This window comes from Rutidosis leptorrhynchoides, chromosome 10 (genome assembly GCF_046630445.1).
Source record: "Rutidosis leptorrhynchoides isolate AG116_Rl617_1_P2 chromosome 10, CSIRO_AGI_Rlap_v1, whole genome shotgun sequence".
Taxonomy (NCBI): Eukaryota; Viridiplantae; Streptophyta; class Magnoliopsida; order Asterales; family Asteraceae; genus Rutidosis; species Rutidosis leptorrhynchoides.
The window spans coordinates 82,380,103-82,452,191 of record NC_092342.1 but is presented as its reverse complement, the minus strand read 5'-3'; positions in this window follow the sequence as shown (position 1 = coordinate 82,452,191).

Here is a 72,089-nt window from a genome sequence, read left to right as displayed (position 1 = left end):
ATTATATGAATGGATTGGATTTCAAATATACATTCAATTGGTAAAATTTTTATCAACTATTATGTAATACAAATTAAGATTAAGATATTTAAAGTTAAAGTTGAAAATTCAAGACTTTGAAAAGTTAAAACAGAACAATTATATTGAGATGGGGAAAATACTTAAATAAAGCAATAATATAAGATTAATCTAACTAATCATTTTTATGTATTCATAAAAGTGAAATATAATTTATGACGGACTAAAAGGAAAAGATAAATTATTAATATAGAAAAGAGGGAATACATATTTTTTTTTTTAGCGAAATACCTATGTTGTATAAATAAATAATGCAAGTAATAATGGTGTATTCGGTGATGATATATTATCCTCGATCCTCAATATATTGTATATTAATATACATATATACATATTTGGGTCTTGTTTGGAGAGATGTGTGCTTTTGGTTGATAAGGTATCTTTCGATTTTGGTAAGCTTCGAACTTTTCTGGTAACACGCAAGGTATCAATCTCCTCTGTTTCAAGATTTGATATGTATGATAGTTTAGCTAGGTTATTGACTCCTTTGAAAGCTTGTGAGTTTGCGATTATTACACATCTTTCGGTCAAATCATCTAGTTTCTTTAGATACGTTTGACTTGAAATTCGAGGGGTTCGGTTAGCTTTTACTTCCGAGTCTAATGCTTGTGTTATTGCTAAACACTTTGGAGATGTGGTTTTTGTGCCTAACTCTTTGGTTAATGGTGACATTCAGGGATCTATGTTTGTTTTTATTAAATCACGAGCACATATCCATGAATTGATTAATGTTGCTTTGGTTAGCTCGGAGTCTTGCTCGAATACTAATATATGGGATAATGAGATATATGATCCTATTGTTATTAATCGTGTTTTGGAAGTTAGTTTCGATGTAGATTGTATTAAGAGTTTGAACAGTGAGTGTGATGGGGTTAATGTGGGTGAGTTTGTGCAGAAGGTAAGTATTAGTGGGGTTGCCATTGACAAGGGTGTATCTGAGAGTGCTTCTAGATTAAATGCGGATGAGGTTATGGGTGTTAATATGTGTCCTATAGGATCCAGTCCTATTTTGGGCTCGGGATTGGATGCTACTCGCACTAACTGTTTGGGCAGGTCACCCTTGGTTTGGATCAGACAACTTGTGGTGGGGATTCGGCTTCGGGTAAGGGGCTAAAGACAATAGAGATCCAAGTGTCTAATGTTAATTCGGGGGGAGGGGTTGGAGTGAATTCAAGTCTTTATGAAGTTCATTATTTGGAGATAGATGTGGCGTTGGAAATAATGGGTTCGTCAACAAAAAAAGAAAATTGAGCGAGACCGTTAATGTTGTTGCAGGGCCGGAAGTGTCTCGATCGAATAGGTTGGCTATGTCATTTTTGTTAGACAATTTATCTAAGGTTGCTACGGGTAATAGTGAGGGAAGGAGGCATTGTATTTGTACGGATGAAAAGTGTAGGTTTTTGCCTGGGTTGGTTCAGACATTCGAGTAAATTCCGTGGGCCCAGAGTGAAGAAATATGATTTTAAAGAGAGAGGAAAGGTGAAGGAAAAAAGAAAAGAATAAGTAGGCGTCGGATAACTCGTATTGTGATAATGCTAAAAACGAACATATATTTTATAGCATTATTCCTCAAGAAAGACAAGCTTTTAGTTGCAATTGTCCTATTTACAAGTGATATTCAGTTAAATAATAAAAGGTGAAGACAAAAGATAGATTCGACGAATTGAAGACGCAAACGACCAAAAAGCTCAAAAGTACAAAATACAATCAAAGAGGTTCCAATTATTGATAAGAAACGTCTCAGAATTACAAGAGTACAAGATTCAAAACGCAAAGTACAAGATATTAAATTGTACGCAAGGACGTTCGAAAATCCGGAACCGGGACCAGAGTCAACTCTCAACGCTCGACGCAACGGACTAAAAATTACAAGTTAAATATGTATATAAATATAATATAATATATAATTAATTATATATATTATATATATATATATTATATTTATATATTAAAACCATCGGCAGACTAGGATCCAAACTTGTGTGAGCTGGAAACCACTGCTCCGCACTCGCGGAGCCTATAAAGGCAAAAACCTCCGCACTCGCGGAGGTCTGAACAGTAAACGTGGGCCTATAAAAGGCCGAGCATTCGGCCGAATTTTACACATCTTTTTCTTTCCATCCTACGTAAACTTATATATATATATATATATATATATATATATATATATATATATATATATATATATATATATATATATATATATATATATATATATATATATATATTATATTTATATTTTAATTTTAATTTTAATTTTAAATCTTAATAATAAGGGTATGTTATCGAATGTTGTAAGGATGTAAGTCGAAATTCTGTCCGTGTAACGCTACGCTATTTTTAATCATTGTAAGTTATGTTCAACCTTTTTAATTTAATGTTTCATAGCTAAGTTATTATTATGCTTATTTAAAACGAAGTAATCATGATGTTGGGCTAATTACTAAAATTGGGTAATTGGGCTTTGTACCATAATTGGGGTTTGGACAAAAGAACGACACTTGTGGAAATTAGACTATGGGCTATTAATGGGCTTTATATTTGTTTAACTAAATGATAGTTTGTTAATTTTAATATAAAGATTTACAATTGGACGTCCCTATAAATAACCATATACACTCGATCGGACACGATGGGCGGGGTATTTATATGTACGAATAATCGTTCATTTAACCGGACACGGGAATGGATTAATAGTCTATGGAATTATTAAAACAGGGGTAAAATTATGTACAAGGACACTTAGCATAATTGATAACAAAGTATTAAAACCTTGGGTTACACGCAGTTGATAACCTGGTGTAATTATTAAACAAAGTAATAAAACCTTGTTACAGTTTAAGTCCCCAATTAGTTGGAATATTTAACTTCGGGTATAAGGATAATTTGACGAGGACACTCGCACTTTATATTTATGACTGATGGACTGTTATGGACAAAAACCAGACGGACATATTAAATAATCCAGGACAAAGGATAATTAACCCATGGGCATAAAACTAAAATCAACACGTTAAACATCATGATTACGGAAGTTTAAATAAGCATAATTATTTTATTTTATATTTAATTTCCTTTATTTTATATTTAATTGCACTTCTAATTATCGCACTTTTATTTATTATCATTGTATTTAATTGCACTTTTAATTATCGTATTTTTAATTATCGCAATTTTATTTTATCGCACTTTTATTTATCGCAATTTCATTATCGTTATTTACTTTACGCTTTAAATTAAGTCTTTTATTTATTTAATATTTTACATTAGGTTTTAACTGCGACTAAAGTTTTAAAAATCGACAAACCGGTCATTAAACGGTAAAAACCCCCCTTTATAATAATAATATTACTTATATATATATATTTGTATTTTTATAAATTAAAACTAATATAGCGTTAAGCTTTGTTTAAAAGATTCCCTGTGGACGAACCGGACTTACTAAAAACTACACTACTGTACGATTAGGTACACTGCATATAAGTGTTGTAGCAAGGTTTAGGTATATCCATTCTATAAATAAATAAATATCTTGTGTAAAATTGTATCATATTTAATAGTTTTTCCTAGTAAAATATAAAGCTATTTCATATACACCTCGCAGAACATCAAGTATTTTTGGCGCCGCTGCCGGGGAACTTAAACGCCGAAAGCGCAACGCTAATGATATAAAAAATAATAATATAATTTTGTAAAAGTTTTTATTAAGTCCCTGGTATAAAAATATAAGTTTTAAAAATATAAAAATATAAAAATACAAAAAGAGTTTGTTAAAAAAAACATATAAATTTAAAAACTATTTTTATTTTTGAGTTTAAATATAAGTATGTTATTGTTTTATAGAAATATTTATTTATATGTATATATTTTATATTTTAGAAAAACAGAAAAAAAAAAAATTAAAAACTGAACCTGTGCAAAATCGACCCCTTTCTCAGCTGAAATTTAACCCTCCGCGACTCGCGGAAGTTTTGAACCGGGACCAACCGCAATCGCGGAGGTCCACTGACAGGCTAGGTTTTGACTCTGCAAACTGTAATAATTACGGAGTATTATTAATTATTACTATTAAACCTAATTAGGTTATTAATTATTTATTATTTAGTTTAGTTTTAATTATTTAATTTGTATTTTTAAGTTTTAATTAATTTTATAAATATATAAAAATTAATACTTTTATAAAATAAATAATATAAAAATAATATTTTTATAAAAATTGTACTTTTTACAACTTTTAGTATATTTTTATATTTTGTCTCTTTTCATTTGTTTTAGCGTAATTTTTGTATTTTTCGCTCATTTTTACTTTTAAGATATAGTTTTTACCATAGTTATTTTTATTTCTAGATTTTTAGGCTTTGCCGTAAAATCCCTTAAGTGCTTTTTTCTTTAGACTAAGATTTAGATGCTTTAGAATTTGGTGACGTTTTTTTTAGTTTTTAGTACCTTTTTAAGTTATTGCCATTTGGGATATAGTATTTCTTTTAAGCTTTAATATTTTTAGACGCAACTTTTAATTTTTTAGTTTTTAGTTCCTTTTTAAGTTTTAACGCGCTACTTTCTTATTTTTATTTTTCGACGCCTTTTACCTATGTATCAATTATCACTCCAATTAGTAATCTCAATTTGCAATTTTAATTTTAAGTTAGTGATAATAATAAGGTTGGGTTAGTCGAGTGTTTTAAAGTTTTATAAGTCACTCTTTTTCTTTCTTATTTCTCGACATTCTAGTTTTAGGACATAGATTTTTATTCTATTTCTTCTCTAAATTTCTTAAAATTACGAAAATTTATTTTAAGTGGTTAAATTGATAGACATCAAAATTTTCTGGTTCGTAGTAATAGTTGGATTTGTACGTGGACCGGGTTATTGGAGCCAAACAGTGCTCAATTATATTGAGACCAAACGAATCCTGCCCCTCTGCTGCATCTTTTGGCTATTCGAAACATGGGCAAAATCAGAAAAGTCTATTAATTGGATAACTTATATAATTTTTCTTCCTTTTTAAAAAACTAATAGGATATTCAGTGAATGCACCGAGCAAGACATTCACCACCTTTTGTACGTTCACCACCTGTAACTCGATCAAGACAACTAGCAAATATTTTCGCCGTTGATTTTTCTTTAGAATCGTCATCCAGTCGACCAAGTACTCCAATACAAATTTCCGATAATCCATTTTTTGAACCCGACCTCACAATTGAGAATCCGGAGAATATTCAGGGACGATTCATAGATCCTGAACCATTAATTTTTCCTCCGGAACCACCAATCATTCAAACAGAGATTGTTGAGGAACGAACCATTAAATCAGAATCCTCTAGTGATTCAGATTCAACAAATTCAATTATGGAGAATCTGGAACCTCTAAGTATGGAAGACCGAATGAGAGCTAAACGCACTGGCCAAGGTCACGCAATTACTCATCCAGACATTAATGCGCCAGATTATGAAATCAAAGGACAAATTCTACACATGGTGACTAATCAATGCCAATTTAGTGGTGCGCCGAAGGAAGATCCAAATGAACATCTTCGTACCTTTAATAGGATCTGCACACTATTTAAAATCCGAGAAGTTGAGGATGAACAGATATATCTCATGTTATTTCCCTGGACTTTAAAGAGAGAAGCCAAAGATTGGTTGAAATCGTTACCTGAAGGGGCGATTGATACATAGGATGTTTTAGTTGAAAAATTTCTTAAACAATTCTTTCTGGCATCTAAAGCCGTAAGACTTCAAGGAGAAATTGTTACGTTCACACAGAAGCCGAATGAAACTCTATATGAGGCATGGACCAGATTTGGAAAGTTATTGAGAGGATGTCCGCAACATGGTTTAGACACTTGTCAAATAGTACAAATATTCTACCAAGGATGCGACATCACTAAAAGAAAAGACATCGATATAGCAGCTGGTGGTTCTATTATGAAGAAAACAGAAACTGATGCTTACAAAATTATTGATAACACTGCTTCCCACTCACATGAGTGGAACCAAGAAAAAGATATCGTTAGATCATCTAAAGCAGCTAGAGCCGATTCTAGCCATGACTTAGATTCCATTTCTGCAAAGATAGATGCTGTCGAGAGACGAACGGAAAAGATGACTAAGGATATACACTCAATACGAATTAGTTGTGAGCAGTGTGGAGGACCACATTTGACAAAAGATTGTCTCAGTATTGAACTAACAATGGAACAAAGAGAGAATATTTCATACATAAACCAAAGGCCTGGAAATAATTATCAGAATAATTATCAACCGCCAAGACCAATTTACAATCAAAACCAGAATTATAATCGAAATGTTCCATACAACAATCAACAAGGTCCTAGCAATCAACAAGTATCCAATAATACTTACAATCAGCAAAGACCTAATTTTCAAAACAAACCACCACAAACGGATGATAAAAAGCCGAATTTAGAAGATATGATGACGAAGCTAGTTGAATCTCAAACGCAGTTTTTCACATCTCAGAAACAAACCAATGAACAAAATGCTCAAGCATTTAGAAATCAACAAGCTTCTATTTAAAATCTGGAACAAGAAGTAAGTAACCTAGCAAGGTTAATAGGTGAAAGAAAACCGGGAAGTTTACCTAGTGATACAAATGATAACCCCCGGAATGAAACAGCTAAATCCATTACCACAAGAAGTGGTACAACACTTAAACCACCTGAAATACCTGTAATTTCTGATGAAGCTATTCCTACTCCACAAGAACCACAACCTGAACAAGATAAGGAAAAAGAACCGGTAGTTGAAAAGGTTAATGAAGATAACACAGTTAAGGCTAAACCTTATGTTAAACCATACCAACCACCACTTCCTTACCCGAGTAAAATGAAAAAAGAGAGACTTGAAGCCGAGCAATCCAAATTCTTGGATATGTTTAAACAGATAAATGTAAATATTCCTTTCATTGATGTGATTTTAGGAATGCCTAGATATGCTAAATTTCTGAAAGATTTAATCACAAATAGAAAGAAAATGGAAGAACTCTCGGCCGTTACTATGAATGCTAATTGTTCTGCAGTGCTGTTGAATAAGATACCAAAAAAATTATCTGATCCAGGAAGTTTCACAATTCCATGTTTTCTGGGTAGTCTTAGTTCAATAGAAGCATTGGCAGACTTAGGTGCTAGTATAAATTTAATGCCATATTCACTATACACTAAACTAGACCTTAGAGAATTGAAACCAACAAGAATAAGCATACAACTAGCCGATCGATCAATAAAATATCCTAGAGGGATAATGGAGAACATGCTAGTTAAAGTTGGTACTTTAGTATTTCCAGTAGATTTTGTTATTCTGGACATGGAAGAAGATTCTCAAGTTCCTCTCATATTAGGAAGACCATTCTTAAACACGACTAAAGCAATGATAGACGTGTTTGGAAAGAAACTGACCCTAAGTATAGAGGACGAGAGTGTTACCTTTTCAGTTGATAGAGCAATGCAACAATCGCAATCTGCAGATGATACATGTTATTATATTCAAACTATAGATTCACATGCAGAATTGTTAGAAGAATTTCCAGAATTATAGGGAACAGGAGAATGTTCTTTAGGAGAAGGAACTGAACCAATTGATGAAATTGAAATGTTAGCTACACTAATGGCTAACGGATATGAACCAACAATAGAAGAAATTCAAATGCTAAAATAAGAAGACAGATATCGATATAAATCATCGATAGAAGAACCTCCGATATTAGAGTTAAAGCCACTTCCAAATCATTTAGAATGCGCTTATTTACATGGTGAATCTGAATTACCTGTAATAATATCGTCTTCTCTTACTGAAAATGAGAAATCACAACTCATTTCAGTGTTAAAAGCTCATAAACCAGCTATTGCATGGAAGATTCATGATATTAAAGGAATAAGTCCTTCGTATTGCACACATAAAATCCTTATGGAAGAAGGTCATGAAACGTATGTGCAACGCCAACGAAGACTAAATCCTAATATGCAAGATGTTGTTAAGAAAGAAATTATTAAACTACTTGATGCAGGTTTAATTTATCCAATTTCTGATAGTCCATGGGTAAGCCCAGTTCAATGCGTGCCTAAGAAGGGTGGCATGACTGTCATCACAAATGAGAAAAATGAGCTTATTCCTACTAGGACTGTAACAGGATGGCGTGTTTGTATTGATTATAGAAAATTAAATGACGCCACCAGAAAAGATCACTTTCCCTTACCTTTCATTGATCAAATGTTGGAAAGATTAGCCGAAAATAGTTACTATTGTTTTCTTGATGGTTTTTCCGGATACTTTCAGATTCCAATAGCACCAGAAGACCAAGAGAAAACCACATTCACGTGCCCTTATGGTACTTTTGCTTACAAACGCATGCCATTTGGACTTTGCAACGCCCCTGCAACCTTTCAAAGGTGCATGATGGCGGTTTTTCACGACATGATAGAAGAATGCATGGAAGTTTTCATTGATGACTTTTCATTCTTCGGTGATACATTTGAATCATGTCTAGTTAATCTTGAACGAATGCTTATTAAATGCGAACAATCAAATCTAGTTCTTAATTGGGAGAAATGCCATTTCATGGTTAAAGAAGGCATCGTTCTTGGTCATAAAATTTCAAAGGAAGGAATTGAAGTGCATAGAGCTAAAGTAGATGTAATTGCTAAACTTCCACATCCCACCAATGTTAGAGGAGTTAGGAGTTTTCTAGGGCATGCCGGTTTTTACCGACGTTTTATAAAATATTTTTCTAAAATTGCCACTCCTATGAATAAACTCCTAGAAAAAGATGCTCCATTCATCTTTTCAGATGAATGCATCAAATCTTTTAATATTCTTAAAGAAAAACTCATTAATGCGCCAATCATGATAAATCCAAATTGGAATTTACCGTTTGAACTTATGTGCGATGCAAGTGATTTTGCAATGGGAGCCGTTTTAGGACAAAGGATTGAAAAACGATTTCAACCTATATATTATGCTAGTAAGACGTTACAAGGAGCACAAACAAATTACACAACTACTGAAAAAGAACTCCTTGCTATTGTCTTTGCTTTTGACAAATTTCGTTCATATCTCGTTCTAGCTAAAACGGTGGTCTATACCGACCATTCTGCTCTTAGATACCTATTTTCGAAACAAGATGCTAAACCAAGATTAATCCGTTGGATCTTACTATTACAAGAGTTTGATATTGAAATCCGAGATAAAAAGGGAGCAGAAAATCTCGCAGCCGATCATCTTTCTCGTCTTGAAAATCCTGAATTAGAAGTTCAAAATGAATCGGCCATACAAGACAACTTTCCTGATGAATATCTATTGAAGATAGATTATAATGAAATACCATGGTTTGCAGACTATGCAAACTACTTAGTATGTGGATTCCTTGAAAAGGGATTATCGTACCAAAAACGAAAGAAAATCTTCAGTGATATAAAACACTATTTCTGGGAAGATCCACATTTGTTTAAAAGTTGTCCCGATGGAATAATACGCCGATGTGTATTCGAAGATGAAGCTAGTAAAATCTTAAACCATTGTCACACAGGACCAACAGGAGGGCATTATGGGCCTCAACTAACAGCAAGGAAAGTTTATGATGCTGGATTCTATTGGCCTACAATTTACAAAGACGTACACCTTCTTTGCAAATCCTGTGATGCTTGTCAAAGGGCCGGAAAAATAAGTCAACGTGATGAAATGTCACAAAATGTCATTCAAGTATGTGAAGTATTTGACATTTGGGGTATTGACTTTATGGGTCCATTTCCAAAATCTCATAATAATTTATACATTCTCGTAGCCATTGATTATGTATCTAAATGGGCGGAAGCACAAGCTCTCCCAACTAACGATGCACGAGTTGTAGTCAACTTTTTAAAACGTCTTTTTGCAAGGTTTGGAACACCGAAAGCTTTAATAAGTGATCGGGGTACTCATTTTTGTAATAATCAACTTGAGAAAGTTCTTAAAAGATATGGAGTAACTCATAAAATCTCCACCGCATATCATCCACAAACAAGTGGACAAGTTGAAAATACCAACTGAGCTTTAAAACGTATTCTAGAGAAAACCGTGGGATCAAATCCGAAGGAATGGTCCATTAAGTTGGAGGATGCACTCTGGGCTTTTAGAACAGCTTACAAAACTCCAATTGGAACCACACCTTTTAGACTCGTTTACGGAAAAGCATGTCATCTTCCAGTAGAAATTGAACACAAAGCATTCTGGGCTTTGAAGACATGTAATCTTGATTTACATGAAGCTGGACGACTACGGTTATGTCAACTAAACGAATTAGAAGAATTAAGACATGAAGGATACGAAAATTCGTTAATCTATAAGGAAAGAACGAAGAAATGGCATGATAAAAGAATCAGAAGTTCAAAAGAATTTAAAGAAGGAGATAGAGTTCTTCTTTTTTAATTCACGATTCAAGCTATTTCCTGGAAAATTGAAATCAAGATGGTCTGGACCATTCATAGTCAAAAGAGTTTTCCCATACGGAACAGTAGAATTAATAAATTCAAATGGGATTGAATTTAAAGTTAATGGTTACAGAGTTAAACATTACATAGATAGTCCAATGGAAGTTGACAACGAAGTTAATCACAATTTCGATACCACAGCTAACTAAGTGTGGCGAGAATCAAGTCTTTAAAGGATAATATGTATTTCTGTTAGAGTTAGATTTTCTGTTTTCGTGTAGTTCTCGAAAATGGAACCCGAATGGTCTTTACCTAGCAGACCCTAAAGAACTAGTCTTCTCCCCCCTTTCTGAATTTTTTTTTTTTAGGTTTTTACGAAACGAAGACTTCCTGTGAACTAAACCATGGTCTAATGCTACACGCTTTGATCACTAAACGTAATAATGACACACTTCCGAGTGAACTGGTATCAGTAATCAGAGAAAAATTGGACGGAGTAAGAAAAGAATCCAGATGCGAAGATAATAAGTTACAATTTGGTAAAGGAAAATCAAAATCCGCAGCGAAAAGAAGAGCACGACACCTTGAAAGATGTCACAAATGCGGAAAATGGTCACACGAAGGTAAATGTTCAAATAATCAAACCTATTCAAACACCGAATTTGTTACTTTATGCAGAGATGGACCGTTCATATGTTTAGAAGAAAAAAACGTTAAATGCTCGAGGTTACGCCTATGTAGCCATGGAAAACCAATTAGTCCGACTATCTTATGAGTGGGCTAGAGCATATCACTAAGAAATCTATATCACAGGTAAGTTTGTACAGTTTTCATTTTTTATTTTTATTTTTAACCTTTTGATAATAAACGATAATTTGTTCGCTATAAAGTATTAAATTGGTATTCGATAAAATTAGGTCTTGCGACCGAAATTATTAATATCATACAAAAATTTATTACATCACTGCGAAATTTAACGTTTATTCTTAAGGTGTAAATATCTTTAATCAATCAACCCAAAATATTTCAAAAATTCGTCATGAGTTAAATTAGGTCATGGAACCGAAATTACTTTACCGAAAAGAGGGGCGTATATTTTTGATAATATTTGATTGATTAAAGTGGGATAAAAGCCAAAAATATTTTTAATTTTATTTTTACCATGTTTTTAAAATTAATAAATTAGTATTAAAATAATATTGTAAACTTGTTAAAATTAAATCAATATATTTAAAATTGTAAATATTTGAAAAATTAATATTTTTAATATAAGTTTGTATGTATAAAAACAAAAATATAATTTAAGTTTGGTGTGAATTTTTAAAATATGAATTTTTAATTTTATGCATTTTAAATTTAAGTTTGGTGTGAATTTAAAAAACAAAAAAATTTACTTTATTTTGCTAAGTTAAAAATATGATTTTTAAAATTCGTCGTAAGTTGAAGACTAGGTCATTGAGCCGAAATTGCTTTACCCGAGGGCGGGACGAGAAATTTTATTATCATTATTTTTAATCTTATTGACTTAAAGTATGCAAAAAAAAAAAATTTAAAAAATCTAAAAAATCTTAGTTTTTAAAACAACGCTTCGAAAAGACAAATTTTAAAATTTTGTTGAGGGACTGACTAGGTCAACGTATCGAAACGCCCTCATTCTTAAAAGAAACAAAATTTTAAAATTAATTAATTATTTGTTTTGTAAGTTAAAGATAAAAAAAAAATCCAATATGTTTGAAAACTTTGGTAAAATTTAATCATTTTTCTACGCTAATCACCCTCAATAATTTAAATTGTTACTGATTTCTTGCAAATGAGGGCATTGCAAGATCTTAAGTGTGGGAAGGGGTTAAATTATTTCGGAATTTTAAATTTTTTTTAATTTAAACACTTGGTTACCATTAAAAATACTAGTAACGCAGTAGTTGTATTAGAATCTAGTGCTTTCTGATAATAAAGAACAGCCCTAGTCTTATATACTGACTACCCAATTCTAGTAAAAATTTTCAAAATTTTCAATTAAATGAACTCAAAATCATGTTTATACATATTTATGAACGATAAAACTAGGTGTTAACACCGAAATTATTGTTACCTTGGAAAGGACATAAATTGAGAAACAAACCAAAATGTTAGAATTCATTTAAAATGGAATAGAGGAGAACAAAAAGGAAAAATAAAAGCCAAGTGTGGGAATATTTACCAAATTATTTTAAACATATGTTACATATTTTTGTACAAATAACTGAAGATACTTTTGTTTTGGACAATTTCTAAAAAGTTTTACCCGATTTTCTGTAAGAAAGATGGATCTATACGATGAATCAATTTCATCATTAAAAGGAAGTAAAGTCTTTCTAAAAAGAAACGCACTTCTTGATTTAGATCAAGAAGTTGTCGTCCAGACCAGCTGTAGGTTGACGAAAAACCTAGAAAAGTCATCACTAAAATCAGCAGGAAATCCACGAACCTCAGCATCAAACAGGGTCGCCAAGTGGTCAGATTTATCCTAACCATGAGAAGGATTTATCTCGTACAATGGGGGGGCACCGTGCAAATTAGCTTGATAAGACTAATGAATCAGATCCCCAGAAAGGATAATCTCCTTAAAGATCAAAAATCAGCTTTTAAGACTGATATTACTCAATCCTAGAGATTGACCTTAAAGATTGAGAATTACAAACTCATGGAATTCGATGATATCTAAACTCGAGCTTGAACGAGAAAATATTTTGATCAAAATTACAAACCGATTTGTTTTCTGAAAACCCATTTTCAATGCGTTCATTACCATTGAACGTAAAATCCTAAGAATTCACTTGGAATTCATTAGGTCACCTGAACCAAATCGGGTGTCAACCGTAAGAACGGTGGTTGCATAGCATGGTCAAAGACAGGACCTTGTGCCAGACCGAAAAATTATAAGGGTGTGCTTTACTATTGCTCCTACAAAGGATAGTAATTGCGTCCGATACGTTATAGACCATAATTAAAAGCATGTCAGGGGACATTGCCTTAAACCGCCCCTCAATCAACGGCTCCAACCACGACATGTGAACCTGCCCCAAAACCGCCCGCCGGGTAACCCAAGAACATCCGCCTCGAGACCGCAACCAGAAAACCAAAGAGAACTCTCGATAACCAGCATAACCGAGAAAACCTGAAGATCCACTCAGAAACCCTAGCCAACTGAAACCCAATCTGCGGAAAATCGGGAAACAACCGAAAGAAACCCCATAGAGAACCAATTTATTGGCGCTTAGTGGTAAACTCGCTAAGGCGGCAACAACGCCGGAATGGTCTGCGCCAAACTCGACGACAAGGAAGATGGAACAGACGAAAAAGGAAACCAGAAAACGAAATCGGGGAAGAGAAACCAACCGTTAACAGCCCAAAAGAGTTGGGCGACTATACCGACCAAAACTCGGGCGGACAGAAACCACCACCCAAAAGGACAACAACAAAAGCAGACAAGGGAGCTGTAGAGATCCAAGGAGAAGACGGAAAGAAAAAAAATTCGTCGGACTACCATTTCTAACCAAAACAGCGGAACCTGGCGACGAAAGGGGAAAAGCTCGCCATTTTGGAAAGTCTAATTTCCAATTTTACTCCTTAGTTTTTAACTACATTTATGCCTTACTCACTCCATCTCAAAATAATTGTGTTGTTTTGATTTTCTAAAATCTTTTTGCTAAACTTTGACTTTAAATATCTTTCTTTGATTGATTATATAATAATTAGATTAGATAAAAAAAATTATATGAATGGATTGGATTTCAAATATACATTCAATTGGTAAAATTTTTATCAACTATTATGTAATACAAATTAAGATTAAGATATTTAAAGTTAAAGTTGAAAATTCAAGACTTTGAAAAGTTAAAACAGAATAATTATATTGAGATGGGGAAAATACTTAAATAAAGCAATAATATAAGATTAATCTAACTAATCATTTTTATGTATTCATAAAAGTGAAATATAATTTATGACGGACTAAAAGGAAAAGATAAATTATTAATATAGAAAAGAGGGAGTACATAGTTTTTTTTTTTAGCGAAATACCTATGTTGTATAAATAAATAATGCAAGTAATAATGGTGTATTCGATGATGATATATTATCCTCGATCCTCAATATATTGTATATGAATATACATATATACATATATACATATTTGGGTCTCGTTTGGAGAGATGTGTGCTTTTGGTTGATAAGGTATCTTTCGATTTTGGTAAGCTTCGAACTTTTCTGGTAACACGCAAGGTATCAATCTCCTCTGTTTCAAGATTTGATATGTATGATAGTTTAGCTAGGTTATTGACTCCTTTGAAAGCTTGTGAGTTTGCGATTATTACAAATCTTTCGGTCAAATCATCTAGTTTCTTTAGATACGTTTGACTTGAAATTCGAGGGGTTCGGTTAGCTTTTACTTCCGAGTCTAATGCTTGTGATATTGCTAAACACTTTAGAGATGTGGTTTTTGTGCCTAACTCTTTGGTTAATGGTGACATTCGGGGATCTATGTTTGTTTTTATTAAATCACGAGCACATATCCATGAATTGATTAATGTTGCTTTAGTTAGCTCGGAGTCTTGCTCGAATACTAATATATGGGTTAATGAGATATATGATCCTATTGTTATTAATCGTGTTTTGGAAGTTAGTTTCGATGTAGATTGTATTAAGAGTTTGAACAGTGAGTGTGATGGGGTTAATGTGGGTGAGTTTGTGCAGAAGGTAAGTGTTAGTGGGGTTGCCATTGACAAGGGTGTATCTGAGAGTGCTTCTAGATTAAATGCGGATGAGGTTATGGGTGTTAATATGTGTCCTGTAGGATCCAGTCCTGTTTTAGGCTCGGGATTGGATGCTACTCGCACTAACTGTTTGGGCAGGTCACCCTTGGTTTTGGATCAGACAACTTGTAGTGGGGATTCGGCTTCGGGTAAGGGGCTAAAGACAATAGAGATCCAAGTGTCTAATGTTAATTCGGGGGGCGGGGTTGGAGTGAATTCAAGTCTTTATGACGTTCATTATTTGGAGATAGATGTGGCGTTGGAAAGTAATGGGTTCGTCAACAAAAAAAGAAAATTGAGCGAGACCGTTAATGTTGTTGCAGGGCCGGAAGTGTCTCGATCGAATAGGTTGGCTACGTCATTTTTGTTAGACAATTTATCTAAGGTTGCTACGGGTAATAGTGAGGGAAGGAGGCATTGTATTTGTACGGATGAAAAGTGTAGGTTTTTGCCGGGGTTGGTTCAGACATTCGAGTAAATTCCGTGGGCCCGGAGTGAAGAAATATGATTTTAAAGACAGAGGAAAGGTGAAGGAAAAAAGAAAAGAAAAAGCAGGCGTCGGATAACTCGTATTGTGATAATGCTAAAAACGAACATATATTTCATAGCATTATTCCTCAAGAAAGACAAGCTTTTAGTTGCAATTGTCCAATTTACAAGTGATATTCGGTTAAATAATAAAAGGTGAAGACAAAAGATAGATTCGACGAATTGAAGACGCAAACGACCAAAAAGCTCAAAAGTACAAAATACAATCAAAGAGGTTCCAATTATTGATAAGAAACGTCTCAGAATTACAAGAGTACAAGATTCAAAACGCAATGTACAAGATATTAAATTGTACGCAAGGACGTTCGAAAATCCGGAACCGGGACCAGAGTCAACTCTCAACGCTCGACGCAACGGACTAAAAATTACAAGTTAACTATGTATATAAATATAATATAATATATAATTAATTATATAAATTATATATATATTATATTTATATATTAAAACCGTCGGTAGACTAGGATCCAAACTTGTGTGAGCTAGAAACCACTGCTCCGCACTCGCGGAGCCTATAAAGGCAAAAACCTCAGCACTCGCGGAGGTCTGAATAGTAAACGTGGGCCTATAAAAGGCCGAGCATTCGGCCGAATTTTACACATCTTTTTCTTTCCATCCTACGTAAACTTATATATATATATTTATATTTTAATTTTAATTTTAAATCCTAATAATAAGGGTATGTTAGCGAATGTTGTAAGGGTGTAAGTCGAAATTCTGTCCGTGTAACGCTACGCTATTTTTAATCATTGTAAGTTATGTTCAACCTTTTTAATTTAATGTCTCGTAGCTAAGTTATTATTATGCTTATTTAAAACGAAGTAATCATGATGTTGGGCTAATTACTAAAATTGGGTAATTGGGCTTTGTACCATAATTGGGGTTTGGACAAAAGAACGACACTTGTGGAAATTAGACTATGGGCTATTAATGGGCTTTATATTTGTTTAACTAAATGATAGTTTGTTAATTTTAATATAAAGATTTACAATTGGACGTCCCTATAAATAACCATATACACTCGATCGGACACGATGGGCGGGGTATTTATATGTACGAATAATCTTTCATTTAATCGGACACGGGAATGGATTAATAGTCTATGGAATTATTAAAACAGGGGTAAAATTACGTACAAGGACACTTGGCATAATTGATAACAAAGTATTAAAACCTTGGGTTACACGCAGTCGATAACCTGGTGTAATTATTAAACAAAGTAATAAAACCTTGTTACAGTTTAAGTCCCCAATTAGTTGGAATATTTAACTTCGGGTATAAGGATAATTTGACGAGGACACTCGCACTTTATATTTATGACTGATGGACTGTTATGGACAAAAACCAGACGGACATATTAAATAATCCAGGACAAAGGACAATTAACCCATGGGCATAAAACTAAAATCAACACGTCAAACATCATGATTACGGAAGTTTAAATAAGCATAATTATTTTATATTTAATTTCCTTTATTTTATATTTAATTGCACTTCTAATTATCGCACTTTTATTTATTGTCATTGTATTTAATTGCACTTTTAATTATCGTATTTTCAATTATCGCAATTTTATTTTATCGCACTTTTATTTATCGCAATTTCATTATCGTTATTTATTTTACGCTTTAAATTAAGTCTTTTATTTATTTAATATTTTACATTAGGTTTTAACTGCGACTAAAGTTTTAAAAATCGACAAACCAGTCATTAAACGGTAAAAACCCCCCTTTATAATAATAATATTACTTATATATATTTGTATTTTTATAAATTAAAACTAATATATCGTTAAGCTTTGTTTAAAAGATTCCATGTGGACGAACCGGACTTACTAAAAACTACACTACTGTACGATTAGGTACACTGCCTATAAGTGTTGTAGCAAGGTTTAGGTATATCCATTCTATAAATAAATAAATATCTTGTGTAAAATTGTATCATATTTAATAGTTTTTCCTAGTAAAATATAAAGCTATTTCATATACACCTCGCAGAACATCATAATGTTTACAGGATTGCAGTGAAGATGATACGGATGCGAAAGCTATCCAAAATGCCTTTAAAGACGCTGAAGTAGATGGTTCTTGCAAGTGGTCTTGCGTGGGCTCAGGATCGGGTCGATCGATAGAAAAAGGAGGTTTTTTTATGTGTTTAGAAAGCACGGTTTCACTCCGACATGTTCTAACACCGGGGAAGGGGCCGAAAATGGTTTACTTTTTCGTTCAAGGCTTGTGTAGGAGATGGAATTGCAAATAACAAAACCGGACACGAGGAAGACGATGTCATTTAATAGGTTTGGTTTTCCTGTTTTTTAGTTAATAGTTTTTTCTCTTTTTCCTGTTTGTAGCTTGTTCTAAGGCTTCGGCGGGGCTCGAGTTTAGTTAACTTTTGTTCGATTTATGTCGTTAGGTGTAGTTTACTGCTTTTGAGCTCCGTTTGCGTTTGTCTCGTGTCTCTTGTATATTGATTTTTTCTTTTCTGTTTTCGAGAAAGGATTGGTTATAAAGTTTTTGTTTTTTCGTCAAAAAGATGAAAAAATATACATATATGAATATACAGTACAAAGAAAATTAGTACTCAAAGGAAATACAGCCAATCATATACTTCAATGAGATTTTGACTGCATACAGACCAATGCAATAAACAAATGTAGAATACTGTAGATAAAAAGACCCATAGATTAGTGTTTCGGGTTGTGGAAAATCCGACCGGAGTCACGTTAGTTGGCGACAATGAACAGAGATCTTACACGTCATGTGATGGGTCTAAACTTGACCACTTTCATACGTGTCAATACCTCATTTGATGACAATTGAAAGTATTGCTTTTCAGAGATACTGATGAATATCAATCAATGTTTCCTTCACCAAAGGGAGATGATTCTCACACACTGTTTTTTAATCCTCACACACCCTTTTACCCTATTATTAGGGAGGAGTTCAAGTAAATTGGTGTGTGAGGATCAAAAAACAGTGTGTGAAAATCATCCCCCTTCACGAAATCTTTCAAAACAACTTAAAGAATGATACTATGTATTTCAGTAATTAATGATTTAAATAACGTATTTAAAACTTAGTTAAAAATTTCAATCCTAATTTAATTGTCTGTAGATAAAAAAAAAAAAAAAACACACACACAGAGTTTAAAGTGTTAACTTTACTTGTTCTCTTATTTAATTATATCCACATATATTAAGAACATAATAAAATTTATTATATTTATTATGTTATAATAATAATAATAATATAGATATGGATAGTCAATTTTGATGTATACATATAGTCAATTTTGGTACATAAAGTATGTATTTTTATATTGAGATTTTAGGCTATAAATACTCATGAATGCAAGCATTAAATTTGCACCATTTCTCACACTTACAAAGTGTTTCTTTCTTTCTCTCCATTATCATCTTTGTTCTTACACTTCATTATTAGTATTTTTAATAAGAATCAAACCACTAAAGGTAGTTATAAGCCTACTGAATTATAACACGTTATCAGCACGAAGTGCTCCGTATAATTAAGGTTTATCTAAGCAAGCACAAGTCACTAATGAAGGTAATAATAATATAAAAAAATCTTTAACGATATCTTCTATTATTTATTAGTAAGGTAAATATTATTATCATCATAACTAACATTTATATTTATGTTATTTAAGTTATATATGGTCGGTTATACCGCCTGAATTATATTTCTGTAATCTAACTTTTATTAACTTCACTAACATTTATATTTATGTTATATATGGTCGGTTATACAGCCTGAATTATATTTCTGTAATCTAACTTTTATTAACTTCACTAACATTTATATTTATGTTATATATGGTCGGTTATACCGCCTGAATTATATTTCTGTAATCTAACTATTATTAACTTCACTAACATTTATATTTATGTTATATATGGTCGGTTATACCGCCTGAATTATATTTCTGTAATCTAACTCTTATTAACTTCACTAACATTTATATTTATGTTATCTAACATTTATGATTACTTATGCAATTAATCATTATTTATTTCATGCATACTAATGTTTATTCTTAAAATTTATTATTTATGCATAATATGTTTATTCTCTTAATCTTCGTATTTATACTAAACGTATTTATACTAAATGTATTTATAGTAATCATATTTATACTAATAAAATTATTTTATTAAAATTATTATTAATACAACGAGTACATAACAGTCGTTAACGTCAACTAACGACGTTACAACGGTCATATATACATAATGGTTGTTAACGTCAACTGACGACGTTACAACGACTATATTTTTCAAATATAAAATAAACATCTCCGTTTTCACATTTTCACAAATCAATCTTCATTTTCTCAGATTACCACTCTCAAAAAAGTTTTTTTTGTAAAGATGATTCACACAAGGATGATTTTTCCTATTGTATTGGTCATACTAACTATCATCATTGTTGCTAATATATCACGAGGTGAACCTATAGTCTATCCTGCTCTTGTGATTTTATCATTTGTAATCATGCCATTATTCTGTTGTTTGCTACTTATGAATTTAAAATGATTCTAATTTCATTTTATTATTTGTCTATGAATAGAAGTTGATTATCATTTTGATTTATGTTGTTCATCTTTTTGATAATAGAAAATGTCGAATTTGAAAAGTGTGACGCCCCGTACAAAACCATCGTGTACGGTTCGTCAATCAACAGGATCTTTACACGGTTGAATACTACATGCTGTTTGAAAACCGATTTGCATTCATTAAAAAGATAACGTTTTACAAAGATAACATGTCATAAGACTTATTACAAACCATTGTTCCAAAATAACATAAGTTTACGAATGCAAAACATAAGTTTCATAATTTGAGAAATCTCTAGTAATGCAGCGGATAACTAGTACAGTAGGTCCATAACAGCAATTCAATAACAGCATGACAGCAAGTGTAACAGCGGAAGCAAGAAACCTCTAGGCACCTGAGAAATACACACTTAAAAAGTCAACACGAATGTTGGTGAGCTATAGTTTAAGCTGTAATAGTAACGTAAGATAGGCCACGAGATTTCAGTGCTGCAAACAGCGTATCAAACAGTATGAAAAGTATATGTATAACCGTGGGCACCCGGTAACTAGACTTAACGTTTATAACCCCCTGAAAGTACACTTGGCGAGTGAGTATGTTCACGAAGTATTAAACACCCGTTAAATGCTAGCGCGACTAGCCCGAGTGGGGATGTCAAACCCTATGGATCCATATCTAAGATTCGCGTTCACTGGTTGAAAAACCAATGACTAAACGTTACCGTGCTAAGGGGAATGTTTATGCCGTTGTATAAACCACACACATATAAAGTTTAAGTACTCGTGCCTAGTATGTAAAACATAAAAAGCGCATGTATTCTCAGTCCCAAAATAATTAAAGTAATAAGGGATGCTATAACTCACAGTGATAAAAGCGGTAAAGTCGGTAATGAAAGTACGCAAGTAGTAAGTCGGTCCGAAAGGTCATCAACCTAAATCAAAGGTTACTAGGTCAGTAGGTTGTCTTTTATAAATTCTAATAGTGCATAAAATAAGTTTAAGTGTCATCATCATCATCATTCATCATCATAAAAGCTAAGTAAGTTCGACAAGAATAGAGATCAAAACAATAGGCTAACTTCGGTCAGCTGCTACAACCTCTACGTAAATCGAAAAGACGAATAGTCAGTGGCTATGGCTCCGTATATGAGTCCCCTAACCACTGACCAATTTCCAGAACCTAACTCATCTTCGTTTCACCGTGGCGAAGGTTTAAGTGCAAGTAGGTCAGAAATTTAAGCACAACGTTAATAGGGTGTAGTGACTCTCGGAGGGCCATAAATCCTAAACTGTAACTCGGATTAAGACGAGGCCTAAACGGAAAATCATCTACTCGAACCGAAATAACTGAAAATCAACTTTCCAGTAGCCCAGGTGGTCTGATCTAATATGAAAAACAGTAGGTAAGTGCTCCGGTGGGGTTCTTGGTGCTTGATGCTCATCACGGTTCTCATCCTTGATGCTTGTAGCTTCAAGTGTACAACTCGTTGATGGTTTAGCATCACTTTTGACCAAGATTCACCATCAATACACAATATGTTAAGACCAAGTAAGAACACAACTCATTCATGAGTCTTAGATGGATGATGAACCAAGGTTACATCATATCCTTAGTCTTAACACAATTTCAATTCACAATAACAACTAAAGTTACAAACTTTACATCAATCAAACAAATATGAACACAATCTAAGTCAAATGAGGTGATGGAACCCAAAGCTAGAGAGCTTGGATCCATTTCACACAAGTTACAAGGTTACAAAGCTAGAAAGGTTGAACCTTTAAGTGTTCTTGAAGATCTTGAAGCATAAAGCTTGGATCTTTAACATATATAAAGATAACAAACACAAGTTTGAATCTTTTTAACAAAATAACAAGATCAAAGCGAAAAGAAATTAGATCTAACAAAAAGATATGAAGATTCAAGCTAGAAAGCTTGCATCTTAATTGTTCTTGAAGATCTTGAAGCATAAAGCTTGGATCTTGAAGATGCATGAAGATTACAAATAAAAGTTTGAATCTTTATCACAAAATAGAAAGATTAAAGTATAAAAGAAATAGATCCACAAAAGATATGAAGATTCAAGCTAGAAAGCTTGAATCTTCCATGTTCTTGAAAGATTCATGCTTGAATCAACAAGATATAAGCAAGATCAAAGCTAAAAAGCAAGACCTTTAATGATGATGATGTACACGAATTAGAAAGGAGGAGAAGAAGAAGAAAAGTAAAACTTACAAGTTTTAGAGTGAGAAAGACTAGAAAGTAAAATAAGAGAGCAAGTGTGTGTGAAATTCAAATGAGAGTAAGTGTTAAATGAATGGGATTAGGCTAGTATTTATAGGCATAATTTGACTTGGATTGATGACATGGAGGCCATAGTGGCCGAAATTTTTGAGGGGGGGAGGGGGAGACACATGTTGCTTTTTGGTTAGTGGTTGTCTAAAGTGTATCCTTTTGCTAGAATCTCATGTGACAATTAGATAAACCTTATCCATTATGCTAGTATGACTCATTAATTAATTTATTTATTATTTATTTATTATTATGGGTCACTAGTGATAATACTTGGGCTAATTAATTGGGTCACTAGCTAGAGTAGGGTGGGCTTGAGCCCAACAAGGTAGAAAGTCCAACAAGACTAACTATTGGGCTTTAGCAATTAAATAAATAAAATTAACCATCCAAAAGCCCAGGTAATTATTATTATAAAATAATAATTAATATTTCGCAGTCCAAAAGTTCCGGTTCCGACAAAAGTCAAACGTGCGCGCAGTCCGCGGTTTATTCGTAACAGCAAGTAACACTAACGGTTATAAAACATCCAATGGACAAGTTAAGCATTCCACATACACCAAGGCATATTTTAGGGTAAATATGAATATAAAACACATGTTCCAAGGTTCCGGATTAATAAAGTAACACAGTACGCACAAATACGTAGTTTCGCTAAAATACAAGGCATAAAAGCAAGTCGAAAAATTCGGGTCGTTACATTACCCACCTGTTATTGGAAATTTCGTCCCGAAATTTAAGCTGAGGCGGGTGTTGGAGTTGGGAAAAGTTGAGGATACTTCCGCATCATTTGATCCTCTCGTTCCCAGGTAAACTCAGGTCCACGCTTGGCATTCCATCGAACTCGGACAATTGGAATCTTATTGCGTTTCAAGGTTTTGACCTCACGGTCCATAATTTCGACAGGCTCTTCCACGAAGTGGAGTTTGTCATCAATCATAAGTTCCTCCCGGGGTATGATAAGTTCCGATGGATCAAGACACTTTTTCAAATTTGATACATGGAAGGTAGGATGAATAGCACTCAACTGAGTCGGAAGATCCAAACGGTAAGCAACGGGTCCAACACGTTCCAAAATTTCAAAAGGACCAATGTATCGCGGGTTTAACTTTCCGCGCTTTCCAAAACGAATTACACCTTTCCAAGGTGCGACCTTCAACATTACTTGGTCACCCACGTTGAATTCGAAGTCTTTACGTTTAAGATCAGCATAACTCTTTTGGCGATCGCGGGCCGTCTTAAGTCTTGCCCGAATCTGAGAAATCTTCTCCGTCGTTTCATGGACTATCTCGGGTCTGGTGATTTGCACTTCGCCTAACTCGGCCCAACAAATAGGAGAACGGCACTTGCGACCATACAACGCTTCAAAAGGCGCGACTTTAATACTCGAATGATAACTGTTGTTGTAAGAGAATTCGACTAGCGGCAGATGCCTTTCCCAAGACTTTCCAAAGTCAATAACACAGGCACGCAACATGTCCTCCAATCTCTGAATCGTTCGTTCACTCTGACCGTCGGTCTGGGGGTGATACGCGGTGCTCATGTCGAGACGAGTTCCCAAGGCTTCTTGCAAGGAACGCCAGAATCTAGAAGCAAAACGGGGATCGCGATCTGAGATAATTGATAGTGGCACGCCATGACGAGATATAACCTCTTTGATGTACAGTTGAGCAAGTCTCTCCATTGTATCTGTTTCTTTCATCGCTAGAAAATGAGCAGATTTGGTAAGACGGTCAACGATAACCCAGATTGTATCGTATCTGCCCACCGTCTTTGGTAGCTTCGTGATGAAATCCATTGTAATTGCTTCCCATTTCCATTGTGGGATTTCTAGTTGTTGAAGTAATCCAGATGGCCTCTGATGTTCAGCCTTAACCTTCGAACAAGTCAAACACCTTCCAACATAAGTTGCAACATCCTTCTTAAGATTTGGCCACCAATACTGTTCCTTAAGATCGTGGTACATTTTTCCGGCTCCTGGATGAATCGAATATCTCGACTTGTGGGCTTCAACAAGTATAAGGTTCCGTAGATCTCCATAACGAGGTACCCAAAATCTTTCGGCATAGCATCGGAGTCCAGATTCCCTAACCTCGAATTTACAGACGAGAATGTTCAAGTATTCATAACGTAAGTTCTTCTAGATGAGAGCCTCTTCTTGGGCCACTCGGATCTGGCTGTGAAGATTCGAATGGATGGTGATGTTCAGAGCCCATACGCAAAGAGGTACCGTCCTCTCCTTTCGACTTAATGCGTCAGCTACAACATTGGCCTTGCCCGAATGGTAGCGAAGTTCACAATCATAGTCGTTTAGCATCTCAATCCATCGACGCTGTCTCATGTTCAGTTGCTTCTGATCGAAGATGTGTTGAAGACTCTTGTGATCGGTAAAGATAGTACTTTTAGTTCCATACAAATAATGTCTCCATAATTTGAGCGCAAAGACAACGGCTCCAAGTTCGAGATCGTGAGTAGTGTAGTTTTGCTCGTAGACCTTCAGTTGACGAGATGCATAAGCAATAACCTTCGTTCTTTGCATCAATACACAACCAAAACCATTCTTCGAAGCATCGCAGTACACAACGAAGTCGTCACTGCCTTCGGGAAGAGATAAGAGAGGTGCGGTGGTTAACTTCTACTTCAGGGTTTGAAATGCTGCTTCTTGGTCTTTCTCCCAAACAAACTTCTTCCCTTTATGAGTTAACGCAGTCAAAGGACGCGAAATCAAAGAGAAACCTTCAATGAACCTTCGGTAATAACCGGAAAGACCTAGAAATTGGCGGATGTGAGTTGGAGTAGTGGGGGTTTCCCACATGCTGATAGCCTTGATCTTGGCGGGATCAACTTTGATTCCTTGATCACTCACAATATGACCCAGAAATTGGACTTCCTACAGCTAAAATTCACACTTGAAGAATTTGGCATAAAGCTGCTCTTGTCTCAAGAGTTCGAGCACTAATCGAAGATGTTGTTCATGTTATTATTCACTTCGGGAATAGATGAGGATATCATCTATGAAAACGATAACGAATTTATCCAGATAAGGCTTGCAGACACGATTCATGAGGTCCATGAATACAGCGGGTGCGTTGGTTAAACCGAATGGCATCACGAGAAACTCATAATAACCATAGCGGGTTCTAAACGCAGTCTTCATTACATCACTCTCCTTCACCCTCAATTGGTGATAACCTGATCGCAAATCGATCTTAGAATAAACGCTTGATCCTTGCAGCTGATCAAAAAGATCGTCAATTCGGGGAAGAGGATATCGATTCTTGATCGTCAATTTGTTGAGTTCGCGGTAGTCGATACACATGCAGAAAGATCCGTCCTTCTTCTTCAAGAAATAAAACAGGTGCGCCCCAAGGCGACGAGCTCGGTTCGATAAACCCTCGGTCGAGCAATTCCTGCAGTTGACTCTGCAACTCTTGTAGTTCTGAAGGTGCCAGACGATAAGGCGCACGAGCTACGGGTGCAGCTCCCGGCACTAGATCGATCTGGAACTCCACGGCTCTCGGTGGCGGTAATCCAGACAGTTCTTCCAGAAAGACGTCGGGGAATTCATTCACGATTCGCACATTATTCACACTCTTCTCTTCTATTTCTAAAACCTTCACGTGTGCTAAAACAGCAAGACGTCCTTTCTTCATGATCTTCTGCGCTTTCATACAACTAATGAGGTTCAGTTTCGAACTACATCTCTCTCCGTATATAACCAGTGGCTCACCATCTTTTTGTGGTATACAAAGAGCTTTATCTCCACAGATAACATCGGTCCTTACTTTAGTCAACCAGCCCATTCGTGATGGGTGTACATATAAGGAGTTTCAAAGCTGCAAGCCCTACAACTTTAGTGGTACTCTGATACCAACTGTGACGCCCCGTACAAAACCATCGTGTACGGTTCGTCAATCAACAGGATCTTTATACGGTTGAATACTACATGCTGTTTGAAAACCGATTTGCATTCATTAAAAAAATAACATTTTACAAATATAACATGTCATACGACTTATTACAAACCATTGTTCCAAAATAACATAAGTTTACGAATGCAAAACATTAGTTTCATAATTTGAGACATCTCTAGTAATGCAGCGGATAACTAGTACAGTAGGTCCATAACAGCAATTCAATAACAGCATGACAGCAAGTGTAACAGCGGATGCAAGAAACCTCTAGGCACCTGAGAAATACACGCTAAAAAAGTCAACACGAATGTTGGTGAGCTATAGTTTAAGCTGTAATAGTAACGTAAGATAGGCCACGAGATTTCAGTGCTGCAAACAGCGTATCAAACAGTATGAAAAGTATATGTATAACCGTGGGCACCCGGTAACTAGACTTAATGTTTATAACCCCCTAAAAGTACACTTGGTGAGTGAGTATGTTCACGAAGTATTAAACACCCGTTAAATGCTAGCACGACTAGCCCGAGTGGGGATGTCAAACCCTATGGATCCATATCTAAGATTCGCGTTCACCGGTTCAAAACCAATGACTAAACGTTACCGTGCTAAGGGGAATGTTTATGCCGTTGTATAACCCACACACATATAAAGTTTAAGTACTCGTGCCTAGTATGTAAAACGTAAAAAGCGCATGTATTCTCAGTCCCAAAATAATTAAAGTAAAAAGGGATGCTATAACTCACAGTGATAAAAGCGGTAAAGTCGGTAATGAAAGTACGCAAGTAGTAAGTCGGTCCGAAAGGTCGTCAACCTAAATCAAAGGTTACTAGGTCAGTAGGTTGTCTTTATAAATTCTAATAGTGCATAAAATAAGTTTAAGTGTCATCATCATCATCATTCATCATCATAAAAGCTAAGTAAGTTTTACAAGAATAGAGATCAAAATAATAGGCTGACTTCAGTCAGCTGCTACGACCTCTACGTAAATCGAAAAGACTTTTAGTCAGTGGCTATGGCTCTGTATATGAGTCCCCTAACCACTGACCAATTTCCAGAACCTAAATCGTCTTCGTTTGACCGTGGCGATGGTTTAAGTGCGAGTAGGTCAGAAATTTCATCACAACGTTAATAGGGTGTAGTGACTCTTGGAGGGCCATAAATCCTAAACCGTAACTCGGATTAAGACGAGGCCTAAACGGAAAATCATCTAATCGAACCGAACTAACTGAAAATAAACTTTCCAGTAGCCCAGGTGGTCTGATCAGATATGAAAAACTGTAGGTAAGTGCTCCGGTGGGGTTCTTGGTGCTTGATGCTCATCACGATTCTCATCCTTGATGCTTGTAGCTTCAAGTGTACAACTCGTTGATGGTTTAGCATCACTTTTGACCAAGATTCACCATCAATACACAATATGTTAAGACCAAGTAAGAACACAACTCATTCATGAGTCTTAGATGGATGATGAACCAAGGTTACATCATATCCTTAGTCTTAACACAATTTCAATTCACAATAACAACTAAAGTTACAAACTTTACATCAATCAAATAAGTATGAACACAATCTAAGTCAAATGAGGTGATGGAACCCTAAGTTAGAGAGCTTGGATCCATTTCACATAAGTTACAAGGTTACAAAGCTAGAAAGCTTGAACCTTTAAGTGTTCTTGAAGATCTTGAAGCATAAAGCTTGGATCTTTAAGAATATATGAAGATAACAAACACAAGTTTGAATCTTTTTAACAAAATAACAAGATCAAAGCAAAAAGAACTTAGATCTAACAAAAAGATATGAAGATTCAAGCTAGAAAGCTTGCATCTTAATTGTTCTTGAAGATCTTAAAGCATAAAGCTTGGATCTTGAAGATGCATGAAGATTATAAACAAAAGTTTGAATATTTATCACAAAATAGAAAGATTAAAGTATAAAAGAAATAGATCCACAAAAGATATGAAGATTCAAGCTAGAAAGCTTGAATCTTCCATGTTCTTGAAAGATTCATGCTTGAATCAACAAGATATAAGCAAGATCAAAGCTAAAAAGCAAGACCTTTAATGATGATGATGTACACGAATTAGAAAGGAGAAGAAGAAGAAGAAAAGTAAAACTTACAAGTTTTAGAGTGAGAAAGACTAGAAAGGAAAATAAGAGAGCAAGTGTTAAATGAATGGGATTAGGCTAGTATTTATAGGCATAATTTGACTTGGATTGATGACATGGAGGCCATAGTGGCCGAAATTTTTGAGGGGGGAGGGGGAGACACCATGTTGCTTTTTGGTTAGTGGTTGTCTAAAGTGTGTCCTTTTGCTAGAATCCCATGTGACAATTAGATAAACCTTATCCATTATGCTAGTATGACTCATTAATTAATTTATTTATTATTTATTTATTATTATGGGTCACTAGTGATAATACTTGGGCTAATTAATTGGGTCACTAGCTAGAGTAGGGTGGGCTTGAGTCCAACAAGGTAGAAAGTCCAACAAGACTAACTATTGGGCTTTAGCAATTAAATAAATAAAATTAAGCATCCAAAAGCCCAGGTAATTATTATTATAAAATAATAATTAATATTTCGCAGTCCAAAAGTTCCGGTTCTGACAAAATTCAAACGTGCGCGCAGTCCGCGGTTTATTCGTAACGGCAAGTAACACTAACGGTTATAAAGCATCCAATGGATAAGTTAAGCATTCCACATACACCAAGGCATGTTTTAGGGTAAATATGAATATAAAACACATGTGCCAAGGTTCCGGAGTAATAAAGTAACACAGTACGCACAAATACACAGTTTCGCTAAAATACAAGGCATAAAAGCAAGTCGAAAAATTCGGGTCGTTACAAAAAGGCTTAAATTTGCTCCTTTAGAATCAAGTGGGAACAACTACTTAACATGGGTTATGAATGTAGAAAAACATCTCGAATCAATTGGTATTTTAGAAACCCTAAATGAAAATAACAATTGTTCCGAACAAGAGAAATCAATAGCAAGTATTTTTCTTAGCAAACATATTGACGAGTCCTTAGAATCTACATATTATATTATCGAAGATCCAAGTGTATTATGGAAAATACTCAAAGATAGATACGATATTAATTATCAAGAAATAACGGTGATCCATGAAAGAATAAAATTGAAGATGTTAGTAGACGCTCTTATAAGAATCCCGGAGATTCTTATTAATGATCTGGTAATGTGAATCATCAGTCTAGTATTTCTTGAATACATGAACATCTTGTTTAGCTCTACAAATAAGTCCAAAAAGAAAAGAAAACGAGAGTGAATCTGTTGAAAAATCTTGATTAAATAAACCCTAAGCTACCTTGAGACTTGAATGGTTTGAATTTTCTAAGATGCCTAGCTTGTTATGTATCACTCATAAATAAATGGTTTTAGACCATAAAGCATATGTTTATTAAGTGTTATCTTTTATGTACTTCAGATTGTAACTTGTTTGCATGTAATATAATTTGATTATCTTGCTGAAATATAACTCATTATTTTCTTATCTTTTGAAGTTTTAGTATGAATCCTGCTGAAATATAATATTAATTAAATGGTAAAGACCTATGTATTGTAGATAGTGGTAACATACACACTATGATCAAATCTAAGAAATATTTCATTGACTTAAATTAAATGAAGGAATTATAAATACTATATCAGGTCTTGCAAACTTGATATAAGGAACGGAAAAGGCAAAAATTCATATTACCAAATGGTACGAATTTTCTGATAAACAATGCCTTGTTTTCTCCCAAATCAAAGAGAAATTTGTTAAGTTTCTCTGATATATATCATAATGGATATGATTATCAGTCAATGATAACCGAAAATGAGAAATATCTATGTAGCACCGAAAAGCGAATATGATGAAAAGCGCAGCGCATATTATTAAAAGCGCAAATGATAAAAAGCGCATATGATGAAAAGCGCAGCGCATATGATTAAAATCGCATATGATGAAAAGTGCATATGATGAAAAGCACAACGCATATGATTAAAAGAGCATATGGTAAAAAGGATATATGATTAAAAGCGCATATGATAAAACGTGCATATGATGAAAAGCGCATATGATGAAAAGCGCAGCGCATATGATTAAAAGCGCATATGATGAAAAGTGCATATGATGAAAACACAGCGCATATGATTAAAAGCGCATATGGTGAAAAGGATATATGATGAAAAGCGCATATGGTGATTAATGAAAAAGCACATATGGTGATTAATGAAAAGCACATATGGTGATTAATGAAAAGCACATATGGTGATTAATGAAAAGAATATTGAGAAAGAATCACCAATGTTTTTTAAAAGAATTCAAGGTTATATATATGGACTAATTCATCCATCATGTGGACCATTTTGATATTTCATGGTTCTAATAAAGCATCTAGCGGATGGTCTCATGTTTGTGTGTTATCAAGCCATAATATGGCATTTGCAAAGTTTCTTGCACAAATTATTAAATTGAGAACACATTATTCTGATTACACCATTAAAAGGATGAGACTTGATAATGCTGGTGAGTTAACATCTCAAGCATTTAATGATTATTATATGTCTACAGGGATTGTTGTTGAACATCCAGTTGCTCATGTGCATACACAAAATTGGTTTAGCTGAATCAATAGATAAACGTTTGCAGCTAATAACTAGACAATTGGTAATGAGTACAAAACTCTCAATATTTATATGGGGACATGTAAATTTACATGATGCGATATTAATTCGCATTAAACCAAGTGCAAGTCATAAATATTCTCCATTACCAACTTAATTTTGGTCGAGAGCCAAATATTTTCCATCTTAGAACATTTGGTTGTGCGGTTTATGTTCCTATCGCACCACCACAACGCACTAAAATAGGTCCTCAAAGAAGGATGGGAATATATGTTGGATATAAAACATCTTCAATCATAAGATATATTGAACCCATGACGGGTGATATTTTTACGGCACGTTTTGCTGATTGTCACTTTAATGAGATAATATTCCCTAGATTAGGGGGAGAAATAAAAATAAAGAAAATGATGTTTCATGGTGTGAACCTCAATTAATGTATCTTGATCCTCGTACAAAAGAATGCGAGACCGAAGTTCAAAAAATAATAATAATAATGCATATGCAAGAACTTGCGGATAAATTGTCTAATGCATTTACAGATAAAAAAAGAGTGACTAAATCATATATACCAGCAGCAAATGCTTTAGCTCGAATTGAAATTCCAAAAGCTGGCAATAATGTCACTCTTGAGTCTTTGCCACACCAGAAATGTGGGAGACCAATTGGTTCAAAAGATAAAAATTCTCGAAAAAAAAAATCAGCTGATAATGAGGTAAAAAAAAAGTGTTCAAGAAGAACCACAAATCAATACTCATTCTGCAGAGGAGATTGATAATGTCAATACGAAATTTTCAATCAATTATGCACATTCAAACATATTATGGAACCGAAATGAAATGAAAAATCTTGATGAGATATTTTCATATAATGTTGCATATGACATCATGAATAATGATGATGATCCAGTACCAAAATCTGTCATGGAATGTCAAAATAGACATGATTGGAATCATTGAAAAGGAGCAATACGAGCTGGATTTGAATCGCTCAATAAAAAAAAAATTTTTTGGATGTATCATTCTCACACCTAAAGATGTGAAACCTGTGGGATATAGATGGGTTTTTGTGCGAAAGAGAAAGGAGAAAAATGAAGTTACAAGGTATAAAGCTAGACTTGTAGCTCAAGGTTTTTCTCAAAGACCAAGAATTGATTATGAGGAAACTTATTCTCCGGTTATGAATGCAATTACTTTTAGATACTTAATCAGCCTGGCAGTTTCTAAAAAATTTAGAAATGCATCTCATGGATGTTGTGACTGCTTATCTATATGGATCACTTGATAGTGATAGATATATATGAAGATACCTGAAGGATTTAAGGTATCAGAAGCAACCAATGCAAAACCCAAAGATATGTACTCAATTAAGTTACAAAGGTCTTTATATGGGTTGAAACAATCGGGTCTCATGTGGTATAAACGACTAAGTGATTACTTAATAAGCAAAGGGTATACCAATAATCTTATTTGCCCATGTGTTTTCATTAAGAAAACAACATCCATATATGTGATCATAGCTGTTTATGTTGATGATCTTAACATCATAGGTACAAATAAAGAGATACATGAAGCCATTCAACTTGTAAAAAAAGAATTTGAAATGAAAGATCTCGAAAAAACCAAGTATTGCCTTGGTTTACAAATTGAGCATATGCCTAATGGTTTACTTGTACATCAAACAACATATACTGAAAATATTTTGAAACGTTTCAATATGGACAAGGCAAAACCATTAAGTACTCCTATGGTTATTAGATCACTCAATGTTGAAGCTGGTCCATTTCGTCCATGTGAAGATCATGAAGATATTCTTGGACCAGAAGTACCATATCTTAGTGCAATTGGAGCTCTTATGTATCTTACAAATTGTACAAGACCTGGAATTTCTTTTGCAGTTAATTTGTTGGCAAGGTTCAGCTCTGCTCCTACCAAAAGACACTGGAATGGGATCAAACACATATTTCGATACCTACGAGGAACTACTAATTTAGAATTATTTTATTCTAACGAATCAAAACAAGATTTGGTTGGTTATGCAGATGCAGGTTATTTATCTGATCCACATAAAGCTAAATCTTAAACTGAATATGTATTCCTAAATGGAGGTACTGCAATATCATGGCGTTCTCAAAAACAAACACTTGTTGCTACATCATCAAATCATGCCAAAGTGATTGCATTACATGAAGCTACTCGGGAATGTTTTTGGTTGAGATCAATGACACAACTCATTACTGATTCTTGTGGACTAGAACGCGATAAAAATCCAACAACTATCTATGAAGATAATGCAGCTTGTATAGCACAGATGAAAGAAGGGTACATAAAAAGTGGCCGAACAAAACACATACCTCCTAGATTCTTCTCATACACTCAAAATCTCATTAAGGACAACCAGATTGAAATGAGATATGTGCAATTCAGCAAAAACTCTGCTGATCTTTTCACGAAAGAACTTCCAACTGCTATTTTCAGAACACACGTTCATAACATTGACATGAGACATGTTCAAAAGATGTAACAGCTGAAGCGATGTTTACTTGAGGGGGAGTCAACTCCATGCTGCACTCTTTTTCCTTAGCTAAAGTTTTTTCCCACTGGGCTTTCTTTAGCAAGGTTTTTAACGAGGCAGTAATTTATAGTTGATCTTCAACAAAACAAAATTGCTATCCAAGGAGGAGTGTTATAATAATAATAATAATAATAATAATAATAATAATAATAATAATAATAATAATAATAATAATAATAATATAGATATGGATAGTCAATTTTGGTGTATACATATAGTCAATTTTGGTACATAAAGTATGTATTTTTATATTGAGATTTTAGGCTATAAATACTCATGAATGCAAGCAATAAACTTGCACCATTTCTCACACTTACAAAGTGTTTCTTTCTTTCTCTCCATTATCATCTTTGTTATTACACTTAATTATTAGTATTCTAAATCAAGAATCAAACCACTAAAGGTAGTTATAAGCCTACTGAATTATAACATATTCAATATTTATCTACGAAAGTAGACAATTAATTTGGTATATTTTAAAATAGAATATCAAACAATAAGATAGAGACCGAATGAGTAACATGTAATTTTATCTTATTATTCTTGCTTTCGTTACAAATAATTTAAAAAGAAAACAACTAGATGTGATCAGTATTTGGTTTAAAACCGTTTAACCCAAAAATCAAACCGGAATCAAGCTGAAAAAAACCGAAACCTAATTTGAAAAACGATTTTCGGATCGAGTATATTCGAAACCGAATTTAAATTAGGTTTTCAGTTCAGTTAATGGTTTGAAAATTCTTAATTCGGTTAAACCGAAAACTAATTTCAAAACCGAATTTAAAATTTTTAATACATATAATGTGTATATTTATGTTTTAATGTCATTATATTTTGGGATTCGGTCATACAAATAAGTTCTCACTCATAATTACGTAGCCTACATTATATTTATATTACTCAAATTATTATGTTCATATTCTTAATAACGAAAGCAGTAAACGTCACAATCAAACTGTAAATATTAATAAATCATCGAATTTTTGATTATTTAATAGTACGTCATTGTTTTAAGTTGTAAATAATTAAGAGGTCAGTAACGGCACAATTAAACTACCATGGTTTTGAATTTTTTTTCATGATTTTCGGTTTTAACCGATATCGGAGCGAATTCGAATTCGGTTTTCGGTTTCAGTTTCGGTTCGATTTTCATTTTGAATTCGATTTTCAGTTCAATTTTGGATTCGATTTTCGGTTTTGCCCAAAAAAATCTTAAAACCGAATACACCGAACCGAATACACCCAACAAATCGAAAACCAAATCGATGAACACCCCCACAAACAACTATAGTAATGTTATGGAATTATCGATATATACTAATGGACACCTAGTTTTTGGTCGTTTTACCCCACCCCCCACCCAATTCTTGGTCAAAACGACAAGAGGAGAAAAAAGGGGGAAAAAACCAAATCAACCCCTAAAAAATGTGCCAACTTACACCACAACCCTCAAATCAGGGGTATAAAGTGTAATTTTAGTATTTAATTAAAAATCTTAATTAAACTTCACCCATATTTTCAACGGGACATATCTTTCCGCTCGCCTCGCGTTAAATTTTTTCGAACCCATCGTTCAACTCAAAAAAATCTAACGAACACAACGGGACACCTAGTTTTAGGTCGTTTTACCCCACCCCACCCAATTCTTGGTCAAAACGACAAGAGGAGAAAAAAGGGGAAAAAACCAAATCAACCCCTAAAAAATGTGCCAACTTACACCACAACCCTCAAATCAGGGGTATAAAGTGTAATTTTAGTATTTTAATTAAAAATCTTAATTAAACTTCACCCATATTTTCAACGGGACATATCTTTCAGCTCGCCTCGCGTTAAATTTTTTCGAACCCATCGTTCAACTCAAAAAAATCTAACGAACACAACGGGACTAACTATACGCGAAATGGACACTTCTAAAAAAAAAATTTAAATACGTCGGACTATATTCAATACATACACACATCTATAATAAACTCTTCAAACTAACTACATCATATCGATAATTCTGTTTCCTTTTTTTTCACAATCTTCCTGCCGTTAGAAACACATAGGCCATTAGGTACACTGAATACTAACTACGTGTATCTAAAAACACTCGTGGCAAAATGTTTTTACTTCTGTAAATAAATAACGCTTCGTTAACTATGAAAACACACCCCAAAGGTCCCGCGGCATCGCGCGGGCCCGCTTTACTAGTTTGTACTAACAAGCATCTTTGTTTTGTTGGATCACTAAATGTTCATCATGTTGAAAGTATTAACCGTGTGCTTATATAAATGGTTAGAGTATAATGTCTCATATGTTATTTTTACATCACTACTATTTAATTTAAAATATCATTTTGAGCTTCCACTATAAAATTAATATTTGTACATATACATCTTTACAAATAATATGATTTCTAATATTCTCTTATATATATATATATATATATATATATATATGATGTCATCATTTCACTAATTAATTTTTAATTTTCATAATGAAGATGTCATTATTATTTTATATATTAATTGTACTTAATTAAAAATTTAAAAAATATAAAAAATAATAATAATAATATCGATAATATATGCAGTCGATTTTAAAGGCAATAAGGTTTAATGATTTTAAATTATATATACAAAATTAACACAAATAAATACTCCGAATATATAAATACCCCCGTGACCATATGTACAAACTTTTTAACAAATTGTACAATCTTTTACAAAATAACGCATGAACACATGTACAAACTTTGAAGCATATTGCACAACCTTCATATAATAATTTTATTTTAAGTTTTAAAAAAATTTCAAGAGGCATTTGTTATTACTAATAATTATTAATAAAAAATAAATACTCGATTTTAAGTAAAATTTATTAGTATTTATTATTATTATTATTATTATTATTATTATTATTATTATTAATAATAATAACAACAATAATAATAATAATAATAATAATAATAATAATAATAATAATATTATTATTATTATTATTATTATTATTATTATTATTATTATTATTATTATTATTATTATTATCATTATTTTGAATGGCGATTTTTTGACATCAGTAGATCATTTATTTCAATGACCCTCATCATTTGCACGTAACACACACGTTCGAACGGAAACCCGAACCCGATCGACGGTACCCGGGAACACATCCATTCGGGCAGTGGTCCGGGTAGAGGTCCGTGAACGAAACCGGTAAAACCTCCCTATAGGATCAATATATTCCACCATTATTGGTGTTCAATTGGTTTAAAGAAAATCATGTCATCCCTAAGGATCGACCCATGACCTCTCCCTATCCCATGATACGAAGTACATGGGGGAACCGTTGGACTATGCCCGCAAGTATTATTATTATTATTATTATTATTATTATTATTATTATTATTATTATTATTATTATTATTATTATTATTATTATTATTATTATTATTATTATTATTATTATTATTATTATTATTATTATTATTATTATTCTTCTTCTTCTTATTATTATTATTATTATTATTATTATTATTATTATTATTATTATTATTATTATTATTATTATTATTATTATTATTATTATTATTATTATTATTATTATTATTATTATTCAAATATGAGTTCTCTTTACAGGATTAATTACGTTATATATGTATTCGAACTACATCTCTCAATAAAGGGTTGTGACGTGGGTTTTTATGAAAAGGAAAACAGTAATTGTGTAAACTGGAAGAGGGTGGTGAGAGAATGAATGTAGTTAATTTATTATGACCAAGTTAAGTACATCAATATGTTTGTAAAACAACAAGTTTCTTAGTCAGAATCCGCGGTTACACGGGTCATTAAACTAAATGACTTTAATATTTACATTCACTTAATATCTAAAACATATTATTAAACTGTTTCGTTTAAATAAACTCGTGATTCCACGAGTCATTTTACTAGTAATGCTATAACATCCCTAAAACATATACTCCATCACAATCACGCGTTACGACTCTACTTTAACTTTTCTAGGAAATATAACCTAGGATATATGCAATAAATTTGTAAATCTATAGACTTAATGATCGTGTGCGTTAGTTTATCTTGAAATTAGTTAAAATAATGCCATGATAAAGCTCTTTATATAAAAATATATATCGAGATCTTTCTTTTTAATGTGTAACCAAAACATAACTTTATGTTTATATGTATGTGTTCGAACCCTAGATATGACATGACTGTGTTCCAAACCTTATAAAAGGCTTCTATAGCAGAGGACTATATATAGAACTGTAATGAACAGTAAAAATCGCTATTAACGCGGTACATTAACTAACGGTCTCACGGCGAGGTGATGCCCTTTATATGTAACGATTTAAACTAAATTTTGCTTTCATTATTAAAAGGGTTTCCAAACGTGGAGAATCACTTGGAATAGTCTACCCTCAAAAGTAGTACGTTGCTAAGAATAGCAGGTTTCCAAAAGTAGAAAGATTTCTAAAAATATAAAGTTTCCAAAAATAGTAAGTTTCTAAAAAATAGAAACTTTCACAGACATTTGGTTGACTAGAAAGTCAAAGTTGTTTAAAAACCAACACAAAGTATATAACATGTGAATGCAAAATAGTTTGAAAACGTGGCATGTAAGACTATATGCATCACCTTGAGCAAATATCAACAAACAGTAGAAGCACTTTAAGTATATGAGAATAAACATACTTAAAAAGTCAACAAAAAAGTTATTGAGCTATAGGTTTAAGTGTGTGCAACAGTAAAAGTAGACCACAAGATTTGACGTATAAAAACATGTTAAAAAAAGATGCTACATGAAGTGAGCACCCGGTAACTAAACTTAACATTAGTGATAAGTACCCCTGTAATAAAATACACTGATTCGTGTGTACCAATCAAATACTATACGTTTGTGAAATGTCGGTGCGACCAACCCGAACGGAATTTTTCAAACTCTATGGATCCTATATATACGCATTCACCCCCCGCTAGTACAAAAACCAGCACTAACTAGTTACCAAAGCTAAGGAATTTCTGAATCAAACTCAGTGTAGAATAAAATTTTAGTACTTGTGTCTATTGCGTAAAAAAAAAGCGTATGTATTCTCATTCAAAAAATATAAGGTAAAAGTGAGAATATAACTCACCTTGATATCACAGCAAACAAGTTATAGAAACGTGAACTAAACGCTGTATGCAAGTAACTGTAGACCTCAATTTAGAGATAAAATTTGGTCAATATAATCGTCTAAATAACTTAGGTCAGGTCATAGTATAATCATATTCCTAATGCTCGAAACCGACACAAAAAAGTCAACAAAAGTCAACCCAAAATCAACTAAAGTCAACACTCTCAGAAAGTCAAGTATAAAAGTCAAAAATAGAAGTCAAACATGCAAATCTAGTTAAACAATAAGGCTTTGACTTTCATATTACACTATTAAAAGCTTTTCTGATTTTCATTAAGCACAAGATGTCCTCATGCAAACGTCTAGTCATATCTCCTAACATAATAAACATGGAATTTTGAAAATCTTCAGATTAATGTATTATCTCATTAGCTTTCTAAAAAGTCCGAGCACGTTGTCCAATCATTTATAAAATTTAAGATATAGCTAATTTTCTCAATGACATTTTTAGCATGCCCAATTAGAGCAAAATAGTCATAAGTATGTCAACGAAACTCAAAACACTACCATTTCAATTGTAGAATGTAGTAAACAAGTCAAACTAACATCTATAAAGTTTTGCATACTTTTTATTTAGCGAATGGGTATTGTTTATTCATTAAAGTCGGACATAGCATTTTTGACAGCAAACTAGAAATACGTTTTTGTAACAAGCATATCTGACACAAAACAACTCAAAAAATGTTGATAGATTTTGGAGATACTTTCTATACATGTCCTTTAACAATAGTTAAATGATGAGGTTCCAACTCCATACCAATATTGAACAATCACGAATTTAATGAGTAAAGGTCAATCTAGACGCGTAGGAAAATCAATCGTTTTGTTTCAATCATTTATGAAACTCAACAAAACATATATGAAATATTAACTACTTTTCCAAAGGAATTCAATTATAAACATTTCATGACCTATTTTTAATCATACTTTTTCATAATAGCAAAATTAAATACGATTTTTTTACTAAAATTTATTCGGTCATATCTTTTGATCCGATAATCGAAATCACGCAATATCTACATTATAACTCAACTATTTTTCGAGATAAATTCAATTATAAACATATCATAATCAGGTTATAACTTATACATATCAATACCATCAGTTTTAAATTCGAAAATTATGAAAAGGTCGTATAATGGTAAAATCGGAAAACACAATCATTCATACAATCAAGACTCGAGCACTAGACATGATTATACTATCAAACATTATAAAAATAGAAATATTTAAAAATCCAAGGGTTATGATCTTACCCAAATCAAGAAATTAGACGGTGAATCGTGTAGTGCTTTGCTTGTAGATCGCGAATATATATAATTAATTAGATGATCAGACAATTATATGATGGTGATTAGTGATGTTGAAGATGTCAATGGTGATGAGGGAGGTGGTGGTGTCGACTGCCCAAAAGAAAAGATAAGAGGGAAAGAATAATGTGATGTGTTATGTATTGTAGATTAATACCTGACCTATTTGCAACTTCTAAAAATTGACACAACACCCCCTTGGGGTGGAGGCCGATCAGTTCAAGCATTTGGGGGGGGGGGGGGAGGGGGGGAAGGGGACCCGGGATGTTTATTTTTCATGTATTGGTCACGTACATATAATAGTATAACGGGTTACGGTCTCGAAAGTACTCTAGTTACGGTGAATAGTTTAAAAAGACATGTGGGGATGCTAAAACTGGCGATATAATGAATTAAAGGAGAGCCCCATGTACTTTCAAGAAAGAATTGTTCTTTTATGGGAGCCGGAGATTTGAATAAGAACCTACATCATATGGGGTGTTTACATCATGGCTTATCGGGATTCCATTGCTCTTTGATTAGAGCCCATATACTTTGATTGGGGGGGGCGGGGGGAGCTTCTAGAGTTTTGACACTTCGTCTCAAGTCAAGCAAAGTCTAGCTTGAAGACCATTGAAGATACAAGAATATCAAGATTCGAGATATACATCAATAGTCATACTTGATTCATGGGGGGGGGGATTAGTTAGTGATAGCAAATTCCATTTAATGTAATTTTGTATGTATTTGATAGAAACCTACATTTGAAACACAATCAACTCATAGGCGGAGAATGTTGGGAACCTCATATACGAGTTGATTATGTTCAAAGCCTTATTGAAGGGTTCTATAGAGGACGGTTATGTATATAACCATATGGTTTCCTTAGTTAGGGTTGATAGTCACTCTTATATAGAATTGTCCAAGAGAGTCGTGGAATGATAGTTCGACTATTTGACTTATGCTCTCTATATTTATGTTTTGTCATGAAAGGACCCGTTCATACCGATTATAAACGATTCATGATAGTTGATTTCATTGCGAGGTATCTGACCTCTATATGATACATTTTACAAATATTGCATTCGTTTTTAAAAGACAATATTTCTTTACATCGAAAGTTGTCAGCATGCATACCATTTCATAATATATCCAACTATAATTGGCTTAATAATAATCTTGATAAACTCAACGACTCGAATGCAACGTCTTTTGAAATATGCCATGAATGACTCCAAGTAATATCTCTAAAATAAGCAAATGCACAACGGAAGATTTTTCTTTCATACCTGAGAATAAACATGCTTTCAAGTGTCAACCAAAAGGTTGGTGAGTTCATAGGTTTATCACAAACAATCATTTTCATAATTTTAATAGACCACAAGATTTTCGTTTAATCAATACACATAACCTGTGTATAAAAATCATTCATATGAATTGAACACCTGATAACTCATATTAACAAAATGCATCAAAATATCCCCAAGGATAAATAGAACCACTCATCTGTAGAGACAGAACCACTCGTCTGTAGAGAATAGATCGACAGAACCACTCGTCTGTAGAGAACAGAACCACTCGTCTGTTAGAGAATTTATCTATCTTTAGAATTTGCATCAATTAGTGGCAATTATAATAAACACTAATTCTTATGTTACCAAGCTAATAAAGGTCATATCCAGTATAATAATCCAACCATAGAATGTAGTTTTAAGTACTTGTGTCTATTTCGTAAAACAGTTATAAAAATAGCGCATGTATTCTCATCCCAAAAATATATATTGCAAAAGCATTTAAAAAGGAAGCAAATGAAACTCACGATATGATATTTTGTAGTGCAAATATGCATACGACGGAACTGAACAATGCAGGGTTGGCCTCGGATTCACGAACCTATATCATGTGTATATATATATTAACACATATAATTAACATGTAATAATAATCAAACTAGTTTATATATTACTTATTTAATTTAGTAATATATTTGTTATTTCAAAGGTTATATATATATATTTTTTGTATATTAATATTTATACATATAGTTATACTAATACATATATATCTCTATATAATTAGTATTATATTGTTAAATCAAAATTCGTTATATGTAAATATTTATGTAAATAATGTTATTATGTTTGAGTAATAATAATACTGTAATAATAATAATATTAATGATAATAATAATGATAACAAAAATAATGTAAATTAAATTATATATAAAAATCATGTTAATGAAAATAATAATAATAGTAATAATGATAATAAAAATGACAGTTTTAATAGCATTTTAATAGTCATATTAATAATAATATTGATATCAATGTTAAATGAGAATTCTAATACTAATATTAATAATAATGATGATAAAATAATAATAATAATGAAAATACTTAGTAATGATTATAATATTAGTAATAACAATATTAATAATAATTATACTTACTTTAATCATAATAATAATAATAAGTGATAAATTATAATTATAATTATAATACAAATAATAATAACAATAATAATAATAATAATAATAATAATAATAATAATAATAATAATAATAATAATAATAATAATAATAATAATAATAATAATAATAATAATAATAATAATAATAAGTTTTGGTAATGAAATCTACCTTTCAAAGCTTTTATAAAAATATTGCCCAAGCCCGGGTTTGAACCCGCGACCTCCCACTAACCCGATAACATCCTTAACCACTCTTCTGACCTCGCTTTTCTGATTAAACTCCGATTTATATTTATATAACCCATGATCCTCTATCATTCGGCCCAACATAAATTTGAAATGTATCTCAGCCCAATGGAAACCACAGCCCAACAGGCTCAAGCAATCACAAGAGCCCAGCATTTAAAAAAAATATATCTTTAGTCGCCTAGGTCTAGTTTCGAACCTGGGACCTCTCGTATAACACAAACATTCCAAACCATCTCTCTGCTCTATCATATCTGTTTTAATTCACTGAAATAAAAATATAACCTATGTAATTAATTGTTTCTTCATTAACCATCATCATCAATCATGTAATTCTTGATCGTGATTATTTATTTTTATCAACGAGTAATCATCATCAATACCATATCGAATTATAATCATCTTCATACGTTCGTATACATACTGTAATTCATCATCATCATTCTTCCTCCAACATCTATATTATCAACTTAATTATCAATCAATCGCTACCCTTATCATAATCATTATCGTAATCATTTTAATCTCTATTTGATCATGGTTTTATAAACCAAATTTAATCAAACAGCTTGACACCATTTATATTCAAATATCTCGGCCCAAAATAAAATGAAATAAAGGCCTTCGGCCCAAATAGAAATATAAGTTCACAGTTCAACAAAATAATGGGAATGGATCTCGGCCGAAGTTAGAAAGGCATGGCATCCCAAACAAAAAGGATAGCCCGTTAGTTTCAGATTATGTTTAAAGGGAAAATTTCGGTGGTGATTTGGTCTTGATAATAGGAAAAGTAGCATTCAAGTTGTGGTAGCTTTAAAGAAAGTGTGGGTCAACTTGATGTACACAGCCCGTTGCAATCTTAAGTCAGTATTCCATAAAACATCATCTTTATTGTATCATAATCCTAATCATCATTATTCGATCAGAAAGCAAACATGGGTGTTGGTGTTTATGTTCTCGGTTGTAGCAGCAGTTTCGTTTGAACCCAAAAGAAAAAGGAACAGATGTGGCGTATTAGCAGGTAAAAGAGATGATGTTTAGTGGTGAATAAAATGGGTTTGTGGTGGTTGTGTTTGTCAACAACCGAAATGAAACAGAATAGGAGATGATCAACAGTATGATGGTGGTTCGTGATGATTAAACTACAAACAGAAGGTTAGCTGCACATCGAGCAATTGAGGTTTTGTTGCAGGTGGTTTTTAGGAAGAATAGAAGGATAAAGTGGAAAGAGATAAGAGAGATAGAAAGAGAGATGTGGTGAACCAAAGGTGGTGGTGGCGGTTACCGATGGTGATCAGGGTGAGGGATGATTGGGCTGCCAAAACAGAAATGAGTAGCAGCTGTAGTGGTCATTACGATGGTGGTGATTGTTCGATTATTGAAACATAAAATAGAAAGAAGTGTAGTAGGGTTTACAGTGGTGGTTCGTGGGGTGGTGATTCCGGTTGTAACATGTAATAGTGGACAAGTTTGGCGAGATTGAAGAAGGTGGTTATTCGAAGGTAATGATTTCGAGCAGAACTTGTAGCAATTATAGATACAACGATGAGTGTTGGTTCTATGTTCATCGAGCAAGAGGGATGGTTATGGTCAATTAACATGGTGACGGGTTTAAATGGTGGTTGGATTGTGGTGGTGTTAAAGGCCGAAATAGTGGTGATCGTATGCATGAAAAAAATGGTGGTGTTTGGTTATTCACAGTTGATCGAGAGATAAGAGTTGTGGTGATGGTATCAAATATAGCTCCTCATATGTATATAGTAATATTAATATAAATCACGAATGAAACAAGTAGTAGTACAAGTGGGCACAGAAAACATAATAATAATTATAATATATAATAATAATAAGAACGTGTGAATTGAATATAGCAGCCTCCATTTTGAAATCTTGTGCCGACAGTTTTAATAGGGATATTATATCGTACCCCGTTGATAATTAGTGGCGGATAAAAAGTACTTCGAAAAAATCCCAAATTTTTACATTAATTATATTTATTTATTTTGGTCATTATGGTATAAAATTTGATCATTAATTTATTAAATAAAAATTACATCAACCGTTCCTCTCGATTCTGGGTAAAATATAAAAAGTGCTAAAATTTATTAACTAGATCCTAAATACATTTTTAGTAAGTCTAAAATTTATAGAACTCATTTTCGGATCACCATTTATTTTAAAATCATATAAGTTTGTTTTTAACTTGTGTAATATTCATCAAATGGTAATTGAGTGTTACTGCCGTTTACTAAATAGATTCGAAATCATGAAATATATATTTAATATACTTTATTTTATATATATATATATATACATATATATATATATATATATATATATATATATATATATATATATATATATATATATATATATGTTTTTAAATAATAATTATTATGATATGCTATTTTTATTTTATTTTACTTAAATAACAACAACAGTTAATATTTCAAATTATACTTCCAATTATTAATTATATATATATATATATATATATATATATATATATATATATATATATATATATATATATATATATATATATATATATATATATATATATATATATATATATATAGACACATATCTATTTACAATTAATTGTTCGTGAATCGTCGGGAACGGTCGATGGTCAATTGAACAGTTCAAATTTTTTGAGACTCAACATAACAGACTTTTCTTACCGTGTCGAAATCATATTAAGATTAAGTTTAAATTTGGTCGGAAATTTTCGGGTCGTCACAGTACCTACCCGTTAAAGAAATTTCGTCTCGAAATTTAATTAGGATGGTCATGGCAGACAGTAAGTATGTTTTCATGACGCATACGAGCTGAAAATTAGAGTTTTATCATCATTGAGTAATATAGATAAAACAATTTGATTTTTGTGAAGAGTACGAGTGAAGCTATCACAAAAGAGTGAAATGAGTAAATGCAAGTTCATCTTAACCGGTGACGTAGTCACGGTTGATTTCTGAAATTCAAGGAATTTAAAGAAAATCTTCGTAATAAGATTTGGTTCTTCGATAATTAAGGTAATTAGAATCCCATTTGGTTAAATGAAATGATCTGTCTAGATTGCTCTGTCTGATATTTCACTATAAATCCATTCTCTTCATTTCCTTTGTAGTTCCATCCTTTTGTTTTCTCTTCCCGACTTTAAGTCAAGCGAAAAATGATCCAGAATTCGTAGATATGAATTTCAGAATGAACGGAGTTAATGTTCTAAGATAGATTTTGTAATAGCACGATCTTGATTGGTTAAATTACCAGAATTCAAGAGATAAGATAGAACTATCAGGAAGATATGTTCTCGATCTGTTTGGAGATTTGGTAGAATGTACGAGTCGCGTAATATGGCACATGGTGACGTTATGATCTGTGAATCATCACGTTTCATTAGAAACTCAGCATGACTTACTGTAATATAATCACGTTGATCAAGTGTCATTATATTATACTAACTCATGCTTCAGTTCCCAACACTACTTCAAAAACATTAATATTTTAAACTCGAAAGTTTCAGAATTTAGAAACTAAAACAGTTTCTTTTATGATGTAACACAGATAGCGCGAAGAGGTAAATGATTTCGGATAACAATAGTTATGAAGATATCTTCAGAATTATCGAGGATATTTATAATGAAAGATACGATGATATCTTAGAATTTCTAATATTGAAGGATGATGAAGGAGATTTGTCCGTAAAGGGTTAGAGTCAGGAGCAAGGTATTTGCTAAAGATTTCATCAGAAACAGAATCATCAGGATTCTTTATGTACAAGTTTAGTCCTTGTGATTTGTTCAGAGTCTCCTTCATGGTTTGCTCAATCCGTTTTCCAGTACAAATTTTCCATTGAGTGTTTCCATCACTCCATTCTTTATCATCAAACGTTTAACTGTTAAGGCAGTCTTCAGTTTTCACTGATTCATCAGCTTTTTCAAAACTCAGAAAACTGACTCATAGGCTAAAGTGCTTTTCAGAAATTCAGAATTAAAGTTCGTAAATCTAGGAGACAGAAGTGATATATATATATATATATATATATATATATATATATATATATATATATATATATATATATATATATATATATATATATATATATATATATATATATATATATATATATATATATATATAATTGTTGTCGTAGAATCGCTGAGAAATTTGAGATTATCGATTGATGCCTCCCGGTATTTGGTATGGAAATTATCATTACAAGATGCCAATGAGTTCATGATAAGACTTCAATAGATAAATATAGTGATTTGTTAGAGAGATTTAAGCCAAGGAGCAATGAGGTTGCTGGTACATATGCTGATAATGTGATGGAATATAAAAGGTTCCCCGGTAACAATAAAAGAGCACGCATATATATATATATATATATCAAGATTTTAATAAGGTTGTTTCGAACGAAAAGTCGAAATTAACTTGCTGAAGCTGTGAAAAACTGGCTATCTCGAACAGGAGTTACAAAGTTATTTTCGGTAATAATATCGCTAAAGGAATTAGTACAGCTACGTGTTAAACGTTTACTCAGTTTTCGAGAGTTTTTCAGGTGCATAACTATATGCATAAATCTGTCCTTCCATAGATGTAGTGCGGTTGGTTCATCCTCTCGATCAAGGTGTTTTCAAGAATCATGAAAGGTTTGAACGCAGATTGTAATCGTCAAGATACAAATGAGGTTTAGGATGAAATCAAGTGGCAAACTTGAAGAAATGTTTAGTTTCATATGTTATAATCAATATTTTAATTCATTTTAATTGTCCAATGTTAGTAATCCACAGTTAGTAATTCAATAATTCATATATAGTTTAATATATAATATTCAAATTAATTAATACGTATCATGACCCATTATATACATATCTCAGGGTCGATCACAACTCAAAGTATATATATTATTTTAGAATCAACCTCAACCCTTTATATGCTAACTCTAGCATTACCGTGATATAGAGTGACTTACGGTTATTCCAAATAATATATATAGATGACGTCAATATGATATGTCAAAACATTGTATATGTTTCCTGATTTATCAGACGATATTTAAAGTGCGTAAAATAAATAACAGAAATTAAATGACGATAAATAAAATTGCAAAAATTAAAATTGCGATAAATAAATTGCAATAAATAAATGTAATAAGGAATTAACAGTTAGCTAGGAACAGTTAGCTAGGATTCTTAACAAAATTTCTCATAGTTAATTTCTTTGTTTCTAACAAATTTTATTTTGTCAAATGTTTTCTTCATTATGCCACTTGTTGGATTCTGATAGGTCAAAATCCAAATATGAAATTGAATGAAAATGGTTATTCTGCGGTGAACGGATTCATATATCTGTGGATGTAAGTAGGATAGTAAATGACTGTTGAATCAGATTCGAAGAATGTACAGTGTAACTTATAATGTGAAATTTAAATATTCCTCGGGTATTACCTACCCGTTAAAATATTCTCATCATTAACAGTTTGTACAAAATATTTTTTTTTTCAATTACAATCTTTATGAAAACATATATACATATATATTTTCTTCAGATGTAATCATAGATTTAATGAGTTAATATGATATTAATCTCATTTGCTTTACCATTAGAACAAGAATATATAATCTCTAAAACATTAGAGATTACATAATCATCATGTCGAACGAAGATAAATGATGTAGAACGTCATGTAGAATGATGATTATGCTCGAGGTATAGAATGAGATGTTGAGGCATGTGATGTTGAAAATTAGGTTGGTGTGTGGTACTGTTGTTGATGTTGGTGGTACTGTTGGTCCTGGTGATGCTGCTGAAGCTGGTAAATTTTACACCATATTCTCCAAATTGATTACTCGAGCGCGAAGCTCGTTGACTTTTTCGATTACTCCGGGATGATTGACGGTTGGAACAAGCCGATGAATAAGGTTTAAGATTGTAGATAATATGTAATCGTTGCGAGATATCCGAGAAATGAAGGTGAAAATGGTGTTTCAGACTGGTTCGCCAGTAAGTGCTTCAAGTTCTTCACCAAGAAGTGAATTCGGTTGCTGGAAGGGATTGCCTTCTTCTCGTCTCCATTGATTAAGTCGACTATGAATCCATCCCCAATTCATTCATAATTGATGATGGTTGATTGGTTGATCCATTCAGGTTACACTGCTTTCGGAGCTCGAGTGGAAATCCATATCGGAATAGCTGTCGGAATCCGAGGAACTTGAACTAGTGGCGAGTTCCATTTCGTACGATTGAGTAAAGGGTTTTTTTTCCGGTATGAAATGATTTTCGACTATCGGATGGTTTTCTAATTACATAGAATATCTATAGATATAGAACAAAAGATTTCAAAGATTACGGAGGAATTTACGGAATATGTCAGGCAAAGTTTACAGTAACAGATACGCTAAAATATGAATTAGCAGATACGCTAAGATATGAATTTGTCTATACACTATGTATGCAATCAATGCAGTAAGATGTGTCTAGACTAAGAATGATAAGTAAGTGATTCCCTAAGAATGATAAGCAGGTAATTTTCGACACAAAATGATAAGCAAAACTTTTGACATATAGACACGGTCGAAGTCCAGACCCACTAATGCATCTAAACAACTATCAGTTAGACACACTAATGCAAGACCTAGTTCGCTAAGACCACCGCTCTGATACCAACTGAAAGAAACCGTTCATACCGATTATAAATGATTCACGATAGTTGATTTCATTGCGAGGTATTTGACCTCTATATGATACATTTTACAAACATTGCATTCGTTTTTAAAAGACAATCTTTCTTTACATCGAAAGTTGACGGCATGCATACCATTTCATAATATATCTAACTATAATTAACTTAATAATAATCTTGATGAACTCAACGACTCGAATGCAACGTCTTTTGAAATATGCCATGAATGACTCCACGTAATATCTCTAAAATGAGCAAATGCATAGCGGAAGATTTCTTTCATACCTGAGAATAAACATGCTTTCAAATGTCAACCAAAAGGTTGGTGAGTTCATAGGTTTATCATAAACAATCATTTTCATAATTTTAATAGACCATAAGATTTTCGTTTAATCAATACACATAACATGTGTATAAAAATCATTCATTTGAATTGAACACCTGATAACCCATATTAACAAAATTCATCAAAATATCCCCAAGGATAAACATAACCACTCGTCTGTAGAGAATAGATCGACAGAACCACTCGTCTGTAGAGAACAGAACCACTCGTCTGTTAGAGAATTTATCTATCTTTAGGATTCGCGTCAATTAGTGACAATTATAATAAACACTAATTCTTATCTTACCAATTTAATAGAGGTCATATCCGGTAATAATCCAACCATAGAATGTAGTTTTAAGTACTAGTGTCTATTTCGTAAAACAGTTATAAAAACAGCGCATGTATTCTCAGCCCAAAAATATATATTGCAAAAGCATTTAAAAAGGAAGTAAATGAAACTCACGATACGATATTTTGTAGTGCAAATATGCATACGACGGAACTGAACAATGCAGGGTTGGCCTCGGATTCACGAACCTATATCATGTATATATATTAATACATATAATTAACATGTAATAATAATCAAACTAGTTTATATATTACTTATTTAATTTAGTAATATATTTGTTATTTCAAAGGTTATATATATATATATATATATATATATATATATATATATATATATATATATATATATATATATATTTGTATATTAATATTTATACATATAGTTATACTAATACATATATATCTCTATATAATTAGTATTATATTGTTAAATCAAAATTTGTTATATGTAAATATTTATGTAAATAATGTTATTATGTTTGTAGTAATAATAATACTGTAATAATAATAATATTAATGATAATAATAATGATAATAAAAATAATGTAAATAAAATTATATATAAAAATCATGTTAATGAAAATAATAATAATAGTAATAATGATAATAAAAATGATAGTTTTAATAGCATTTTAATAGTCATATTAATAATAATATTGATATCAATGTTAAATGAGTATTCTAATACTAATATTAATAATAATGATGATAAAATAATAATAATAATAATAATAATAATAATAATAATATTAATGAAAATACTTAGTAATGATAATAATATTAGTAATAATAATATTAATAATAATTATACTTACTTTATTCATAATAATAATAATAAGTGATAAATTATAATAATAATAATAATTATAATACAAATAATAATAATAATAATAATAATAATAATAATAATAATAATAATAATAATAATAATAATAATAATAATAATAATAATAATAATAATCATAATCATCATCATAATAATAATAATAATAATAATAATAATAATAATAATAATAATAATAATAATAATAATAATAATAATAATAATAATAATAATAATAATAATAATAATAATAATAATAATAATAATAATAATAATAAGTTTTGGTAATGAAATCTACCTTCCAAAGCTTTTATAAAAAAAATGCCCAAGCCCGGGTTTGAACCCGCGACCTCCCGCTAACCCGATAACATTCTTAACCACTCTTCTGACCTCGCTTTTCTGATTAAACTCCGATTTATATTTATATAACCCATGATCCTCTATCATTCGGCCCAACATAAATTTGAAATGTATCTCGGCCCAATGGAAACCACAGCCCAACAGGCTCAAACAATCACAAGAGCCCAGCTTTTAAAAATATATATATATCTTTAGTCGCCTAGGTCTAGTTTCGAACCTTGGACCTCTCGTATAACATAAACATTCCAAACCATCTCTCTGCTCTATCATATCTGTTTTAATTCACTGAAATAAAAATATAACCTATGTATTTAATTGTTTCTTCATCAACCATCATCATCAATCATGTAATTCTTGATCGTGATTATTTATTTTTATCAACGAGTAATCATCATCAATACCATATCGAATTATAATCATCTCCATACGTTCGTATACATACTGTAATTCATCATCATCATTCTTCCTCCAACATCTATATTATCAACTTATTTATCAATTAATCGCTACCCCTATCATAATCATTACCGTAACCATTTTAATCTCTATTTGATCATGGCTTTATAAACCAAATTTAATCAAACAGCTTGACACTATTTATATTCAAATATCTCGGCCCAAAATAAATTGAACTAAAGGCCTTCGGCCCAAATAGAAATATAAGTCCACGGTTCAACAAAATAATGGGAATGGATCTCGGCCCAAGTTAGAAAGGCATGGCAGCCCAAACAAAAAGGACAGCCCGTTAGTTTCAGATTATGTTTAAAGGGAAAATGTCGGTGGTGATTTGGTCTTGATAATAGGAAAAGTAGCATTCAAGTTGTGGTAGCTTTAAAGAAAGTGTGGGTCACCTTGATGTACACAGCCCGTTTCAATCTTAAGTCATTATTCCACTAAACATCATCTTTATTGTATCATAATCCTAATCATCATTATTCGATCAGAAAGTAAACATGGGTGTTGGTGTTTATGTTCTAGGTTGTAGCAGCAGTTTCGTTTGAACCCAAAAGAAAAAGGAACAGATGTGGCGTATTAGCAGTTAAAAGAGATGATGTTTATTAGTGATTAAAATGGGTTTGTGGTGGTTGCGTTTGTCAACAACCGAAGTGAAACAGAATAGGAGACGATCAACAGTATGATGGTGGTTCGTGATGATTAAACTACAAACAGAAGGTTGGCTGCACATCGATCAATTGAGGTTTTGCTGCAGGTGGTTTTTACGAAGAATAGAAGGATAAAGTGGAAAGAGGAAAGAGAGATATCGAGAGAGATGTGGTGAACCAAAGGTGGTGGTGGTGGTTATCGATGGTGATCAGGGTGAGGGATGATTGGGCTGCCAAAACAGAAATGAGTAGCAGCTGTAGTGGTCATTACGATGGTGGTGATTGTTCGATTATTGAAACATAAAACAGAAAGAAGTGTAGCATGGTTTATAGTGGTGGTTCGTGGGGTGGTGATTCCGGTTGTAACAGGTAATAGTGGACAAGTTTAGCGAGATTGGAGAAGGTGGTTATTCGAAGGTAATGATTTCGAGCAGAACTTGTAGCAATTATAGATACAACGATGAGTGTTGGTTCTATGTTCATCGATCAAGAGGGATGGTTATGGTCAATTAACATGGTGACGGGTTTAAATGGTGGTTGGATTGTGGTGGTGTTAAAGGCCGAAAGAGTGGTGATCGTATGCATGAAAAGAAAAAAAATGGTGGTGTTTGGCTATTCACATTTGATCGAGAGATAAGAGTTGTGGTGATGGTATCAAATATAGCTCCTCATATGTATATGTATATATAATACATAAAGATAGTAGATAGATTGAATAAACAAACAAAGTATTCAATTAAGCACAGTATCAAATAGTAATATTAATATAAATCAAGAATGAAACAAGTAGTAGTACAAGTGGGCACAGAAAACAGAAAACATAATAATAATTATAATATATAATAATAATAAGAACGTGTGAATTGAATATAGCAGCCTCCATTTTGAAATCTTGTGCCGACAGTTTTAATAGGAATATTATATCGTACCCCGTTGATAATTAGTGGCGGATAAAAAGTACTTCGGATAAATCCCAAATTTTTACATTAATTATATTTATTTATTTTAGTCATTATGGTATAAAATTTGATCATTAATTTATTAAATAAAAATTACATCAACTGTCCCTCTCGATTCTGGGTAAAATATAAAAAGTGCTAAAATTTAATAACTAGATCCTAAATACATTTTTAGTAAGCCTAAAATTTATTGAACTCATTTTCGGATCATCGTTTATTTTAAAATCATATAAGTTTGTTTTTAACTTGTTTAATATTCATCAAATGGTAATTGAGTGTTACTGCCGTTTACTAAATAGATTCGAAATCATGAAATATATATATATATATATATATATATATATATATATATATATATATATATATATATATATATATATATATATATATATATATATATATATATATATATATGTATATATATGTATGTATGTATATGTTTTTAAATAATAATTATTATGATATGCTATTTTTATTTTATTTTACTTAAATAACAACAACATTTAATATTTCCAATTATTAATTTTTGAGACTCAACATAACAGACTTTTCTTATTGTGTCGAAATCATATTAAGATTAAGTTTAAATTTGGTCGGAAATTTCCGGGTCGTCACATGTCATACCATATTCATGTGATATACATCAATATCATACATCTAGGGTCCTACATTATATTTATCTTTAGATACAATGATATAAATATATAGCTCACTATCTGAAAAATGGGAAACTTTGCGCTAACGCGTGTTACATTTGAGTTTCCTATCTTATGTTAGTTACGGATTAACCATGCATAATACATATATAAAACAACATACTTTACATGAAACATGAATGTAACTTCAAGAATTCTTATTGCAACATATATGACATCAAATAAGTATATAATTCTTATTGCAACATAAAGCACATCAATAAGTATATAGTATGTATCTCAATTATCACAAATAAAACAAATATTTACATATCTAAGTTACCTAAGTCGAATTTTTTCATTGGTGGAACTAATCCTGAATTGTTGTACTTCATGTTTCATTATTTTTTCAGAAAATACCTAAATGTTTTATCAACCGAAAAGGAAATGATGCACCTTTGGTCGTCTCGTTCTTTCTTGTTGTCACCGGTGGTAGGACTATAGGACGGTCGTACCACCCGCCACGGCATTTTAGACCGTGCGAGCTGTTTGGTTAAGGTTTTCAAGTTTGTAATTTATAAGTGTATAGATAGACCAAATCACAATATTATTACTCGCACTTTTGTTAAAGGTCTATAATGAATAAGCATGACTTGGGTGTTCTTATCGAACGTTTTAATTAGAATTAATTTTTATATTATTATAAGTTTATTACTTTTGGTATTTGTTATTTCGTAATTATTAAAAACAGTAATTAAAATACTAAATTAAACTAATAGGGAGGTACTTTATATGATGATAGCGTGTCTGTTTGTAAGAACCAGTTTTCCTTAGTTGGTTGGGACGCCATCCAAACAGGTGGGACATCGTCCAAGTGTGAAGGAATGGACGCCGTCCAGCAATTTGGACGCCGTCCAGATGGACTGGCGGACCAGCTGTCCCACTTTTAGATATTTAAAGGGGGTAGTTTGGTAGTTTCACTTGTGAGACGACTTAAAGGCATAGAGATCAGTTGGTGGGTGTCATTACACCAACTTCATCTACCTTATCCTCTTCCACTTCAATTCTAGAGAGAGAAAAGGGTTCTAGTGTGAGAAAGCTCAATCCAAAGAGGAAGAAGCTAGTTTCGGGCCAAAGCGCGTGTTTTAAAGTTGCTCATCTACTTCCCAGCTACGTTGTGATAGTGGTGGTAAGTCCTAAACCTAATTTCCTTATTTTATGTTGTTTAAGGGTTAGGGTTTGGGTCATAGATGAACATAATATCCATAGTGGGTAATTTTGGGTGTTTTTGGGTAAGTTAGGGTCATGAAGACTCAAAGATGACTAACCTAGGGTTTTTGAAAAGCCAAAGTGTGTAAATGGGTCTTAAAGGCTTAGTAAATCACTAGCACACTTGTAGTTAATGTTAGTGGGTGTCATTTGGGTTATGGGTGACCCAAATGGGTGTGTTGACCTTGAAATGGGTCGAATGGGTCTTGGGTAACCTAGGTTGTTAAATGAGTATGAAAACACACTAAACTTGTGATTATAAAGTGTATTAAGACCATAATGGGCTAGCGTTAGGGTTTTAGCGAAGTTGACCTAATCTTAGGGTTAAATGTGCAAATGGGTCGAAATTTGCACCAAGGGTCAAAATGACGCTAGTTGGGTGGTGAGTAGGTTGACCAATTCGATTGTGTGATTGATTATGTGCCTAATGTAATAGGTATGTTACATTGAAGGTTGCAAGCTCGGTTAACTCTCACAAAGACTTTAAGTTGAGTGGAATAATTATGCGTACATGTATATGACGTATTTATTTGTGAATGTTATTTTATGAACCACGTGCCGGTAGTACCATAACATGTGTGTGACGGGTATTATGATGTGAACCACATGCCGGTAGCATCAAGTGTGAACCACGTGCCAGTCGCACTATAAAATCATGATGTGAACCACGTGCCGGTAGCATCAAGTGTTAACCACGTACCAGAAGCACTATAAAATGAGGCGTGAACCACGTGCCGGTAGCGCCAAAGTGTGAACCACGTGCCGGTTGCACTTTAAAAGTGTGAGACTCAAATGCGTATGGTGTGAACCACGTGCCGGTAGCACCATATCGTTATGGTTAACCATATTATGTTGTTGAATGTTGGATAAGCATGCTATATATATATATATATATATATATATATATATATATATATATATATATATATATATATATATATATATATATATATATATATATATATATATATATATATATATATATAGCATGCTTATCCTCAATACACTAACACAACACCACATTAGCATATACTCAATACAATATATATATATATATATATATATATATATATATATATATATATATATATATATATATATTGTATTGAGTATATGCTAATGTGGTGTTGTGTTAGTGTACGAGTTGTTAGCATTATGAGTATGACGGCATGCTATTGAGTTATATTTTCGTAAGAGGTATTTGATAGGTGCGATTGCAAGTATTTGGGTTATATATATGTATGTATAATTGTTGCACTCACTAAGCTTTAGCTTACCCTTTTGTTGTTTACCTTTTTAGGCTCCGGCGTGGACAAAGGCAAATGTATTCGGTTGGATTAGTGGTCTCCCACTTATTTTGATAGGGGATGCTTTTGGGTTAGCTTTTGGAAGTTCGGCCAAGATGTGGGTAGTTTAACCCCAAACACCATGCTCTAGGTGTCGTTTGGAATTTAAACTCTTGTGGTCGAAACTTGTATTTTGAACAAAATTTCTAAAACGGGACATTGTGGGCCCGGTGTTGTAAAACTTGTTTTGATGATGGAAATCTCTTAGTTTTACTTATTATGACATGTTGTGAAAAGGTTTTCATTTGAAAGTATCGGGAAGCGGGATTTTCGCTCCTGTAATTTGGAACCCGAGATCAGAACCTGACAGTTCATTGGGACGCCGTCCCAATTGTTTGGACGCCGTCTAAGTCTTCAGTACTGGACGCCGTCAAGGAATCTGGACGCCGTCGAGATGTACTGACCCAGGAATTTTTTTTTTTTAGGTGTGTTTTTGGTATAACGAGGTCGGGTCATTACAAGTGGTATCAGAGCATGTTCTAAGGGATTTAGGCAACTTGAGATAGGTGCCTAGACTTAGACTTTATTGTGTATGCGCGTTATGCGGGACTTGTAGGAGACGGATCGGGCCGGGGATTGGTTAGTGCCTAGTTTTAGGTGGACTAACTATGCGATAATTGTTTTGTGTTGTGTTTTACAATCATCAAGCGAGATAAACGTTGTACTAGCAAGTTAATGCGACGTGATCGCGTAACAATGATTAGCTACCATTGTTACAGGTTTAAATCGTGTCGAACAAGCGATGTACGACGATTGTTGAGTAAGATGGGGCGGTGAGGTGTTCATGCATATTGTGTCATGTCTTTTCGTTCGTTATTTAATTTACTTCATTTTATAGAATGAAGATGAGAAATGGACATGATACCAATGAAGGAGGCACGAGCGAGGACGTTGAACTCACGGCCAAGGTTGAGGCCATCTTTAAAAGGCTAAAAACGGAATTTCTTGACGATGTCCGAAAGGTTTTCCAAGAATCGGTTGATGGGCAAGTAACTGAAATGATCAATGAGCGAATGAATGCCGCGATTGAGGAGGCATTAGAAGCTAGAAACATTCATCCTCGTAGTAAAGGGGGTGATGGTAATGGTGGTTATGGAAGGCGAGACTTCCATTACAAAAATTTCAAGGATGCTCAACCCCCGATGTTTAATGGGGTACGAGATCCGTTAAAAAGCACATGTTAGATTTCCGATATCGATGGAGCTTTTCGTACCGCGGAATGTCCTCCGGAGAAGAAGGCGAGGTATGGTTCTAGCATGTTACGAGAAGAGGCGAAGTTATGGTGGGATGATAAAATCCAATTATATGGTGAAGAGCAATGCATGAGCTTGACGTGGGAGGAGTTTAAGAAGGAATTTTTCAAAGAATACCGAACTTCTTCCGACCTCGATAGAATCCGAGACGAGTTGCACAATTTACAACAAGGTTCAATGGACTTGGTTACTCTCAAGTCTACCTTCTTGGCAAAGACTCGTTTTTGTCCAGAATATGTTGGTGACGATCACAAGTTGATGAAAGATTTTTACCGTACCTTGAATGATGAATTGAAGGGTAAGATTAGTCGGGGAATGGCTAAGTCTTTTGAAGAATTATTTGAATTGGCTCGAGGTTTCGAGCTGGAAGTTCCAAGGAAAAGTGATTTCTCTTTTTCTAAGAGGAAGTTTGAGGGGTCAAGTCATTCGAACTTTTCCAACAAGAAAAATAAGAAAGGCTCCGAAAGTGTTAATAGTGTGAAGAAAGGTGCTTCCGGGGGTTTCGGACCCACGTGTTTCAATTGTAAACAAAAAGGACACATGGATCGTGATTGTACCAATGCCCCGAAAAAATAAACTTGCTATAATTGTGGTAAAGAAGGGCACAGGAGGCTGGAATGTCCTGATTGGAATAACGATCATGTTAAGCGGTTAAAGAAGGTGGCAGGCACGGCTAGGGGGCGAAACTATTTGATGACCAATGAGGAAGCCAAGCAATCTAACGAAGTTGTATCATGTACTTTCGTGGTTAATTCTAATCCGGCAAGGATACTTTTTGATAGTGGTGCTAACTTGTCGTTTGTGTCATCAAAATTTGTGCCGAAACTTAATAAACCGTTAGCTAAGTTAGGTCATCCGGTAGAAGTCAAAATAGCGGATGGCAAGACGGTGCTAGTGGTTGATGTGTGTAAAAATTGTAATGTTGTGTTTGGTGCCGAAAACTTTAAAATTGACCTCATCCCGATGACTTTGGGTGATTTTGATATCGTTGTTGGTATGGATTGGCTCGATCATAATAGAGCCGATATTGCATGCCATGAAAAATCTATTCGAGTGAAGACCCCTAGTGGGGGAGAGTTAATTATTCATGGCGATAAGCGGAGAAGACTTGTGCCTATATGCACTTTTGCACGGGCACGTCATTTTCTTGTTAGTGGTGGCATGGATTTTCTTGCCCATGTTGTTGATACTCGTGATGAGCCACCACCCATTCGTGAAATTCTGGTGGTGAATGAATTTGAAGACGTTTTTCCGGATGAGTTACCGGGTGTTCCGGCGGAAAGACAAGTAGAATTTCGCATTGAGTTGGTTCCGGGGGGCTACCCCCATTGCTAAAACTCCTTATCGTTTAGCGCCAACGGAAATGCAAGAGTTGTTAAATCAAACCCAAGAGTTGCTTGAGAAGGGTTTCATTTGACCGAGTACTTCGCCATGGGGCACTCCGGTTTTATTTGTGAAGAAGAAGAATAGTAGTATGCGGATGTGCATCGATTATCGGGAGTTGAATAAAGTGACGATCAAGAATCGTTATCCACTTTCTCGGATTGACGATTTGTTCGACCAACTCCATGGTGCAACATATTTCTCTAAAATCGACCTACGGTCCGGCTATCACCAAATGCGGGTCCGTGAGGAAGATATTGAGAAAACGGCTTTTCGAACGCGTTATAGGCGTTTTGAGTTTGTGGTAATGCCTTTTTGTCTTACGAATGCACCGGCGGTATTCATGGATCTTATGAACCTAGTTTGCCAACCTATGTTGGACAAGTCGGTAATTGTGTGCATTGATGACATACTTGTCTATTCGAAGAGTATGAAGGAACATGAACATCATTTGCGGGGTGTGTTGAAGACGTTACGAAAGGAGAAGTTGTATGCTAAATTCTCCAAATGTGAATTTTGGCTAAGGGAAGTTCAATTCCTTGGCCACATTGTGAACAAGGATGGTATTCAAGTAGATCCGGGGAAGATAGAGACGGTGAAGAGTTGGGGGCGACCGACTACGCCTACGAAAATCTGAAGTTTTCTCGGATTGGCCGGTTATTATCGTCGGTTTATCCAAGACATTTCCAAGATTGCTTCTCCATTGACGAAGTTAACAAGAAAGAACGCGAGATTTAATTGGGAGAACGAGCAAGAAATTGCTTTTCAATTGTTAAAAGAGAAGTTGTGTCAAGCTCCGGTGTTAGTGTTGCCGAAAGGGGTGGAAGACATAACAGTTTATTGTGATGCTTCTTTAAATGGGCTCGGGTGTGTTCTAATGCAAAGGGGTAAAGTCATTTCTTATGCCTCTCGACAATTAAAGGAACACGAAACGAGATATCCGACTCATGATCTAGAGTTAGCGGCGGTTGTTCATGCGTTGAAAATTTGGCGCCATTACTTGTATGGTGTCAAGTGTACGATTTATTCGGATCACAAGAGCTTAAAACACCTTTTTGATCAAAGAGATTTGAACTATCGCCAACGTAGATGGATGGATGTGCTGAAAGACTATGATTGTGAAATACTTTATCATCCGGGTAAGGCGAATGTGGTCGCGAATGCGTTAAGTCGAAAGAGTCAACATCTGGTGATACGAGTAGGATTGTTACGCATGGTTATTACCAACAATTTTCTTGTAAAGCTTGGCGAGACTCAAATCGAAGCTTTTGTTAACAATAAGCATGAGGAACGAATCGTGGGACAACCGGAGTCTATTACCTTAGGTCCGCATGGTTTGTTATCCTTTCAAGGACGAGTGTGGATGCCTAAGATGGGGGATTATCGATGGGTGCTACTTGATGAACGCAATAAGTCAAAGTATTCCATTCACCCGGGCGTGACGAAAATGTATCTTGATTTGAAGAAAGAGTATTGGTGACCGGGCATGAAACGTGATGTTGTTAAATATGTTGAATAATGCGTCACTTGTTTGCAAGTTAAAGCCGAACACCAAAAGCCCTATGGTACATTACAACCTTTAGAAATCCTAAAATGGAAATGGGAGCACATTACCATGGATTTCATCACAAAGTTACCAAAGACGGCGAGAACCCAATTTGACTCGATTTGGGTAATAGTTGATCGATTGACGAAAAGTGCTTTGTTTCTTCCCATTCGGGAAGCGATATAGTCGGAGGCCGTGGCCAAGTTGTTTTTCAAGGAAGTAATATCGAGACATGGGGTTCCTATATCTATTATTTCAGATCGAGATACCCATTTTACATCTCGATTTTGGGAAAAGTTTCATGAAGATATGGGTACACATTTAAAATTGAGCACGGCGTATCATCCTCAGACGGACGGTCAAATCGAACGTACGAATCAAATATTGGAGGATATGTTACGGGCGTGTATTATTGATTTCGGTGGTAGTTGGGATGAGCACTTACCTTTGGTGGAATTCTCGTACAATAAAAGTTATGATACTAGTATCGGGATGCCACCGTATGATATGCTTTATGGGCAGAGGTGTCGAACTCCAATTTTTTGGGGTGAAGTGGGACAAAAGGAAATCGGGAGTACCGATTTGGTTTTAGAGACGAATAGCAAGACTGATATGATTCAGGCTCACTTGTAAAAGGCTCAAGATAGACAAAAGTCATATGCCGACAAACGTAGGCGAATGATTGAGTTCCAAGAAGGGGATATGGTAATGCTTAAGGTTTCGCCATGGAAGGGTATTATTCGGTTTCGAAAACGGGGAAAGTTAGCCCCTTGATTTATTGGCCCATTTAAGATCTTGGATCGTGTGGGTGAGCTCGCGTATAGACTTGAGTTACCCGAAGAACTTGCGGGGATCCATAATACATTTCATGTTTCCCATCTCCGTAAGTATCTTGCGGATGATTTTTCATGGATGCCTTTAGACAAAATTGAGCTAAACAACAAGTTAGAGTATGTTGAGGAGCCAATTGCGATACTCGATGAGAAGGTCAAACTGTTGAGGAATAAAGTGGTGAGAACTTTTAAAGTTCAATGGCATCAAGTAAAGGTTCTGAGTTCACTTGGGAGGCTGAAGAGTTTATGTTGGTGTATCTTCCCTCTTGTCATGCGGCTTGGATTGCGAGAACGCAATCCGGTTCAAGTGGGGGAGAGTTGTAAGAACCAGTTTTCCTTAGTTGGTTGGGACGCCGTCCAAACAGGTGGGACGCTATCCAAGTCAGAAGGACTGGATGCCGTCCAGTAATTTGGACGCCGTCCAGATGGACTGGCGGACCAGCTGTCCCACTTTTAGATATTTAAAGGGGGTAGTTTGGTAATTTCAATTGGGGGACGACTTAAAGGCCTAGAGATCAGTTGGTGGGTGTCATTACACCAACTTCATCTACCTTATCCTCTTCCACTTCAATTCTAGAGAGAGAAAAGGGTTCTAGTGTGAGAAAGCTCAATCCAAAGAGGAAGAAGCTAGTTTCGGGCCAAAGCGCGTGTTTTAAAGTTGTTCATCTACTTCCTAGCTATGTTGTGATAGTGGTGGTAAGTCCTAAACCTAATTTCCTTATTTTATGTTGTTTAAGGGTTAGGGTTTGGGTCATAGATGAACATAATATCCATAGTGGGTAATTTTGGGTGTTTTTGGGTAAGTTTGGGTCATGAAGACTCAAAGATGACTAACCTAGGGTTTTTAAAAAGTCAAAGTGTGTAAATGGGTCTTAAAGGCTTAGTAAATCACTAGCACACTTGTAGTTAATGTAAGTGGGTGTCATTTGGGTTATGGGTGACCCAAATGGGTGTGTTGACCTTGAAATGGGTCGAATGGGTCTTGGGCGACCTAGGTTGTTAAATGAGTATGAAAACACACTAAACTTGTGATTATAAAGTGTATTAAGACCATAATGGGCTAGCGTTAGGGTTTTGGCGAAGTTGACCTAATCTTAGGGTTAAATGTGCAAATAGGTCGAAATTTGCACCAAGGGTCAAAATGACGCTAGTTGGGTGAGTGAGTAGGTTGACCAATTCAATTGTGTGATTGATTATGTGCCTAATGTAATAGGTACGTTACATTGAAGGTTGCAAGCTCGGTTAACTCTCACAAAGACTTTAAGGTGAGTGGAATAATTATGCGTACATGTATATGGCGTATTTATTTGTGAATTTTATGGTATGAAGCACGTGCCGGTAGTACCATAACATGTGTGTGACGGGTATTATGATGTGAACCACGTGCCGGTAGCATCAAGTGTGAACCACGTGCCGGTAGCACTATAAAATCATGATGTGAACCACGTGCCGGTAGCATCAAGTGTGAACCACGTGCCGGTAGCACTATAAAATGAGGCGTGAACCACGTGCCGGTAGCGCCAAAGTGTGAACCACGTGCCAGTAGCACTATAAAAGAGTGAGACTCAAATGCGTATGGTGTGAACCACGTGCCGGTAGCACCATAGCGTTATGGTTAACCATATTATGTTGTTGAACTTTGGATAAGCATGCTATATATATATATATATATATATATATATATATATATATATATATATATATATATATATATATATATATATATATATATATATATATATATATATATATATATATATATATATATATATATTGTATTGAGTATATGCTAATGTGGTGTTGTGTTAGTGTACGAGTTGTTAGCATTATGAGTATGACAGCATGTTATTGAGTTATATTTTCGTAAGAGGTATTTGGTGGGTGCGATTGCAAGTAGATGGGTTATATATATGTATGTATAATTGTTGCACTCACTAAGCTTTAGCTTACCCTCTCGTTGTTTACCTTTTTAGGCTCCGGCATGGACAAAGGCAAAGGTATTCGGTTGGATTAGTGGTCTCCCGCTTATTTTGATAGGGGATGCTTTTGGGTTAGCTTTTGGAAGTTCGGCCAAGATGTGGGTAGTTTAACCCCAAACACCATGCTCTAGGTGTCGTTTGGAATTTAAACTCTTGTGGTCGAAACTTGTATTTTGAACGAAATTCGTAAAACAGGACATTGTGGGCCCGGTGTTGTAAAACTTGTTTTGATGATGGAAATTTCTTAGTTTTACTTATTATGACATGTTGTGAAAAGGTTTTCGTTTGAAAGTATCGGGAAGCGGGATTCCCGCTCGTGTAATTTGGAACCCGAGATCAGAACCTGACAGTTCATTGGGGCGCCGTCCCAATTGTTTGGACGCCGTCCAAGTCTTCAGTACTGGACGCCGTCCAGGAATCTGGACGCCGTCCAGATATACTGACCCAGATTTTTTTTTAGGTGTGTTTTTGGTATAACGAGGTCGGGTCGTTACACTATTAAATCTGTAAGCTGCATCACGGATTACGATAATATTGTTTCGTGGATTATTATCACTTTCATTCTATCTAATATATATTTATCCATTAATTTATTTCCAAGAAACTTGATTCAAGAACAAATAATTAATGTGTCACGTGATGCACATATAAGTTTTATTATAAAAGAGAGTTTCTGATAACTCCTAAATTATACAGTTTTTTGATAACTTTTTAAGGAGTTATATTAGCTTTTTAAAGTCATTTTAATCTTAAAACACACTAAAATGGGTAAAAAGGAGGAAAAAGATAATTCTAATGATTTTATTGAAGTTATGTATCAAACAGGATAAAAAACGGGTAAAAATGCAAAAAAAGGCTAGGAAGCCGCCGGCATAGGAACCATGAAGTCGTCGGCTTGGAATTGAATATTCCAGAATGTTCCAGAATTGATCGCAGAATTTGATGAACTTGTTAACCAAACAAAAATTCAGTTAACTCTGCCAGCTTCACACTGAAGCCGCCGGCCTAAGTTACACGGTTTCTCAACTTGTCGACCAAGTTCAAGTAAAAATGGAAATGAAATCAAAAAGATTGCCAGATCTTTGAAGCCGCCAGCCTGTCTTCAAAACCGCCGGTTTGGCTAGGACGGTTACGCGTTTTGTGCTTGCAGATCAAGTTAAACTTGCAGAAGGAGTCACAGACCCAACGAAGCCGCCGACTTCCCACTGAAGCCGCCGGCTTGGCCTGTAGCGACCCGACAAAATCGTCATTGACGGCGTCGTTAACTTAGGTCCCGTTACGTGGTCATAGTCCCTAAATGAGACACTTTTGACCAAAATTATGTCGCATTCATTTGAAACGTGCAAGACTTACAAAGTTTAGTTACCAAACGGTCCGACAACAAGTTTAAGTTTACAAAAGTTACAAAGTATAAATGAAATAAACTTGCGACATAATATAAGTTTAAAATCACGGTTGCTATAATTAGCGTAAGTATGTATGTATGCTTGACTCCAAGCAAGAAATCAGAGTGTATGCATGTATGCTTGACCCCAAGCAAGTATAAGTGTACGCGGAAGCATGTATCAAATAGCCATTCATGAACCTGAGAAAACATATAGAAAACTATCAACGAAAACGTTGGTGAAATCATAGGTGTATTTGTAAACGTTGTTTTTGAACCACAAGATTTTGTATTTCCAAAACGTTGATTATCCAAATCGTTTGCATTCCAAAAGTATGTTCGCGAGCACCCGATTATCAAGACTTAACTTTCCTTCCATAGAACCCCATCACAATAGTGTTAGAACATACACTGTTTCTCGAAAATATATTTCATCTGCACAATGGTTGCGAACCGTCTGAATAAGGGTTTGTCAAACCCGTATGGCCATACAACATAAGTTCCCGCTTACACCCGGCAAGTGTAACTAATGATAATAGAATTGAGGATTTTTGTTCAAACTCGCTGTGGAATGTTTATTTCTTCGTACTTGTGTTCAAAGCATAAAAGTAAGTAGTACAAGATATAACAAAGTATATGTTTCTTAGCCCAAGATTTAAAAGAATAAAAGTTGTTGAAAAGGTGGGACTATGATCTCACTTCGAGTGCACGAGTATAAATGTACTTCACAAAGTAAACGTGTGCATGAAAGTTACTTAGTCTTGACCTAAACAAGTAAGTTGTATCAATTAACCGGTTACGACACAAGGTCAGGCGAAATGTGTTCAATTAGTCCTATGGCTCGTTACGACTCGAATATATAGCATGTGAATCATGTTGTCAAGTTTCATGCAAGAATCAAGTATAAAAGAGGATTAGAACGATTGCATAAGTTTTTGGTTAAGTTTGACTAAAAGTCAAACTTGGTCAAAGTCAAAGTCAACGGGGTCGGGTCGGGTATCCGACAATTTTTCTAAGTTATATATTCATATATGAGTATGTTAGAACAAGTTACATGTTACTCGGAGGTGCGTAGCATAGTTAGAATGAAACAGCAAACGAGCAAACGAAGCAAAAATTTGTAGTTCATCTGGACAGTGTCCAAATAGGCTGGACGGTGTCCAGATGTGAAAGCAGGACGGCGTCCAAGATATGGGACGGCATCCTAATGAACTACAGGTTGCTGAAGCTGAAATTTGACAAGTCTCGAACCAAACTCATTTCAAACACAACTTATGAACCGAAAACACTCAAGACACGTATCTTATATCGTTGGAAAGGTATTTTGACGAGGAATACAACTAAAAACTTTTCATCAAGCAAAAACATCATTTAAAATAACCGAATTCTCGTCAAGTGATCATTAAAGGTTCATTATCAAAGTTTCAAGTTCGCAAAACGCATAAGATGATTCGGGAAACCAATTTACACATACGATATACCGTTTCAAAGGTAATTAAACATACAATAACAATAAACACTTACTAACAACATTTCATGGCATTCAAAGCATCAAAAGTTTATTTTAAAAACAATCAAACCTTAACCAAGAATCACAAAATCAATAATCATGTTAGTGATGTTTTCCAAGTCAACCTACACATCAAATCGAAGCTAATGATTCTAGTAACACATTTAATACATGAACTTTAACATTTAAACATCATCTAATCATCCCAAAACTCAAGATTAAACAAACCCATTTCAAGTTCATGCTAGTTTATGCAAAATAATAAGATCGAGCATATAATTCACATATTCATGCTAGACTCGAGCCATAGACCCTAACTAACACCATTTCAAGTCTATAAATCGAATTAGAGAAATTTAGAGTTTTTAGAAACCTTACCCCAAGTAGTGAAATTGGTACCAAATTGAAGAGGATGAAGAGAGGATCACGAATATGTAATTTGTTTGATGTTTGTTTGCTTGAATTGATTTAGATAATGAATGAATGAATTGAGAGAAAAAGGGTGTTCTTGAACTAGAGAGAAAAGAGAGGTGAGGGAGGTGGATGGTGAATGAATGGTGGGGAAGAGTGGGTTGACTAGTTGACCTAGTCAACTAGTTTGCCCATTTGGCAACTTCGGTCCCTCAAGTTTAAAAGCGGGTGCGTGAATTAACCGAACGAATATTTTAAAAATGCTAGAGTAAACAAGAGATGTTATAATCAAATAACGGAAATATTAAGAACGTTAGTTAACGAAAGATACGAATTTAGATAATGAAAGATATTATCTAAAAAAAAGACGGGCGTTAAAATAATTTAACGGAAAAATGCGGGATGTTACATTACCCACACCTTAGAAGAAATTTCGTCCCGAAATTTAGTTAGAAGTAGTAGTCGTTGTTTCTTCCTCGAAATCTTGCGTTGCCAATTCTATGAATGAGTGGAGGTACTTCCTTGGGAATTCCAACGAACTTTGACGGTCCGGATTTTATGTTGTTTTAAAGTTTGGTTTCACGATTCATAGTTTCAACCGGTTCTCCTATGAAGTGGAGTGTATCGTCGATAGTAAGATCATCGAAGAGGATAACAAGTTCTTATTTCGCAAGATACTTCTTTAAGTTTGATACGTGGAATGTAGGATGAACGGAGACTCAAATGAGTTGGAAAATCTAAACGGCTAGCAACGGGTCAAAAATGCCCCAAGATTTCAAACGGATTAATGTATCGCGAATTTAGCTTTCTACGTTCCCGAAACGGATTACACCTTTTCAAGGTGCGACTTTTAACATTTCGCGGCCACTCACTTGGAATTCGAGAGATTTACGTCTAACATCGGCATAGCTCTTTTGGCAACTACGAGTCGTGTTGGGTCTTTCTTGGATTTGAACTATCTTAACGGTTATTTCATGAATGTGTTCGGGTCCGGTGGTTTGCTTGTCACCTACTTCGGTCCAATAAATAAGAAAATGACATTTGCGGCTATGTAAAGTTTTGAAAGGTGTGACGCTAAAAATCGAATTAAAATCATTGTAGTAAGAGAATTCGGCTAAAGGAAAATACTCTTCTCAAGTAAATTTGGAGTTGATAATACAAACTCGTATTATGGTTTCCAAGGTTTGAATCGTATGTTTGTTTGGTTCGTCAGTTTGTGGTTGTTGTGTTGTACTCATGTCTAAACGTGGTTCCGATGCTTTTTGTAAGGCACCCCAAAAATCTAGAAGTGAAACGAGAATCTTGATCTGAAACGAGGCACATTTCTTTAAGAGGTATATTTGAACAAGTTTGTTAGGACTTGAAAATGTTTGTTAGAATAAGTTTCTTATCGGGTTCTGAAAACGTTCATTAGGACTATTCACCCTCATAGCGAATACAAGTATAGCGTGAAGAGTCTCTCTCTCCATTGAGAATTTAGAATAAAGATTTCCTTATACGAAAGTACAAGTGTAAGGCGAGAGAAGTTTTCGTCTCGATGTGAGCATACCAAGCATTTTGTAGTTCGTCGATAAAATTGTGCGAAAACGAGATAGTGTACACGTGTAACATATGTTTGAAGTCGAAAGAATTTGTTATTCATTCGGAAGCATAGATATGATTCGACGATAATCGAAGGTGTGTCCCTGGTATGTTTGTTATCAATATTCTCGGAGTTTTCGAATATCCAACAAGAAAAATGAAGTCATGTACATGGTACATGGTGGTGATTAGGTTGATCGAGTCCAATCACCATCACGTGTGATTAGAACTTTGGTATGACTTACCATAATATAACCACGTTGATCGAGTGTCGTTATATTATGCTAACTCATACCTCCATTATCACATCACTCCAAAAATCAAGTTCGTGTAATCGTGAAGATTTAAAATGAATAGAGTGTAACGGAATCTCTAACGTGACTTGTATTAATCGAAAGAAATAGTGCAACTCTGAAGATGCATTTCCCGAGGGAAGTGTATAAATGATTGTTCACGTCAATGCAGTTCAAGTCAAACAATAATGCCTTTAGGCACGAAAAGAGTAATGAATTTATGATAACGAGTAGTACGTAACCGTAGTGATAAATAGTGATGACGATACTCATCGAAAGTAGTGGTGGTAACTTTACACCACTTGTGGATAGTAAGCTGAAGTGGGGTGAATAACAACATGGGAGACAAGGTTCCTGGACTAGTGTAACTAATGAAGTCGTCGTCATCCATACGTGTATGAATCTTGAAATTACGCGTGTTACTAGAAAGTGGTAGAGTACAGGGTCGTATGATGAAAATTTGGTACCGTTAAGGAGTTCACCTAAGAAAGATTCAAGTATAATGCACAAGTAGTCAAGTAAGTGCTATCTATAGTAAATGTATGTCAGAATGCAATGGCTAACTATCCGGTTGTAGTCAAGATTAACTAATGCGTTCTAACGAATCTGTCAGACACACTAATGCATATCTTAGATCCCTACAACCAAAGCTCTGATACCATCTGTAGTGACCCGACAAAATCATCATTGACGGCGTCGTTAACTTAGGTCCCGTTACGTGGTCATAGTCCCTAAATGAGACACGTTTGACCAAAATTATGTCGTATTCATTTGAAACGTGCAAGATTTACAAAGTTTAGTTACCAAACGGTTCGATAACAAGTTTAAGTTTACAAAAGTTTCAAAGTATAAATGAAATAAACTTGCGACATAATATAAGTTTAAAATCACGGTTGCTATAATTAGCGTAAGTATGTATGTATGCTTGACTCCAAGCAAGTAATCAGAGTGTATGCATGTATGCTTGACCCCAAGCAAGTATAATTGTACGTGAAAGCGTGTATCAAATAGCCATTCATGAACCTGAGAAAACATATAGAAAACTGTCAACGAAAATGTTGGTGAAATCATAGGTGTATTTGTAAACGTTGTTTTTGAACCACAAGATTTTGTATTTCCATAACGTTGATTATCCAAATCGTTTGCATTCCAAAAGTATGTTCGTCAGCACCCAATTATCAAGACTTAACTTTCCTTCCATAGAACCCCATCACAATAGTGTTAGAACATACACTGTTTCTCGAAAATATATTTCATCCGTACAACGGTAGCGAACAGTCCGAATGAGGGTTTGTCAAACCCGTATGGCCATACAACATAAGTTCTCGCTTACACCCGATAAGTGTAACTAATGATAATCGAATTGAGGATTTTTGTTCAAACTCGCTGTAGAATGTTTGTTTCTTCGTACTTGTGTTCAAAACATAAAAGTAAGTAGTACAAGATATAACAAAGTATATGTTTCTCAGCCCACGATTTAAAAGAATAAAAGTTGTTGAAAAGGTGGGACTATGATCTCACCTCGAGTGCACGAGTATAAATGTACTTCACAAAGTAAACGTGTGCATGAAAGTTGCTTAGTCTTGACCTAAACAAGTAAGATGTACTCGAAACTTTCTAGAAAACATCATTTATATCTTATGAAGTTCATAAGAATTCCACGAGCATCAACATCCTTCACCAAGGAATAAGAATAAATAATGAAGTATTGATTTCATTAGTGAAATACTCCGCGAAGATTATGTAATCCTTAATGTTTTAGAGATTATTCTTTCAATTCAAAAATCAAATGAGCTTAATATGATATTAACTCATCAAATCTGTATTACATCTGAAGAAAATATACATACATATATTTTCATAAAGACGGTAATAAAAAAAATTCTTTTGTACAAAGTATTAATTGTGAAATCTTTAACGGGTAGATAATACTCGGGAAATATATAAGTTCACAATTAATATGTTATACTGTACATTCTTCAACTTTGATTCAAAAATTATTAACTATGCGCACAGAGATATACAATCGTTTCCATACAAATTCAATTATATATTCTGATTTTGAAAAATCAGAATCCAAGCCAAGATTTAACAGAAAACATCACTTTTAGATCCTTACATCTTTCAAATGCTATACTTTGACTTCAAAACTGTGCTAGAACATCACTTCTATTCATAAACCCAGAAAAAAAGAAAAAAAAAATTGTATCGTTCAAAATTCTAGAACATCATATGTATCTTGACAATTACAATCTTCATGCAAACCCTTCAAACTTTTGAAAACACCTCGGATTGATAACCAATGATTCAGTTATGATAACTTTGAATGCTAATGAAGCAGCAAAAACTGTAAACGACCTTAACAGCCAAAAGTTTGATGATAAAGAATAGTGTGTTGGCAAAGCTCAGAAAAAGAGAAGGTTTGGAACTGGAAAACAGATTGAGCAAAGTATGAAGGAGGCTGTGGATAAATCACAAAGACTAAACCTGCTTTCAAAGAATCCAAATTATTCAGTATCTGCTGAAGCCATTAACGAATACCTTGCTTCCGAATCTAAACCCTTGCGGACAATATTCTTCATCATCCTCTGATATTAGAAATTCTAAGATATCATCGTATCTTTCATTATAAATATCCTCCATATTTCTGGAGATAATTCCATAATCATTCTTATCGGAAATCAATTTTCTCCTTGCGATATCTGTGTAACATCATAAAAGAAACTATTTTAGTTTCTAAATTCTGAAACCTTCGAGTTTAAAATATGAATATTTTTGAAGTGGTGTTGGGAACTGAAGCATGAGTTAGTATAATATAATGACACTTGATCAACTTGATTATATTACAATAAGTCATGCTGAGTTTCTAATGGAACGTGATAAAGGTTCACAGATCATACCCTTATTATAAACCATGTTACATAACTCTTTCATTCTATTTAACCTCTAAACTATCAAGAAAATATTTTCTTAATGATTCGGTCTTTTTTGAGGTATTCTGGTAATTTGACAAGTCAGATTGTGCTATTACCGTTTCTTTTTTAGAACAT